This window comes from Phacochoerus africanus, chromosome 3 (genome assembly GCF_016906955.1).
Source record: "Phacochoerus africanus isolate WHEZ1 chromosome 3, ROS_Pafr_v1, whole genome shotgun sequence".
Classification (NCBI taxonomy): domain Eukaryota; kingdom Metazoa; phylum Chordata; class Mammalia; order Artiodactyla; family Suidae; genus Phacochoerus; species Phacochoerus africanus.
Genome location: NC_062546.1, coordinates 65,371,110 through 65,443,198, shown reverse-complemented (window position 1 = coordinate 65,443,198; position 72,089 = coordinate 65,371,110). Strand labels below are relative to the sequence as shown.

Here is a 72,089-nt window from a genome sequence, read left to right as displayed (position 1 = left end):
AAACTACTCATCTGCAAACATATGCTATTCTTCATGAAGAAGGATGACTCCAAGGGGAGAGCCTCAAGCCCAGAGGGTGGAGCTACCAATCACAGAGAATTGTTCCCAGGCCTTGAAACCTAATTTCATGGATGAATGAATTTGCATGGATGTATTTCAAAGTTACCTGGGACTGGTGACTCCTTTATTCCTTCCATTCTCTCCCCTTTTGAACTGGAATGTTTATATCTGTCCCAAGCCTAGGCCATCACTGTGTTTGGGGAGCAGAAAATTTGTTTTTTCCATTTCACAGGTTCGCAAGTGGAGATTATTCGTGCTTTATGATTACCCAGAATGTCACCCATATCTGATGGGATTTGGGACTTTCAATCTGATGAGAATTAGATGAGATTTTTGGACTTTGAGTTGACAGTGCAATGGGCTGCCACCTCTGGAGATGCTGGGATGGAGGTGAATGTATTTAACATGTGGGATAGAAATAAATTTGGGTGGGACAGAAGGTGGACTATGATAGGTAGAATAATAGCCCTCAAAGATATCCTTATTAATCCTCAAAACCTGTGAATATGTTATAAGAAAACAGCAACTTTGTATATATGATTATGTTAAGTATCTTGAAATGGAGGAATTATCTGAATGGACACATCATAACAGTTACAGCAGGAATAGAAACAAATACAAGTGCCTATCAAAGACACTTTTTTAAAATGTGCTGGTCCTAAGAGCTTTGTGTTAAACATAAGTGTGAGAACAACTGATTTCTGCATATGAGTCACATTTATTCAATAAAGCATTGACTTTAAACAATAAAGCATTAAAACTTAATGTAACACTCTGGGTGTACAATATTAATTAATAGATTGTATCTGAATTAAGAGCCTATATATATATAATATATAATATACACAATACTGCAGTTTCTAACTCCAAGCCAACTCTTGGCACCTCACCAGAACCATATTACCTCTGAAAGGAGGCTAATTACAAAGCTGGACATCTCTACCAAGGGGGTTAGAATCCAGTGTCCAAGAGCAAAGAGGAACCAGAAATCAATTTAACAAAGAATCACTGTCAAGGCCTCCCAGGAAAACAGGAGCAATTTACCTTCCTCTCCTATCCAGAATACCAAAGTAATCCAATGGATAAAAAGAAAGTAAAAACAAAAGTGTGAGTAAAGTAACTTTGATTTTTCTTATAGTGCAGGACTGAGATATGGCATTTGTTTGGATTTTCTTTTCTCTCTGAGCAGAAGGTCCTGGCAATAAACATCTGGAAGGTTGCCAACTATAAACTGTTTGGTTTCTTTTCCCCTGTTTCATGAGGCCATGGTGATAATATACTCTTGGAATTCCTCCTTTCATCTGCTTCCTTTCCACTGACAGTTCATAAAGGATGAGCCACACTGGGAATGAAAACTAAGCATTAACTCTTAAAATACCAACAGAATTTAGGCTTTGTATACCGGGAAAATGATTTTTTTTTTCTAAGCTGTAGCAGTTTCAGTTTTCTGGGGCAGCACCCAAATTCCCATGTGTAAGACTTGATTTAATAACCTGGAAACTCCAAGGAAAAAGGTCCACTAACCAGACGTAAAAATTGCATATGGGGCTTTTTGTGCTTATGTTATTATTCTTAATAAAAATAGCTGCCATTTATTGGTTTTATACAAGAGCCAGGAGTTCCCATTGTGGCTCAGCGGTTAACAAACCTAACTAGTATCCATGAGGATGCAGGCTCGATCCCTGGCCTTGCTCAATGGATTAAGGATCCTGTGTTGCCATGAACTGTGGTATAGGCCAACAGCTAAAGCTCTGATTCGACCCATATCTTGGGAACTTCCATATACCTCAGGAGTGGCCCAGAAAAGCAAAAAAGGGGAGGGAGTGCAAATTCTCTTTGTGCATTCTCTCTATATATTCTTGTTTAACTCTCCCTGAAATATTTTAGACATTATTGTTTCTGCTTTATTTATGAGAAATTGGGAAGCTTAAAAACCTTAACAAATTCATGTTGATCCCTACTAAAAAGACACAGAGGCAGGATTAGAACACTGGTCTATCTAAGCCCAGGACACACATTCCTAACCACCAGTTACCTACTGCTTCTCTAGCTTGTTTTTGCATGAGAAGCAAATGGTAAGTTTAGAATTAAAATCATCCAGTGGCAATTTCTGCTGGATAGCATAGACTGCCCCTGGATAATTGTAAACCAATTATACTTTAATAAAAAAAGTAATAAATTACCTAAATTTTTTTTAATTTAAAAATAAATCTGGAAAGATACATACTTATTCAATTAATGGTTATCTAAAAGCACAGGGGAGAAGACCAGGATTAAAAGTGGTGGCCAAAGGAGACTTTAGCTTTCTTTATCTATAATGTTCTAACTTTTTAAAAATAATACATCTTTATATTATTCTATATTTAAAATAAATTTCACAAAAAAAGATATTTATTATATACTGGATAACCAAGTTATGAAGGCAAAAAAAAAATTTTTAGTAATGCAGTGGGATAATATTTTATTATATTAATTTGATGAAAAAGATTCTTCATGATTCCTGTTCCTGGACCCTTTCCTGCATCCAGAGCTCTGATGGGCTTGGGCATGTTCATGCCATAAGCAATCATTACAGAAGATTATGTGCTGGCCTTTTCATCAGACCAGAAAGATGCCACAGGCTTCAGGGAGAGATATTAGATATTGTGATATTTCCTTAAGAAGGTAGCCTGTGTGCATCCCTCTTTTCTGAGTATGCCCTGAAGCCCCCAGATTTGTTAATGGTCTTGAGAGCAGAAAGTACCTATGCTTTTGTCCCCAGATAGAGCCTTCTCTAGGCAAGTGTCCTAGAGAAGTCTTCCAGAACCTTCTGTGAAAACATGATATAGAAGAAGTAGAGCTGAAATGGCTAAGCAGGCTGGGCTGAGAAAGTCGATGTTGGATAGGAAAACTTCTGGGTATTTCCCCCATTCCAAGAGGTTTGACCATACTAGGGAGAGGCAGATCTGGAGTGGCCTTACAAAATTTGCCTGACAACACAGCTGTCATCTGCAGGACAAACTGACGAGAGAGAAGAGAGAAGTTGTCCTTCTGGATGTCTGACTACAGAAGTGACAAGCAAGGACCAGCCCTCACCTCACCATCACCACCTCCCATTCACTGGCTTTCATTCGCCAGTTCCTCCGGATGTTGACCCTGCTGTGCAGATGGAGGTGGAACCAAAATTGACTGAGATTATCTTGAATTAAGTTTTTGACTCAGTGCAAAGGAAGACTGTGCTGATTTATATGATATTTAGTTTCTGATATCTAATAGAATATAAACTCAAAATAAATTAAATTATTAGGGGTATAGGGAAGGAAAAATAATTTTCCCTCTACCATTCTGAGTTCTTAGCTGAGACCTCTGTAATAAAAGACAGATTAACAAGAGAAACAGTGACATTTATTAACCTGTATATTCACATATACCTGGGAGAAACCAGAGGAAAATGAGTAACTCTCCAAGATGGCTCAGAAATCAAGATTAGGAGTTCCCATTGTGGCTCAGCAGGTTAAGCACTCAACATAGTCTCCATGAGGATGCGGGTTCAATCCCTGGCCTTGCTCAGTGGGTTAAGGATCCAGCTTTGCCTCAAGCTGTGATAAAGGCTGACAGCTATGGCTCTGATTTGACTCCTAGCCCAGTAACTTTCATATGCCACAGATGTGGCCCTAAAAAAAAAAAAAAAAAAAAAAGAATTCAAGATTAAAGTCCATCTTACTATTGAAAAGGGGGAGGGAGCATGTAGGCCTCTTTGTGGGGGTGGGGGAGCAAATGATGTTTTGGAAGGATGAACGGGCCTTTGAAGGACAGATGGGAGGTATAATGGTTTCTGACAAAGTCCATCTGGGTGTCTTGCTGACTTCTAGTTTTCTCCTTTGATAAGAGTCAATCTAGGCCTCTGGATGAAACTCCCAGAGATAACTGAGTTCCTTTGGGAGAATCTGTCTTTAAACAGACAAGGGGAGATAGGAGAAAGTCTCTCCCTGCATTTGCTATTTTTCTAAGTGCCTACAGCTCAAAACAATCAAAAAGCCAAAGCAGCATATCCTGGGGTAGAATGTCCTAAACTCCTACAGTCAGTTTGGAATGGCAGATTTTGCCACCCTTCGGGGGGGGGGGGGAAATAATATTTTCTTGTATACTTAAACCTGTAACCAAAGAAAGATGCTTTAGTCATAAATGATTATAAACTAGATCATAAATATAAACTGTGAGAAAATAATATCTGTGCTTTTTTATTTTTACTTTCATTAAAAATTTCAAACACAAAAGTACAACAAACAATATAATTAACCACAATTCCAGCAATTATGATGTTGTCAATCTTGTTTCCTCTGTTATCTCACACATGCACACATCACATACTTTTCTTATTGTGGAATATTTTATAATACATTATAGGCATCATATAATTTCAAGCAAAATCTCCTGCATGTATCTCTAACAGGATTTTAAAAGGAACTTTTTTAGCATTACCAAGATACCATTATCACACCTAATAAAATTAACAATAGTTCCCTAATGTAATATTTATGCCTGTTCAAATTTCCCTAATTGTCCTACAAACATCTTTTTTTTTTCTTTCTTTTTTCTTTTTCTTTCTTTTTTTTTTTTTTTGCCACTCCCTCAGCATGTGTAAATTCCCAGGCGAGGAATCCAACCCATGCCACAGCAAAGACTCAAGCTGCTGCAGGGACAATGCCAGATACTTAACCCACTGCACCAAAGGAGAATTCCCAGAAACATCTTTTTAGGTTGGTTTCTTTCAATCAGGATCCAAACAAGGTCCATAGATTGTATTTAGAGAATAGGTCTCTTAAGTCCCTTTTACTGTGTAAAAGTTTGCTCTCTAAAATCTGTGATTTTTAAATTTCAAATATACATGTAATACTGTCTTTGGACTGAGATGAACACTAAATTCACTAGTTTACAAGCTGATCCAAATGTGAGCTGGAGTTATGCTCCAGCTCCAGGACAAAGAAGAATTTATCAGAAAGGTGTCTGGCTCCCTCTAGTGCTTTTCTCAAATTGTAACTGTCTGATTCTCAACCCAATGGAAAAATAATCCTCATGTAAATAGTACCATGCTCTACAAGCTTGTAGCTGCATATTTCTTACATCACACCACTGGACAATAAAGAATTATTTCTTCTTTTTAATAATGAAAGATAACAGAGTTACTGAATGCAGAGTACAGAGTCCTCATGATATATTCTATCACAGAAGATATCATAATTCATCTTTCAAAGTAACATTACCAATGCTTAGAACAGAATGTCTTGCTGCTATTTCCAAGATACCCCTATTGTTTCAATAGCACCTTGAAATAATAGGCATATCTTGAAACTGCTATTGTTTCATCCTATTCATATCTGTATTTGGGGGGGGTACACAGGGGTTTCTCTAAAAGCAATTTGATGTCTCATAGTTGTTTTTGTCATTGCATAGGATGATGAAAGAACAGAAAAGAGAAATATGATGAAAGAAAAACAGATTATAACAATCCTTAAAACTGGGAGACAGCATCAGGTAGCACCAGAAAAGAAAGACATAGACACTATTATGTCTAATCAACATATGCTAAATTAATATATTTGAAAATAATAACTGATTATACAAAAGTGTTATAACTGATGTAGAAAAGAGAAACCAAGGCAAGAAAAGATTTGTCCAATCAAGCAAGATTTGTTTGCCCTGAACAATTTTCACATCTGTAAGTACATGCAATTTCTGCCAAAATGTTAAGTTTTAGGAGTTCCTGTTTTGGCTTAGTGGTAACAAACTCGACCAGTATCCATGAGGACTGAGAGTTCAATCCCTGGCCTCCCTCAGGGAGTTAAGGATCCTGCGTAGCTGTGGCTGTGGTGTAGGCTGGCAGGCGCAGCTTTGATTTGACCCCTAGCCTGGAAACTTCCATATGCCCCACATCTGAACCTAAAAAAAATAATAATAATAATTTTTAAAAATTAGACTTTAAAGATATTTTTATGTTTAAAAATTGTCATTATTCTGCCACGAACCTTTGTTGGTTTTTTTGTTTTTTGTTTTTAGGGCCACCACTGTGGCATATGGAGGTTCCCAGGCTAGGGGTGGAATCAGAGCTATAGCTGCTGGCCTATACCACAGCCACAGCAACATCAGATCCAAGCCATGTCTGCCACCTACACCATAGCTCAAGGCAACAATGGATCCCTAACCTACTGAATGAGGCCAGGGATTGAACCCACAACCTCATGATTCCTAGTCGGATTTGTTTCTACTGCGCCACGATGGGAACTTTTTTTTATTCTTTTTTATACTTTTTTTTATTCTTTAACAGCCTCACCTGTGGCATATGGAAGTTTTCAGGCTAGGGGTCAAATTAGAGCTGCAACTGCCTGCCTGTGCCACAGACATGGCTATACCATATCGGAGCCGCATCTGGGGCCTATGGTGCAGCTCTTGCTGCAACACCAAATTCTTAACCCACTGAGTGAGGCCAGGGATTGAAAGTGCATCCTCATGGACACTATGTGCATTTCTTAACCCACTGAGCCACAACAGGAACTCCACAAACCATTTTTTAAAAATATGTTCCAGAAAAAAGAAAGTAAAACCGAATAAAAGTGAAAAAGAGGTAGGGTACAAATTATAAAATCCCACATATAGAAATTCTCAGGGATAGTAATAACTTAGCTATTCAATACATGTGAGAAATCTTTTTTTTTTTTTTTTTGGTCTTTTTGTCTTTGTAGGACCACACCCACAGCATATGGAGGTTCCCAGACTAAGGGTCTAAATGGACCTGTAGCCACCAGCCTACACCACAGCCACAGCAACAAGGGATCCGAGCTGCATCTGTGACCTACACCACAGCCTAGGGCAACACCAGACCCTCAACCCACTGAGCGAGGCCAGGGATCAAACCTGCAACCTCATGATTCCTAGTCGTATTCGTTAACCACTGAGCCACGGCGGGAACTCCACATGTGAGAAATCTTACGCATGTGAGAAATCTTTTACTGTATCAAAAGAATGCCAAATGTAGGAAAATATTGCCCTTTTTGAATTCCTCATGAAAAGCCAAGATTCAACAACAAAATCCAATACAATTTTGATTAAAATGAAGTCAATCTCCAGCCCAGCTCAAACCTGACTTGACTGCGCACAGTGTTGATTTACTCCTCACTCTCCACTGAAGCCACAGGTTTTATTCTAGAAATGATAGAAACAAGACTGATGGAAAACTGTTTTCGGTGTTTACATTATTCTCTGCCAGGGTGACCTTGGCTACAGATGGATAGCTCAGGTCTTGCAAAATGGATGAGCATCTGATTGCCTTATTATTTGATTTACATGTTGGGGGAATGAGAGCAAGACAGTATATATTCTCACTACAATTGAGGCTGAAGCAAGAATGAGGAATTTTCCCCACATCTGGTTTCAAAGGAGAGATAACACACATGGGGCTGGTGGAAGGCTGTGCCCAGAGAGGCATGTGTAGGATGAGTAGCATTGTCACATTTCCAGCTTACTGTTCCACTCTGGGCCACACCCCCACAACCCAAGCCCAGACAGTGGCAGTGACAAGGAAGCCACAGCCCCCATGTGTTTTCCAACCCAATGGAGAACAGCAAGAGGGCCAGGGTTGACCCTTTGGAAACTGGGAGAATCTGGTCCTTCCACAAGGTCTTACAGAGGACAATTTCCAAAGCATCTTCCTGGCCTCATGGGCACATTTTAGGGAAATAGCTGTGTAGACCGTGGATTCTCACTACTAATGGTGGTTTTGTCTGATGAAGTTGCCCTGAAAAATGACATCGCTGACAGAACAGAGCCACCGCTCCCAGGGAGATACAGGGTCAGATTCCCTCAACCCTCTGGTCACAACATGTTCATCAACCCATCACTACATGGCCTTGCTTTATGTGTGCTTCTGCAGAGATGCCCTACTCAAGGTCGGCCTCCGATTCGCGAATAGTGAACGGGTCCCACAGCTCTAAGCCATCTTGAACCCAGTGTATCACCATATGTCTCTTCCGGGAAAAGCCCATCGCAGCCTTCTCAGACCTACACCTATGGACACAACACAGCCCAGCAGCTCTCACCTGGGGACCACGTTCAAAGGCTCAATCACCCCTCCCAAAAGCAGAGACGTGATAAACCGGGTGCTAAATACCCTGAAAAAGACACTTGCTGACAGTGACTGCTGACATAGGGACTAGCCACTTTGTTCTGCGTCAGCTGGGAACGCACCTGTCAGTGACTCAAACTGCGTGACTTTTGTGCATGTCTGGGAATGGGGGCGACAGATGAATTTTACCGGGGAGATGAATTTGTAAACACAGAAACCATGAATAACGACAACTGACTATATGTGAGAGGAGAGAGGTCGGTCCCTAAAGAAGCGTCTTCCCCGGGAGCTGGCCTACCTGTGCGCGGGTGAAGACCGCCAAGCAGACACCCGTTAGGCTTCTTTCTTCACCTGCAGAAACTGCTCCCAAATCAGTGGTGGGCACTGACCTTGACCACCTGGATGACATGGACCGCACTTGTAAATGGATGTGCATCGAAAAATGTCCCAGAACAGAAGAAATGGCGGCTCTCACGCATGCGCCCTCGGAAGAATGGAACTTCCCAACTGAGACTGATTTCCCATCACTGCCTGATTTACACGAAGACGGAGACTTATCAGCTGACCGAGGAACCTCCGCAAGAATCTCTCCCCCTTCTCAAGCCAGCGAACTCACTGATCGGACTCTGATTCTTTGCCAGTAAATAACAGCCAGCTCTAAACCCTCATTGTACTGTTACTTGCTGTAGCATGTGTTTCTCCAATTGCAATTTCTCGGCTATTCCTGAATAAATTCAGTTTCTGGTGATGTGAGCTTGCCTCAGTTTTCGTCTTTATTTAGGCTGACACACAGAAAGGATAGACCACTTGGGAAAACTCGTTAACCAAGATGATCCCTTGGGAAATCGGGCAGACTTACCAGGTGTCTTTACTTCAGACCTGACCCTTCTGGTTGAGAAAGTATCCTTAGGGACCCCCCAAAAAGAAGAAAGGCCTTCTCACAATGGGTGGGGGGGAAAAGTATTGGAGTCATTCATTTTATTATTTCAAAAGAATCTAATCTTAAGAGTTCCCAACATGGCTCAGCGGAAACTAACCCGACTAGGATCCACGAGGGTCGGGGCTGGATTCCTGACCTTGCTCAGTGGGTTAACCATCCAGCGTTGCTGTGAGCTGCAGTGTAGGTAAGCAGAGGCGCCTGGGATCTGGCATTGTTGTGGCTGTGGTATAGGCTGGCCGCTGTAGCTGTGACTGACCCCTAGCCTGGGAAATTCCACATAAGGAGGGTGCAGCCCTAAAAAGACCAAAAAAAAAAAGTACCCCAATGTGATGAAATAGAACAGTTAAAACGGTTTAAAGCAGTTTCCTATGTGTAATGGTTGATAACATACAGCAAACTGCATGTGTACTCCCTGTCCCTCTGTCCCCTGCCCTGGGGGCGGGGAGGAAATTTGAAAAGAATCTTCTCTCAGCTGATCCAAGGCTCCTGGAGCATCCCTTAACATAATAAAGCCAGAGCTCAGCACTCAGGGGTGTTGAAAAGTGGAGTCACCTATTATCATGCTGGACAGAAACCACTTCCTCTCTTCCTCCCTCCCACCCCACTTGAAAAAGATCAAGACATAATTCTAATGTTCCCTCCCAAAATTATGCACTCTGGCATTACTAAAGTCTGCTTTAGTTATACCTCTGTAACTATGGGGAGACCTCTTTGGAGGGCGTTCTCTTTTTAAAAAGAGATGTTTCATAACATCAAGCAGTGTCTTCCTTCCCATGTTCCCCCATTATAGATAAAGGCCTGAAGCAAAAGCAAATATAGAGGATATTTTTCAAATCATCTTACCATATTTACTCTAAACCGTGGCAATTTCTCTTCTCTGACTGACAGGAGTGGCAGAAATGACTCCCATTTGCTACAGGGAGCGAGAAGCTTCAGGCTGGGAAATTCATCATGTCATCACAAAAATCTTATGAGGTCAGAGTTATTATTCTCATTTCATAAAGGTGGAAACTGAAGACCCAGTGTCACAAGTCATTAGATAGTGTTGATAAAATTCAATCTTAGACTATCAAGCTGCAAAGCCCATGCTCTCCCTCTCTGTGCCATTTGACTACCACATAGGCAGTGTTCTAGCACAGTGCTACCTATAAGTAAGTGATGCTCTAGCTTTAAAAAAAAAAAAAAAAGAATGAATGAAAGGAAGGAAGAAAGGGAGAGAGGGAGGAAGGAAAGCAGGAAAACATACTTCTGAATATTAGACATTCTAAATATTAGACATTAAAAAACCAGAGAATATTTGTTAATATATCACTAATTAATAAACACTAATCTTTTATGAGCATGGGTAGGCTGTACCTATCAGAAAACACATGCTGTAAATGGATAAGAAGGAGAACATAAGATTAAATGTTGCAAAAAAATTTCAGGGTAGGACAATTAACACCAGCCAGATAGTTAAAGCCTCCCAAATTCCACTAATCATTGTTGACACATTAATCTGGTGGCAGCACACAGGGCGGATTGAGGGCATGGGTGTGGGTAGAACAGGGTCATAGAAAGCCAGTTAGGAGAATATTGAAACAGCTCAAATACAAGCTCATGACAGCAGTGGCATAAAGAATGGAAAAGAGGAAACAAATACTAGGGATGATATGGAGACAGAATCTAAACACTTGGTGAGGGAAGGAAATTGTGAGGTTTTCAGTCTAAGAGGCACCTTGCCAGGGAAAAAGGAGGGGAGTGAGCTATCCGCTTAGGATAAACTTTAGACAATTTTTGATAAACTTTAGACAATTAACCCATAAAAATCTATCTTCACCAGGAGCAAGTTGCTTCTCGCAGCTACATCCCTGGAAAACACTACCATTTTTATATTTTATCTTTTTATTTCCCTCATGAGATCACTTATTTTAAATTTCTCCAACAACAAAAAGAATTTTTTTAAATATTCTAGATCCCTCTTCCTACCCACTCCCTGAAAGTCCCTATTCTGAATCAGTAAAATATTTATCAGACTAATTTCCTCCAACACTAAATTTCAAAGAAAAATCAAAAGGAGGCATATTTAAGAATGTATATTTGTATGTGAAACTGGGTCACCACGCTGTACAGTAGAAAACTGACAGAACACTGTAAACTAGTTTTAATGAAAACAATAAAAATCATTATATTAAAAAAAAGGAGGCGTATTCTATTTCTACTGCTTTTCTCAGCATTGTCAGAAATAAGTTAACTGCAGGATAGTCTTAACACACTTACACATGCTATATAGTATTTTCTTCTGAATAAATGTTTTAATATCTCAAGCACTAATGAGTAGATGGCTTATAGAAATTGAGGATTCCTCAGTCACCTCCTATAGCTGACAAAAACCAGACAGCGGCATAAACAGACCTAGTGAATCTTCATAACTATCACATTAAATCACAAAGGACTTTTATCTCACTGATAAAACCTAATCAGGAACTAAGCAAATAGAAGGAATTCAGGGGACATGACCAGTAGCTTCCTCCCAGAGCAAGAACTGGCCAAATTGCTAAAGTCTGTCTTGCCAGAATTTCCTACACTGGAGAAAATGATAACAAGTAAGAAATGAGGACACATTCTAAAGAGAGAATAAGAGATTAATATTAGTTTTAGGATGGTGGCAAAAAAGAAAACTGTATAAAAAGAGAGAAATTTCCAAGGAACATACCATTATAAGATGCTGGTTTCAGTACAAAGCCCTGTACTAAATTCTGTGAGAAGCACAAAATCTGTTCATGTATGTCATAAATATTTGTGGAACACTGACTATGGGGCAGGCACTCTGTTTTAAACAGGGGATATATAAAGTAGAAAAAAGACAAAAGTCCTGTCCTCAAGGAGACCACTACGTCTCCTCAGAAGAGGTGAAAATGAGAGAGAAGAGGTGTATGGAGAATGTGGAAAAGAGCCCACTCAAGTTTCCTAAGCCAGTATTTATACCAAGAAATGGTCCTAGAGTAATGAAATCTTGGCAGGATAGTTATGTCCCTTAAATCACTGTTTTTTAGGAACTCCATACACTATCACTAACATGGTTTATATGGAGAAATTCACAAGGAAATTTCCATGTCCCCTTCCCTCTACACCTTTGTGTGAGTTTCCTATCGAAGAATCCAAGGAAGCTTGTCCCTCAGTTAAAAATTGTAAAAACTAAGCTGTCAAAATTCAGCCATCCCTAAACTTGGCATTCATCTACCAAACCAAGCACTGAATTGCCCTCCCTCCTTATCCCGTCACTGCGCTAGTATCCACCCATAGGCTCTCTGCCTTTGGGAGCTTCTAACAACCTGTTAAAGAACATGACTCAAACACAGAAATAACACACAAAATAATTCCATGACCTTTTAATGTCATGCCAAGCAAGCTCTAATAAGCTCACTTGTGGGTCATCTCTTTTGAGGAATGTAAGTGCTTTTCACTTAATATCACAATTTATGAGGGCAATGACATTTTACACCTCTGTAAAATTAGAAGTTTAACTTCTTAAAAAGGTGCTGAAGTGTGATTATTTTCTTTTCCGTCTAACAGAGAAAATAACCTCCCAAATCAGTTTTATGCCATCATAGCACATTCACCAGTTGGCTTCTAATTTAGGAATTTTTACTAACATGCTTTTTCCTATTGACTTTTTCTTTTTTTTATTTTATTTATTTTTATTTTTATTTTTATTTGCCTTTTCTAGGGCCACTCCAGAGACATATGGAGGTTCCCAGACTAGAGGTCTAATCGGAGGTGTAGCCACCGGCCTACGCCACAGCCACAGCAACTCGGGATCCGAGCTGTGTCTGCAACCTACACCACAGCTCACGGCAATGCCAGATCCTTAACCCACTGAGCAAGGCCAGGGATCGAACCCGCAACCTCATGGTTCCTAATCGGATTCGTTAACCACTGCGCCACGACAGGAACTCCTCCTATTGACTTTTTAAATTCCATTTCTTATGTTCTTTTGAACCAGTTTTGTCATTCTGCTAGACTACTCCTCAATAATATGGGAAATAAAACTTTAATACATGATTGCTATCTTTTTCTGTGAGAATTATGCTAATAATTGGTAAACAACTAACATATCCTAGCTAGAAATTAATCACCCATCTGTACCCCCAAGTACTTATAGAGCAGCACTTTTGTAATGCCTGTCTGCCTACCTTCTCTGCCAGACTGGACAATGACGTCTAAGGAGTCAGGAACATCTCTGTCTTACATCCAACTGTTGTCTCCAGAACCCAGAGGATAAGCTCAAAAAAAAAAAAATCCTTGAATGAGTTTCTTACCCACACACCTCAGAGCCCTTTCTCCCACTCTTCTGCTTTATTCATTGTGAGCTAAAACCCCCACATCTTCTTTTTTAACTTGATAATGGCTCTCTTCACCACCTGCAGGCTCTTCGAAAAATATCAAGTTATTATCTAATTAAATGATAGGTTTTTCTCCCAATGGCAGACACACAACAGGGTTTAGGCTTGACAACAGGATAGAATTCACATTATTTTCCTGGGCATCAGTAAACTTCAAATACAAATTTTAATTAAAAATCACTACTACTACTTTAAAAATAAAAATGTCAGTTTATTTATTAAGGATAGAAATTGGTTAAACAACTAGCATATTACAAAGAAAATGCCGTTAAATAAAATTTAAAGTGGACAGCAATATGTAAAACCACGCCTGAAACACATAATCTTCTCAAGTAGAAGATGCTATATTAACACTCTATCCAATTGAGGAATGAGCCTCACTATCCTGATTCAGCTTTTTGTTGAAAGACTATTCTACTGATATTAAATTTGCAGTAATAGGAAGTTCCCGTCCTGGCTCAACGGAAACAAATCTGACTAGCATCCATGAGTACGAAGGTTCAATCCCTGGCCACGTTCAGTGTGTTAAGGATCTGACATTGCCAGTGAGCTGTGGTATAGGTCGCAGACAAGGCTGGGATCGGCCTGTGGCAATGGCAGCTGTTGCTTGGATTCGATGCCTAGCCTGGGAACTTCCATATGCCACAGGTGCGGCCCTAAAAAGACAAAAATAAAAATAAATAAATAAATTAGTGGTAATAATGAAAGCCTTGGTCGGTGGCAAATATATCTCTGCCAGTTAGTTTATTGACGCAGCTTTCAATTCATCCTATATGTTTACTCAGTAAAAATAAGTATGGGCCCTTTAAATAGGTTTCCTTTGTAGCAAACAGAATATCAAGCTTTCTCAGTAGAGGGCGCTGGAGAGGCGTTACGGGACACAGCGTCCTTCCAACTACAGTGCGTTCAACTGGCAGGCTCCTCAGAATGCAGCTGCTCTGCCGAGGATGCTTCCCCCACACCCAGCTTCTTCAGCACCCGCAGCTTCTCCAAGGTTAGGCTTTAGGCTCGTGCAGCAGGCTCAGCTGTTCCAGCGTCCAGCCGGCACACATGAGGCCTCCCAAGCACTCAGCATCTGTTAGTACACACTGGCTAGCAGCTCACCCTGGCAACGCCTTTGGGCACGTTGTAATGGTAGGGCCCCTGGTGAGACACCTCCTCTGAACAGATTCCTCCAGTACCCTAGACCAAGAGTTTCCAGCAAGATCCCCTGGCACAAACCCTCTGGCAAAGTCTAAGTCAAAGTCTAGATCTCAGATCTGACGGGGAGGGGGAGGGAAGAAGGTGGTTTCCTCCTTGGATGCTCTATCTAAACTACTCCTTATAGCTTTTATTTCTATATTTAGTAGAGTTCTATTTCTAGCCAATCCCTCATTATCCCAATCCCCTGTTATAGTTAACAATTCTTTATACTGAATTTTCCCTGTTCATATTATTTCATGCCTTCTCTCTTCTGACTGGACTCAGACTGACAAATCCCATGAAGCAACATGAAAATCAAACACCTTTTTAAAGATACTTTATTGGGCACTTGATCTGAACAGAAGTTTCCCATGACAAAAAGTTTAGTCATACAGTAATGAAATAATACAAAGAAATCTAAAGCATTTACATATTTGGGATTTAGATGGCTAAGAGAAATGAAAACATAGAAATTTTTCATATGCTTGTCTACTGATAATAGTTCAAATAATCAGAATCATGTTTACTTTGAGATGAGCAAGATGTATACATTTTATTATCCTGGAAGGGTCTCTGCAGTGCCTCAGATACTTAAAATTGGATTAATCTAAAGTTACACGCAGGGCAATCATAGCCAACCAAATGACTTGGTCTGGCTTCCCTTCTTCAGTAAAGAATTTTCAGATCTTCCTGTCATCTTTAAGGAAACATTTCTCAATCATTTGACTGGAACTGTGGTAGACTATGGCAGAGAGAAGAACAGTTCAGTAACTAAGAGTATCAGTAAGTTATATTACATCACCAGGCTTCAGTTTCCTCATCTGTGAAAGGGGGATAAAGACAGCACTCACCTCACAAGGTTGCTTGCTCTCAGGACTGAATGAAGATATGTAATGCACTTGAAACTATGCCTGGCAAGTAAGTGTTTGCTGTTATCTTTTCATTCATGAGCTAATTCCTGAAATGTTATTTCTTGAAGAATACAATTATAAAACAGACACAATACTTCCTTCATAATTCCAACATAACCAACATTTTATGTGAGCACTTAGGCTTAGTAAACAAAAGTAAAAATGGCCAGTAGGCTTAAACCAATGGAATTCAGTCAAGCTAGTATTTCTGACTACCTGCATTAGAAATACTTACCATCTGTGAGTTTCCATTGTGGCTCAGCGGTAACAAACCTGACTGGTATCCATGAGGACATGGGTTTGATCCCTGGCCTTGTTCAGTGGGTTAAGGAACAAGCTGTGGTGTAGGTCACAGATGTGGCTCAGATCTGGAGTGGCTGTGACTGTGGTGTAGGCTGGCAGCTGCAGATCCTATTCTACCCCTAGCCCAGCAACTTCCATATGCAGCAGGTGTGGCCCTAAAAAGAAACAAAGAAAAAGAAATACTTTCCATCTAAGCAGCTTCTCAAATCAATTTTCCAGCATTCTATTTGGAGTAAACACAAACTTTGTAAATGTTTAAGATATTGCCAGAGCTCCAGTTGTGGCTCAGAGGAAACAAACCTGACTAGTACCCATGAGAATGCAGGTTTGATCCCTGGCCCTGCTCAGTGGGTTAAGGATCTGTCATTGCCACGAGCTGTGATGTAGGTCACAGACACAGTTCAGATCCTGTGTTGCTGTGGCTGTGGTGCAGGCCTCAGCTGCAGCTCTGATCCCACCCCTATCCTGGGAACTTCCATGTGCTGCAGGTGTGGCTCTGAAAAAAAAGAAAAGAGAAAAGAAATTGCCAGTGGCATAATAATAGTCCAATTTGTTTATACATTACAATTAAAGCTACCTCTCTTTTCTAAAAATTTGGGGTTACAGAGAAAGTGAGGTTTCCTCAGAGTTTAGTGAGACTTTTTTCAAAGTTTTATACCTAGATATTATCTTTGTAATCAGACTGGGTTTACCTCCAGCCCCATTTTTTGCCAGCTGGATGACTTCAGACAAATGTTTTAACCTCTTCGCATCCTGGTTTCTTCCCCTACAACATGAGGATGGCAATGCCTATGATGAAAGCTAGTCACAAGAATTAAATTAGATAATCTTTATAAAGATCACACATGGCATCACCACTGCTCAGTAAAGGGAGGCAGCAGACATTATTGTTACTATTGCTGAGATTTATTACCTAAATTTTTGCCTTATTAATCTCATAACCTCATAAGGACATGTCAGAAGAAGATCCTATAACATTGATGTGTGTTTTAGAAAAATTAACCAGTACCTGAACATACCTCAAACTTAGTTGTTCACAGGCCAACTTAATAGTTCTTTTCTACTTTCCTTCCAAAATAAATGTTTCCTTTCTAAGCTCAAAGTGAAGAGTGTGTGAATAATTCTCAGTGAGCTCTTTTACCTGTTTTTCATTGTTTGACTATTTGTTATGGAAGTTACCTTTAATGGAGGAAAACACTTCCTTAAAATAATCAAGGACAACTAGAGTGCATAGGAAACAGTAAAAATAGATAAATGTGTTTCGCCATCCTAGCCCCAAGTGGTAAGATGTAATTATACCAAAATAGCTCCAAAAAAGGAAAAAAAAAAAAAAAAAAGACAGATTTTCAAACTTTCAGGAAATTTTGTTCCACAAGAGATCTTTCTTGATTTACTATGCAATATCTGGTCCCCACAGTCCACACCAACCTCAGTGGGTAAGTAGACAGTGAATTAGCTTCCTTTTTGCTCTACATCAGTGTCAAAGAAAAACTTTAATCAATTTAAACTCAGGAAACCTACCCCGCCTCTGTCCTCAATCAATCCCAATGCCATATTTCTTTATTAAAGTGACTATAGTTATCTTTGACATCAAAGAAACTTTACCTTTCTATCCACAATTAAGAAGAAAAAGATATCTCGGGATCCCGATGCCTCAGATGCCTTTCAAGAGTTAGAAGTACAGGATTTTGAAACAAGAGTAGCATCTTGGCCAAAAGCATTTCCCCCATATCAATGATATATTTTACCTTCAACCATCATATCAGATAGCAAAAAGACATAAAGGAAAACTGTGAGCTTATTTTTGTAAGTAAAGCACTTGGGAGAAAAAACTAAACTCATTCAATACGGTTATATTTCTTTTCTTAAAATCAATTATTTATTTTCATTCGTGTCGTCTTTACCGCCACTGGCAAACAAAATCGCATTTGCATCTCACAAAAGCTTTGGCATTTCCGGGACCCTATCATTTCTGACCAGGAATTGAAGGCTCTGTCACTGTTTTCAAGCGCTTGATGTTAAGAACATGGAGGGCTAAATCTGAAATTTGCTAACTGTTCTTGCTAGGCGGCACAGATGGTGACAACACCGAGCCTTTTGTGTCTAGACAAAGAATTAAGGCCACAGGAGAGAATTCTCGCTCATGCAGACAAGGCATCAGGATGCTTTCCCAACTTGTGTCCTTGGCTCAAATCCTTCCTGGCTTCTCACTCTCCCTCTATTCCGTCACTTCCTTCCTTTTCTCCTTCCTCTTTCTTTCCTTTCTTCCTCTCTTTATCCCTCCCTTTTTTCTCGGCCTCACCAGTGGCATGTAGAAGTTGCCGAGCCAGGGTACTGGCCCTTTCAAAAGGAAACAGTGGAGTCCATTGCTGGGCAGTTCTGCGCAACATCCTGTCCACACCAGGCTTGGATTCCTGAGTCTGGCATCTACAGAGACACGGGACTACACATACATAGCTTCAGAATCAAAGAGAGCCTGAATAAGAAAGGCAAATGGCTGGCTAATACGCAGAAGTTCAATTCCACTCCTAAGAAATAAAAATTGAAAGCCTAACAGGATCCCTTCTTCACACAATTAGATTGGTAAAAATTTTAAAGTATGGTAAAATTTACCGGTTACTCAGTGTTAACCAGAGAGCAAGGAAGCATCAATTTTTGGTCTGGCCTATAAGGCCTGTGCTTGCCCAGCTTCAAGATAGAAAAAAGAGCCCAGAGTCAGCAACAGAGACTTCAATGGTTTAATGGATGGGTGAGCTCACACCTCTGAGGAAGGTCATTGGAGCGACACCCCCACGGTGTGTGTGTGTGTGTGTTGTGGCAAGTCCTGGTGGCAGTCTTGGTCTTGGTGGGTGGGGCATAGAGATTTTCAGTTATAGGGGGAATTCATTCAGCTCATCAGTTACCAGGGAAACCAAGGAGGCACACACCCCTCATTGCCCCTTTAATAAGCTGTCACTAGCTAGGGCCTGGGAAAAGTAGACAGGGAGTTCAGTCATGTGCATAGGGTACAGGTGAAACAAGCACTGGTCAAGCAAGAGATGTACAGAGAGCAAAACAACAGCTACCCTGAGTGACCTGACCACGAAATCAATGTTCCTGCAAGTGTAGATAGGGCAAACATTTCTAAGGATTTGGGCCCTTCTCAAAAATGTAAAGTGCAAAAAAATGTAAAAATGTATATATTCTTAGAATTATCAGCTCCACTTTCAGAACAGAACTGAAATTACAGGTCACAAGTAGAACTAAGATACTCTACAGAAATTTTAATTGTGCGTTGCTTGTAATATAATTTTTTTAGAAAGACTGAGATCCACCCAGTTAAACTATTGCTTATATGGTGGATGGCACAAAGGCTATGATGATTTTTAAACAATGAGGTAGATCTATAATGCTCTAATTTCTATTTTATATTCAGATTCCTACATTTATATGCCCACTCAAATGTTTGATAAACCTGTTAAGTGTAACAGGAACTTCCTCCCATTTCTCCCCTCAGTAAATAATTAGCACTCTCACCCACCTAGGAGCTTAAACTCCTAACTCACTTGTCTTCCCTAACTCTTCTTTTCTTTATATTACATTCTGTAATCCAAACACTCTCTCCAACTTTATCTCCACCCCTAGATCAACTCTGCCTTCCGCCTAGTTCCCTGTCAATTCATTCTGGATACCACCCCCAAGATGATATTTTTAAAATATAAATCAGGCTTGATCCCTGTTTGAACACATCATTGTTTTTCCACTGCACTTTGAATAAAATTTACATTCCCCATAGGGAATCCACCTAGGGGGATTTTCCAGGCTACTTTTGGCCTGGATGGCTTCTCCCTAAAATTCACTTAACTGGCTCATTGCTGTCATTAGAGCCTTAGCTGTTTCTGATCACTCAGTCTAAATTTGTCCTTAATTTAATCATTGATTTGATCCTGTCATAAAGCAGAGTTTAACAGTCTTTGTTACTCAAAAAAGTTTTCTCAGTTTTATCATTTGAGAATGAAGTGTTTTGCATCCAACACTTCAAGATCCTCTATTTCTAGACTTTCTCCATTCCGTTATTCTTGCTATCAAGCGGGCCCATTCTTTCCTAAGCTCATTTCTTTCTTATCTTACTGTGTTAAATGCACTCAGACATCATGCTACTAATTTTGATTTTCACACTTAAAAAAAAAAAAAAAAAGTACCAGCTAATTAAGTACATTATCTGCCTTCCAAACTATCATGTGTGACAGTTTTACCAAATGTTTTCCCACGACGTAATATAGATCACCATCCTTCTAATCTCTAATAACCATTTTCCAATTACTTGCCACTCAGCCCTTAAGTCAAAGCTATGTATTTTAGATTGTGTTGTGGACTGTCTTTTTTTTTTTTTTCCTTTTGGCTATAGTTATACTCCATTTCAGAATATCAATTTCTGTATCAATTGCGATAACCTATGTGATACCAGTGTGACACTCCAAACTAACTCGGGGAAAAGAAACTATAAATGGCCTGATAAAGTCAAACTACACACAGACAAGTGAAGAGCGGGAGAGAAAAATGGTGCCAAGAAAGCAGAGAATCATAGCTACTCTAAAAAGAGAAGTCCGGCAAAAAACTGTAAGTGTGGCCATTGGCACATGTCTGAGCAGACTAGAATAGATAAGAAGTCTATTAAGTTTTTGAACTGGACCACCTAATAGCCACTAGCCCAAGTAAAGAAGTTAGGACTGTTCAAAACTTTAAAAACGTTGTTCCCAAACACTATTCATAGGAAGTATATATGCCAAGTGAGGAAGATTTACAGTCTCCAAGAAAAATGTTATGAATGTTCATTCTAGGTATGGCCCAGGAGAATAGTGGAAAAACAATGTCCAGGAGCTATGAGGACACTGAGCAAGAGAAGAATTTCCAGGGGGTGGAAACTAGCCTAAAAAAACTCCATGGGATTTCACAATGGCTTTGACCCCATGACTACTATGTGTCTCCCATTCTTTCCTTTTCCAAATGCAAGAGAGTTGATTGCAGTAATCTTGTTCTGGTCCCACTACGTATATTGGGGGCCTCTGAATAAAGAGGAGTAACATGCAGACCTGATATAGAAACTTGCACATATCACCTAGAGTTCATGCACTTTGAGTTTGATGTCATGATTGGGTAAAATTTGGGAGTTTTCTCCCTTGGGGATGGGGTGAGTGTGAATGTATTTTGTGTGTGAAGAAGATTGATCCAAATATTGATGACCAGTAAGACAGGGCAGACTACAATTATTACTCTGGCTCAACTATATCTGGTTCTTCTCATTTTTACAAGACAGAATTCTCTAGCCCCCTTGTGTTTCAATGAGGCCATGTGAGTATTTCTGGCCATTGAGATGTGTGAGGTAATGACATGGATATGACAGCATTGAATTGCTGGTGCAAGACTCTCCAGACTTCATTCCTCCCTACTTCCATGATTCTGGAAGCATGTCTCAAGACGGAGCCTAAAGTGATGCACCAACCTTCATTGGCCATTCAGCATGAGTGAGAATTAAACTTCGATTTTGTTAGGCCTCTAAGACAGAAGGTTGTGTGTTATCCCAGAGTAACCTAACCTCTGGACTGATAAGTCTACAACAGCAGAAGGGACTTGCAATTCCAAATATGTCTTTTCCTGACTTATACATTGACAGAACTTTTTCACACATTAATAGGTGGAGTGATCTCAACCTGTCACACAATTGAAGGCTTCCTAACATAATATGCAATATGTTAAATAGATGATACAGTACCTTTTGATAAATTTTCAAGGAAAACTTTCCTCCTACAAAATCTCCAAAACTCTGGAAATAAGCAGGAGAGCCAGTGCTTGATTTCTGAGTTTTAGTCAGATCACACATAGGTGGGATGGTGAAAGGAACCCAAAGAGAAAGTATAATTTTCTAGAATAAGTAACATTTATCAAAGCCATTGTGAAAATTTAAAATAGAACCAAATTATCTCTTTTACTGCCAGAAGAAGGCCCCCAAAAGAAACAAAAATGACTGTTTCCAACTTTGCCTTAAATATTAGGAAAAAATTATTTCTGGAGTTCCCGTTGTGGCGCAGTGGTTAACGGATCCAACTAGGAACCATGAGGTTGCAGGTTCGATCCCTGCCCCTGCACAGTGGGTTAAGGATCCAGCGGTGCCGTGAGCTGTGGTGTAGGTCGAAGACACGGCTTGGATCTGATGTTGCTGTGGCTCTGGGGTAAGCCGGTGGCTACAGCTCCAATTAGACCCCTAGCCTGGGAACCTCCATATACTGTGGGAGCAGTCCAAGAAATGGCCAAAAAAAAAAAATTTCTGATTGGCAGCAGTCTGACACAGACTAAAAATGACACCCTCTGTTCTAGTGAGACTGTACCAATGGAAATTAAATAAGGTTCTTTAAATTTTTTGTCCTAATACTTTGGGGAGCTTGAAATAATCCTACTATTTTCAAAGAACAACTCACACAATGAGATTTTTTTTTTTCTAAAACAGTGAATATGAAGATTTATCACAAATTGCCCAGTTTGGAGACAGCATTTCTTATTCCAAAGAAAAATGTGAAAGTAATGAGTATTTCTAATGATAGTCTAACAACTTTACAACCTAAACATAAAATATCAGAAGCAAAAACAAGCCCCCTCCTTTTCTTTAGCTTTTCCCCTTATTTATTTTAGATGGCAGGCAGCATTGGATAGGTTTAGGTTTAGAATCTCTTTAAAAGTATTTCATTTCTGCCAGCATTTTAATATGAATTCAACTCTGTTTTTGGCGCTTCATGAAACATACTGTATTAGGATAAAAACTGTCCAAAAGTTCCCTACCAAAGAGAACTTGCTTCTCTGATAGGAACCTTGACTTTTACTACTTAAAGTTTCTGCAAGTTAAAAACAATGGGATGCTAATAAATGCAGTCCCTCTCCAACTAAATTTTAAACCCCTAACAGGCAGGTATAGTGTTTTTACCTTTAGGCATTTATCCATCATCATCTGGCAAGATGTGTGAAGAGCCACTAGCTTTGCATTCACCTCTATCTTTATTCCAAGGTTTTCAATCCCTTAAACTGACTCTTTCTATTATAAGTGTAAAAGAAAATTCTGGTCTTTACAAGTTCAATTTGGAAAGGGCATGTCTTGAAAGGAACTGGGGTACACTTGGCACTCTGGGTGAAGGAAAGTTCAAGAAAAAGACCACATTTGGCTCTGAGAAATACCTTAGAAGATGTGGAATGAAATGCTGGGCAAAGTAGAAGAGCATTGTTCTTGAAGTCCCTTAAAAATTCAATAAAGTCTACAGAATCAAAATTTCTTTGAGGAAATGCTAAGAGTCAAGTCTGCATATTGGTGGACCTGGAGCCAAAAGAGAATTGGCCCACAAGACCATGACAGAATGAGCCAACATGGCAGGCAAACAACTGGATCCCTTATGGTTAGTTTCCATCGACATGGCACCTATTCACATTCATGAACAAAATTGTTTTTAATATGGTGCCCTTTCTGCATTTGTCAACATGTAGCACAGTTGGAAAAAAAGAATTCAAAAACATAGAAATACATTTTGCATAGAAATGTGTTTTGTATAGAAATGTATTTTGTATATAAGAATAATGGAACACTAAAGAATTAAATTTCTCATTCCTTTAAGGAAAAAAATATTCATTTTTGTCAAGCACTGACAGTTATTTGGGTTTAGAAGCTCTAATTTTCATAAGGTTCCAAGATTCTATTCTTCAAAGTATACTATGTGAGGTTGCCCGAGGGAACATCTGACCACCTCAACTTCTCCACCTCCATTCTTCTCCCGCTGAAAGTGAATGCTAATGAAATCCTCCACAGTTTCTTCATCTGTTATCCGAAGGTCTTCCAGTCCAGTCAGAAGCACCGTCTTCTTAGATACTCCTGCAAATACCTAAGAAGGAAAATAAAAAAGATAAATAGAAAGATTTCCTAGGATCCGGCATAGATGGGATTAAGATGGCGGAATAGAAGGACTGGAGCTCAACTTCTCTCCTAAAAAACAACAAAATTCACAACTAAAGGCTGAGCAATCTTCATCCAAATGGACCAGAAACCTTAAAAAAGATACCCTCCTCCAGAAGAAAAAGAGGAGGACACATCAAAAGGTAGGAGGGGCGATTTTGCAATATAAACAACCCCACAGCTCCTGGGTGGGAAGCTCCACAGACTGGAAACTAACTAGTTCACAGAGACTCACCTACAGGAGTGAGAGTTCTGAGCTACACATCAAACTCTCACGTGTGGGGATCTGGCACAGGGAGAAAGAGCCCCGGAGCATCTGGCATTGAAGGCCAGTGGGGCTTGTGCACAGGAGCTCCACAGGAATGGGGGAAACGGAGACCCCATTCTTAAAAGGCACACACAGACTTTCACGTGCACTGAGTCCCAGGGCAAAGCAAAGTCTCCAAGGGAATCTGGGTCAAACCTGACTGCAGTTCTTGGAGGACATCCTGGGAAAACAGGGGTGAATGTGGCTTGTTCTGAGAGAAGGACATTGAAGGCAAAGCTCTCGGGAATATTCAGCAGCCATGCCTTTCTCTGGAGGTGGCCATTTTGGGAAAATCTGGCCCCACCTGTCAGCCAGCCACTGAGATGCCCCAGGGCAAACAACAATCCAGGTGGGATCACAGCCCCACCCCTCAGTAAACAGGCTACCTAAAGACTGCTCAGGAACACAGCAGCCTCTAATCCCATCCAGAGAGTAAGCCCCACCCACCAGAGGGATTAGAATCGGCTCCTCCTACCAGGGGGCAGGCATCAGCCCCTCCCATCAGGAAGCCTACAGCAAGCCCCCATACCACCTTCAGCCACAAGGGGGGCAGACACCAGAAGGAAGAGAAGCTACAACTCTATCATCTGTAAAAAGGTCACCATGCGAAAAACCTATAAAAATGAAAAGACAGAGAACTATAACTCAGATGAGGGAGAAAGGAAAAACCTCAAAAAATCAGCTAAGTGGGGAGGAGATTCTTAGCCTCCAGGAAAAAGACTTTAGATAGTTGATGCTGAAGATGATGCAAGACACTGGAAATAAACTGGAGGCAAAGATGGATAACTTACAGGAAACACTGACCAAAGAGATACAAGATATAAAACTTAAACAAGAAGAGATGCAAAATACAATAACTGAAATAAAACATTCACTAGAAGCAGCTAACAGCAGAATATAGGAGGCAGAAGAACGAATAAGTGAGGCGGAGGACAGATTAGTGGAAATTACAGATACAGAACAGAAAAGAGAAAAAAGATTGAAAACAAATGAAGAGTCTCAGAGAACTCTGGGACAATGTGAAACGCACCAACATCCATATTATAGGGGTGCCAGAAAGAGAAGAGAGAGAGAAGGAGACAGAAAAACTATTCCAAGAGATAATAGCTGAAAACTTCCCTCACATGGGGAAGGAACCACTCACTCAAATCCGGGAAGCACAACGAGTACCATACAAAATAAACCCAAGGAGGAACACCCCGAGACACATACTAATCAAACTGACCAAAACTAAAGACAAAGAGAAAATCTTGAAAGCAGGTAGGGAAAAGAAACAAATAACATACAAGGGAACCCCGATAAAGCTATCAGCATATTTTTCAACAGAAACTCTGCAGGCCAGAAGGGAGTGGCATGATATACTCAACGTGATGAAAGGAAAAAAACCTCCAACCAAGATTAATCTACCCAGCAAGGCTCTCATTCAGATTTGAAGGAGAAATCAAAACCTTCTCAGATAAGCAAAAGCTGAGAGAATTCAGCAACACTAAACCAGCCTTACAACAAATACTAAAGGAACTTCTATAGGCAGAAAAGAACAAGAGAAGAAGGAAAGGAAAAAGATCAACAAAAACAAATCCAAAGTAATTAATAAAATGGCAATAAGAACATACATATCAATAATTACCTTAAATGTGATGGACTAAACGCCCCAACCAAAAGACATAGACTGGCTGAATGGATACAAAAACAAGACCCATACATATGCTGTCTTCAAGAGACCCACTTCACTTCTAGGGACACACACAAATTGAAAGTGAGAGGATGGAAGAAAATATTTCATGCAAACAGGGATCAAAAGAAAGCTGGAGTAGCGATACTCATATCAGACAAAATAGACTTTAAAATGAAGAATATTTTTAGGGACAAAGCAGGACATTACATAATGATCAAAGGATCAATCCAAGAAGATGTTATAACAATTTTAAATATCTACGCGCCCAACACAGGTTCACCACAATATATAAGGCAACTGCTAATGACCTTAAAAGGAGATATCGACAATAACACAATCATAGTGGGGGATTTTAACACCCCCTTACAGCAATGGACAGATCACCCAGACAAAAAATCAATAAGGAAACACAGGCCTTGAATGAAGCATTAAACCAGATGGACTTAGTAGATATTTATAGGACATTTCATCCAAAAGCAACAGAATACATGTTCTTCTCAAATGCACATGGAACATTCTCTAAGATTGACCATATCCTGGGCTACAAATCCAACCTCAGTAACTTTAAGAAAATTTAAATCATATCAAGCATCTTTTCCGACCACAATGCTATACGACTGGAAATCAACAACAAGAAAAAAACTGCAAAAAACACAAACACGTGGAGACTCAACAACGTGCTACTTAACAACAAATGGATCACTGAAGAAATCAAAGAGGAAATTAAAAAATACCTAGCAGCAAATGACAATGAAGATACGACACTCCAAAACCTATGGGATGCAGCAAAAGCCGTTCTAAGAGGAAAGTTTATAGCAATACAAGCCCACCTCAGGAAACAAGAAAAAGCCCAAATAAACAAGCTAACTTTACATCTAAAGCAGCTTGAGAGAGAAGAACAGACAAGATCTAAAGTTAGTGGAAGGATAGAAATCATAAAGATCAGAGCAGAAATCAATGAAATAGAAACAAAGAAAACTATAGAAAAGATCAATGAAATGAAAAGCTGGTTCTTTGAAAAGATCAACAAAATTAATAAACTCTTAGCCAGATTTATCAAGCAAAAAAGAGAGAGGACTCTAATCAATAAAATTAGAAATGAAAAAGGAGAACAATGGACATCATAGAAATACAAAGGATTATAAGAGACTACTATATGCAACTACATGCCAATAAAATGGAAAACCTAGAAGAAATGGACAAATTCTTAGAAAAGTACCATCTTCCAAGACTAAACCAAGATGAAATAGAAAAGATGAATGGACCCATCACAAGAACTGACATTGAAACTGTGATTAAAAGACTTCCACAAACAAAAGTCCAGGACCAGATGGCTTCACAGGCGAATTCTATCAAACATTTAAAGAAGAGCTAACACCTCTCCTTCTGAAACTATTTCAAAAAATTGCAGAGGAAGGGATACTCCCAAACTCATTCTATGAGGCCACCATCACCCTGATACCAAAACAAGACAAAGACTCCACAAAAAAAGAAAACTACAGGCCAATATCACTGATGAACATCAATGCAAAAATCCTCAACAAAATACTAGCAAACCACATCCAACAATATGTTAAAAGGATTGTACATCATGATCAAGTGGGATTTATCCCAGGGATGCAAGGGTTCTTCAATATCCACAAATCCATCAGTGTGATACACCACATTAACAAACTGAAGAATAAAAACCATATGATCCTCTCAATAGACGTGGAAAAAGCCTTTGACAAAATCCAACACCCATTTCTGATAAAAACACTTCAGAAAGTGGGCATAACAGGAACCTACCTCAACATGATAAAGGCCATATACGACAAACTCACAGCAAACATCATTCTCAATGATGAAAAGCTGAAAGAATTCCCACTGAGATCAGGAACAAGACAAGGATGTCTGCTCTCACCACTACTCTTCAACATAGTTCTGGAAGTCCCAGCCACAGCAATCGGAGAAGTAAAAGAAATAAAAGGAATCCAAATTGGAAAGGAAGAAGTAAAACTATCGCTATTTGCAGATGACATGATACTATACCTAGAGAATCCTAAAGACTCTACCAGAAAACTGTTAGAGCTTATCCACGAATTTGGCAAAGTTGCAGGATACAAAATCAATACACAGAAATCGATAGCATTTCTATATACTAACAATGAAAAAGCAGAAAAGGAAATTAGAGAAGCAATCCCATTTACCATCACATCCAAAAGAATAAAATACCTAGGAGTAAACCTACCTAAAGAGACAAAAGACCTGTACTCTGAAAACTACAAGCCACTGATGAAAGAAATCAAAGATGACACAAATAGACGGAAAGAAATACCATGCTCGTGGATTGGAAGAGTTAATATTATCAAAATGACTATACTACCTAAGGCAATCTACAGATTCAATGCAATCCCTATCAAATTACCATGGACATTTTTCACAGAACTCAAACAAAATATTTTAAAGTTTGTTTGGAAGTACAAAAGACCCAGAATAGCCAAAGACATCCTGAAAAAGAAAAATGGAGCTGGAGGAATCAGGCTCCTGGACTTCAGACCAGACTACAAAGCAACAGTCGTCAAAACTGCATGGTACTGGCACAAAGACAGAAATATAGATCAGTGGAACAGGATAGAAAGCCCAGAATTAAACCCATGCACTTACAGCCAACTAATCTATGACAAAGGAAGCAAGACTATACAATGGAGAAAGGACAGCTTGTTCAATAAGTGGTGCTGGGAAAACTGGACAGCCACATGGAAAAGAATGAAATTACAACACTCCCTAACACCATACACAAAAATCAACTCCAAATGGATGAAAGACCTAGATATAAGACCAGACACTATCAAACTCCTAGAGGAAAACATAGACCAAACACTCTCTGACATAAATGACAGCAACATTTTCTCAGATCCACCTCTCAGAGTATTGACAACAAAAATAAAAATAAACAAATGGGACCTACTCAAACTTCAAAGTTTCTGCACAGCAAAGGAAACCCTAAACAACACAAAAAGACAACCCACAGAATGGGAAAAAATCTTTGCAAATGAATCGACTGACAAGGGATTAATCTCCAAAATTTATAAACAACTTCTGCAGCTCCATACCAAAAAAACAAACAACCCCATCCAAAAATGGGCAGAAGATCTAAACAGACAGTTCTCCAAAGAAGACATACAGATGGCCAAAAGACACATGAAAAGAGGTTCAACATCACTCATTATTAGAGAAATGCAAATCAAAACCACGATGAGGTACCACCTTACACCAGCCAGAATGGCCATCACAAAAAGTCTACACACAATAAGTACTGGAGAGGGTGTAGAGAAAAAGGAACCCTAGTACACTGTTGGTGGGATTGTAAATTGGTGCAACCACTGTGGAAAGCAGTATGGAGATGCCTCAGAAAACTAAACATAGAACTACCATTGACCCAGCAATCCCATTCCTGGGCATCTATCCAGAGAAAACCACGATTCGCAAAGACACATGTACTCCAGTGTTCATTGCAGCACTATTTACAATAGCCAAGACATGGAAACAACCTAAATGTCCATCAACAGAGGAATGGATCAAGCAGATGTGGTACATATACACAATGGAATATTACTCAGCCATCAAAAAGAATGAAATACCAGCATTTTTTGCAACATGGATGGACCTAGAAACTATCGTGCTAAGTGAAGTCAGCCATACAATGAGACACCAACATCAAATGCTTTCACTGACATGTGGAATCTGAAAAAAGGACAGACTTAACTTCTTGGCAGAACAGATGCTGACTCACAGACATTGAAAAACTTATGGTCTCCGGAGGAGACAGTTTGGGGGGTGGGGTGATGTGCTTGGGCTGTGGGATGGAAATCCTGTGAAATCAGATTGTTATGATCATTATACAACTACAGATGTGATAAATTCATTTGAGTAATAAAAAAAAATGAAAAAAAAAGAAAGGTTTCCTAAGAGTTTTGAATTGCAAAACTTTATATCTTACCAGTTCTGCTTAATATTTTGGATGTTATCTTAGGAGTGACAAGGGGCTTCAGGAAGATTTTTCAAGCAAGAGAATGTTAGTCAGATCTGAGTTTCAGAAAAATGACTCTGGTGGCATTGTGACAAATAGAGGAAAGGAAAGAACTCTACAGACAGAAAGACCAGTTAGAGAGGTAGTCAGAGGTGGAAGTGACAGGATTGAGTAATCAAATGAGTGTTGGAGGTGAGGCAAAGCCAAGAATTACAGAGCTTTCAGGATGGTGGACTGGGTAGATAGTGATGCCATTTAATACTTGAGTAGGAACAAAGGAAAGGAGCAGGTTTGGACTAAAGACAATGAATTCAGAGAAAAGGAGCAGGAAGAGTCATTTTTGATGCCCAATGATAGCTGACACATGAGAAAAATATATCTATGTTTCCACATACAAAAATACTGTGCCATAAGCCGAATGACTTCAGTTTTTTTAAAAAACAAGTGTACAGTAAACTAAATAAGGTATGGTTTTATATTAAGATATTCTTTAACAAGATAAATTAATTCCACACCAAGCAGATATGAAGATACTATTTTGATACCCCATAATAATAAGATTCAAAAAGTAACAAAACTCATAACTTTTTATTTTTTGTGCGTGTTGGGAGGGGCAGACAGTAAGCTCCCAAAATGGAAGAAAAGAAATGACTTTACCTGAAATTTTTCCAAATGTGTTTCCATGAATGGAGCCACCATAACTCTATGGCAGTTTTCATTTACATAAAGAGCATAGTCTTTCATTTTCAAAATTCTGTCGGCAACTGGAAGTCAATTTTGAAATGTTATTTTATTTCTTATATCATAATCATTTTAACCAAAGTTAAAACTTCCTTCAAACAGAATATCACAATAAACAGTGACTTAAGTGATTAATTTTTAAGAAACCCTACGGTCCAATTTAAAGACTTCACAATAAATAATTTTGAAAAATATAAGGCTAAAGGATAATGAAATTTAAATAGCTGGATGTTTTTTGAGCTATCAATCAATGTACAGTGGGCTGCAATGTCCTCAGATAGACCTAACTCGAGCTACATAAAATGCGATAACCATCTGCAAAAAGTAACCCAGCTATCCTAACAAGGTCTAGTATTGCCCAATCTCTCAAGACATACACATGAAAACAATTAGAATACTCTCTCATGGTATGCAGAAGTTCTCTAGCCAGAAACTGAACCTGTGCCACAGCAGCAACCTGAGCCACAGCAGCAACCTGAGCCACAGCAGTGACAATGCCGTATCCCTAAACTATTGAGCTACCAGGGAACTCCTAATGATGTTAATCAAAGATGGGGGATGTTGAATGTCATCTAGAGAAAGTGAAGGCAAATAACAAAAAATTCATACATTTTCTCCAACACAAAAAATAATCAGATTTATTCACAGCCACATTTTTCTCCTGGAGAGAAAAAGGTAATGTGTCAAGACTGCATAATGTTTAACAGAAACAGTTCTTAAGAATGTCCACTCACTTTGTTTTTTTTCTCCTCATACCAGTCCACCTTGAATCAGCAATATGGTACAGTGGTGGAGAGGGCCACTGTGGAAAACAGTATGGTGCTCCCTCAAAACATTAAACATAGAATTACCATATTTTCCAGCAATTCCAAAAAAATGTGGAAAGATACTCAACTAACCATAAATAACCATAAATAACTGGGAAAGTTAAACAGAACTCTTTTTCCCAGGAAAAAGGGAAGTTTGGAGAGTTAGAGAAATGTCTCCATGTTTATTAAATTAATGTTGTTCTCTATTATTCTAATTCTATTTTAAAAGATATATTTTATTATGAAAAAACCTATCAGCCAACATTTTAAAATGGCTTTCTATCATATGTGCAAACCCAGGAGAAGCCTTAAGAACTAGATCAACTAGAGCAAGAGATTTTTACACTGAAAATCACTTGAACATATTACCAAAAGCAGAATCTTCTATTTTTAATCATAAGAATGTAAACCTTCCTAAGATGATTTGATAAAGAGTCCATTTCTGCCTAAAAAGGGAATAGCTGTTCTACTCACCCCCTTGACTTCCTGGAATCAATTCCCTCCACCTAAGAGACCCTTGTCAATCACAATAAGTGGGATGGAAGAGACAGTTTTATACTTTTATTCTATTTTACTTTATTTATTTTTTTGGCTGCACCGAGGCACATGGAAGTTCCTGGGGGAGGGATTGAACCCATGCTGCAGTTGGGCCCCACCACAGCTGTGGCAATGCCGGATTTTTAACCCACTGCACCATGACAGGAACTCCCTATATACATTTTAAAACACTCCTCTTCTACACATTCACTGTATGATCTTGGGTAGGCTACTTACCTTGCCTAAACCTCAGTTTCCTCATCAATAGAACGGTATATAACATATCCAGAGTGGTGCTTTGTTTTTTTGTTTTTTTTTTGGCTTTTTTAGGGCCGCACCTCAGGGCATATGGAGGTTCCCAGGCTAGGGGTCAAATCGGAGCTACAGATGCCAGCCCGCTTCACAGCCACACCAGATCCAAGCTGGATCTTCGACCTACACCACAGCTCACAACAAGGCTGAGTCCTTAACCCACTGAGTGAGGCCAGGGATTTAACCAGCAACCTCATGGTTCTTGGATTCATTTCCACTGCGACACGCCACGAAAGGAACTCCCAGAGTTGTGCTTTGGATCAGAGGAGATACGTATCTAAAACATCTGGCCCCATGCCTGGCGCCTGATAAGACTGCACTAAGATGTAGGGACTTGAAGGTTTTTGGTTTTTCTTTGTTTGCTTGTTTTGGTCTTTTTAGGGCCACACTCACAGCATATGGAGAGTCCCTGGCTAGGGGTCGAATCAGAGCTGTAGCTGCTGGCCTACACCACCGCAGCCACAGCAACACAGGATCTGGGCCACGTCTGTGACCTACACCACAGCTCACTGCAACTCTGGATCCTTAACCCACTGAGCAAGGCCAGGGATGGAAACTGCGGCCTCACGGATGCAGGTCAGATTCGTTTCCTCTGAGCCGCAACAGGGACTTGTTATTTATAATCACCAACCTCAGTAGCATTCAAATAAATCATTTTTAGGACTCTACCATTATATAAGGTTTTAAACACAATCCCATTTTGATGCTGCCTAATACCATTCCAAATAAGAGACAGAGAAAAGGAATACTTTCAGACAAGGCAGAACACAATCTAAATGTTAGAGTTCTGTTTAACTTTCCCAGCGCATGAATACCTCCACTTTCCACAAATGTGATGACAGCGCTCCCGGCCTGCCTGTCATACTCCACGCTCTCCACTTCTCCACCTCCGTAGCGGGACTTAGAAAAACTCAGTTCTAGCTTATCTCTCATCTGACTTTCAGGCAGTTCATCAGGAATTTCAGTAACGTTGATCTTCATTTTAGACACTTCTACGTGAACCTGGGAAATCATTTCACATTCAGAAATACAGATAAGAAAAGTACCCATATTTAGCAGAATTCTAAAAAGCTTTAATCACCGTGTTACCTGGAATCTGACTCCAGACTTTAATGAAACCGGCTTGGCCATAACCTTCACCTTTACACCCTGCATCTGCACGTGATGGCTCTCCATTCTGATCACATTTTGGGCAACTGGAAAATAATTTGGGAATATTTCCAATATTTCAGTACACTTTTCCACTTTCGGTTTAACAACAAATTATTCTGAATATTTTAAATTTTCTTTCATTTTAAAGAATCTAATTTTTAAATTTTTCATAGGATTTCTAAGTGATAATGGTCTTGCCACTATATAGGATATATTCATGTCAAAATACATCAGCAAAAATTACAATGCAGAAATTCTCAAGTTCTAGATTGACCTCTCAAGAGGTAAGTCTGACAATTCTTCAGAAATTCATATATTACTTCAGTACCACAACATGCCCTTCCTTTCCACTGTTGACAGAATTATCAGCAAATTCCCCCCATGTATTAAAGCACAGCCAGAAATTTCTTGCATGTTGAGTAAGCTGGAAAAACTTTCATAGGTCAGTGTTATTCTGACAATCTTATTTATCAGTTTTCATTCCTCCTTAATATGTTAAATGTACCATAGAAATAAACATTTCCTCTTGTCCCTGTCTTTACTAAGGATTACATAACAAAGACTGCATAGGCCTGAATATCAAAGAATGAGCCTTTTGCAGGGGCTGGATGCAGGGGTCATATTTAATGATGAATTTTACTTTCCTGAAAATGCTCTTGAGATCATTCATTAAAAAGTCAATAGCTTTGAAATACTGATCACAAAACTATCAAGTCTAATTTATCCATGCAAATGGAAGAAGCTCAGTAATATAATTATGCCAAAAATCATTAGAAATCCAACAGCAACTATATGTTAGTTTAAAATGCATGTAGGTGTGTGTTTATTTTTGTGTGACATGAGAGTTTATAACACTTCAGTTGTTGATATTTGGAGCTGTTTACTCCAATTTGTCATGAAGACAAGAGATGCCCACTCCAGGTCTTATAAACCTTGAATGTGTTTATGACAACCAGATAGCACACCACAGAAAGACAGAAACGGGGTTAGAAAACAGGGCACTGTCATGTGGGAATTCAGACTCGCTGTACCATGATATGACTCTATAACTTGAATTATATAACATTTTTTTTTTGGTTCATGACAAAAGGCAACAACAGCAGAGAATATCAACTAATACTTAGATGATGATCTTTCCCTCCCAATCCTCACCCCCTGCCCCTCAAACTTGACGCAGTGATCTGATGTAGCTGAGAGGGACCGCCTGCGTTTCAACTTTTGTGACTCTGTCAAAAGCCAACTCCTGTCTAATTGCATAGAAGCCCAAAGGTGTCCTAGAAGAACAGGACCTCAGAGTCATGACAAGGGTGGAAGCAGGGATGAAGCTGTTTCTGAAGAAAATCCTAATCCTGGCATTCCCAAGGTAGTTCCTATGCAGAATCCTTGCTTCCCAAATCCATCTTTCAGTGTAACCCAATTACCACTGCCAGCTGCCAACACGGCTCCCCACTCTTCCCTCAGCTGCAGGGGTGGACCCAGGGTGGACAAAGAGTATGTGCAACACTGACCTGCCAGAAGGCCTTCTTTTTTTTTTTTTTTTTTGTCTTTTTGCTATTTCTTTGGGCCGCTCCCACGGCATATGGAGGTTCCCAGGATAGGGGTTGAATCGGAGCTGTAGCTGCCAGCCTACACCAGAGCCACAGCAACGCGGGATCCGAGCCACGTCTGCGACCTACACCACAGCTCACGGCAACGCCGGATTGTCAACCCACTGAGCAAGGGCAGGGACCGAACCCGCAACCTCATGGTTCCTAGTCGGATTCGCTAACCACTGCGCCACGACGGGAACTCCCCGCCTTCTTTTTAACACTGATTTTCAAGCTATAGTAACAAACCAGGCCTCAGGAGACCCGAGTTATAATCATAGATTTCCAGAATCTGAGTACCAAAGGGCTTGTGAAGACCACCTGATGCTACCCAAACTTGACTTTACAAAGATGAGAACAAAGGCCCAGATGGTGGCCTGCCTCAGAGGAATGCTGATCCAGGAGAAAACACAAGGGTACTAAAGGTTTGGCTCTCAGTTCTGCAATTTATCACTTGTATTGACCTTGAGCAAGTTCCTTATCTTATATAAGCTTCTGTTTCCTTATCTGAAAAATTCCTAATGTGGAAGTTCCCATTGTGGCTAAGTGGTTAAGAACCTGAATCATATCCATAAGGATGCGGTTTGATCCTTGGCCTTGCTCACTTGGTTAAGAATGCAATGTTACTGCAAGCTGCAGCATAAGTCGTAGATATGGCTTGGAGCTGGTGTCGCTGTGGCTGTGTGTAGGCTCGCACCTGCAGCTCCAATTCAATCCCTAGCCTGGGAACTTCCATATGCTGCAGGTGCAGCAACCCCCCTCAAAAAAAATAAAAAAAAAAAATCCTAATATGGAACAATGACAGCTAACATTTATTAAGTGTTATGAGTATAGACACTGCACTAAGTATTTTCCAGCATTTCTCATTTACTACTCAAAGCAACTCCATGAGGTAAGTACTATCACAAAGCTTATCATAAAATAAATCTGAGATTTATAAAGAACCCAACCCAAATCACACTTTGGGAAAGGGGCAAAGCTGCTGCTCAAAGCCAGGTGCTTCTCATTAAGGTGTCCCCAGCTCTCAAGAGAGTCCCACACCAGGGCGGACACAGCAAACATCAGGTCTCACCTGAATTTCTGACTCCAGGGCTCCTTCCATTCACAGGCCTTGTGCCCTTATGTAAATCACTCAAACACTTCAGAACACATTCTCTTAGCTCTAAAACAAAAATAGAGCTAAGAGAACTCATTGCTGTATAGTATTCCATTGTGCGAATACATTCCATTGTGTAACTCTCCTATCCTATTGCTTTACAGAGTCATCTGAGTACAAAATGAGATAATGTCTATGAGACCCCTCTTGAGAAGTGTGTAGAGCTCTGTTAGCTTGAAACATTATTCCTGGTATTATCATTTACAGGGAGCAGGTGAAGGGGAAAGATGCTCCTATTGGACATCACAATACCTGGCCTTGAGTCCCAGAGTCATCATGCTCTGAATGAGTGATCATTTTAAGTCACTTAACATCTCAGAGTCAGTTTTCTCATCTGTGAAAAGGGGATAATTATACCTACCTCAGGGTGTTGCTAGGAGGATGAGATGGAATGATAGATGGAAAAACTGTAAAGCAATCATTAAGCATCTATGAAAGCTCTTTGAAAGTCCCAGTGTTTTCCAAAGGTTACACGATCCAATTTTTGAACAATAGTCATACCTTCTTCTTTTTCAAAGGTGATAAGTGCTTGTCCTTTTTGTAGCTCATAAGGGACTTTTGAGCTCACTTGACATGAATAGGAGATATTTGAAAACTGTCTGTCACTCTCAGGATTCTCTAAGGATGTGAACTTTATCTTTGTTTCGGGAATATCCTCGTGAATCTAATTCAAACAGAAATGTGCGATTAAAATCAAGACAAGAAATAACCTAAGTCCTTCCCATAATAATGTGATTTGATCATCCAATAATTCACTCTCCATTGACTTCAGAACCCCACAGAATACTGAGTGTGGTTTTATTTAATATCCTGGGAACTTCCCAGGTAAGTACTCAGTCATATAGTCAGATGCTGATCCTTTCGTATTATTTCACAGATGAAACTGTAAGTACGTAATCTCTTACTTTTTCTAATCAATGTTTAAACTGGTCAATATTGTCTGGTGTTTGATTCTAAAGCCTACATCTTTTCTGTAGAAAAGTAGCTTTTAAGCAATGGTGCCCATAATAGGCTATCTCACAAGTGAATCATTGCACAGTATGTTTCCCGTCACTGCCAGAGGTATGAAATAGAATGAAGTGTATAGTACAGTTATTTTGACAGCAAACTCAGATCATTTTATCCAAAAGAAAGACTCTTGAATTCAGTGACTTAAAACTCATCACATTTAAACACCTGCCATCCATCAACTTCTTAACCTTTACCAAAACTTGGGTTTATAAAAATGTGAAAGGACACTATCAACAAGATTTGTAGTGTGGAAGATGAAGTTAAGTGGTTATACTTAGCTGCTTAGACTCACTGAGATTAATAGACACATAACAACTACACATAAATGCACAAAGAGTCAGGTTTTGTCTTTTTTTTTCTTTTTCCTTTTTTTTTTTTTTTGGTCTTTTCTAGGGCCACATCCGCCGCATATGGAAGTTCCCAGGCTAGGGTTCTAATCAGAGCTGTAGCCGCCGGCCTACACCAGAGCCACAGCAATGTGGGATCCGAGCCGAGTCTGCAACCTACACTAAAGCTCACGGCAACTCCGATCCTTAAACCACTGAGCGAGGCCAGGGATTGAACCCGCAACCTCATGGTTCCTAGTTAGATTCGTTAGCCACTGCAACTCACAACAGGAACTCCATGAGTTAGCTTTTGGATTTCTATTTCCCAAGGTTATTTTATATGTTGAAAGCAAAAGTTACAACGAGATTAGAAATATCCAATGAGTCATTTGATCTAATCTGATATTTATTCTACACCTTTACATCTAACTTTGGTAGAATTTCTGATTACCAAAAGTCTGATTTCAAAACGATCAGCAATGTTGTTTCGCAGAGTGTTTCCCAATAATGTAGAAATAGCCAGTATACCCTGAGATGTCAGGAGCTTTCTGGAGTGACAGTGAGAGTGCCTGCTTCTAGTCTCGGGCACACTGTGGCAGAGGGCAATTCACTTATGCTCTCTGGACCCCAGTTTCAGTCCTCTCTAAAGTAGATCAACTGAGCTGAATGGGTTTCCAAGGCCCTTTGAATTGCAGGTCTCAATATTTCTGGCTCCAGTCTGAGAAGTAAACAGAATCTTAACAGAGACTTCTCTAAGTCTCACAAACACAGGAAACCTCATTTTCTGATATTCAATACCCTATCCCCCATTACAGAAACAAAAAGTGACAATGCTTTTAGTATTTAAATTGTTTAAAGTAAGTATTTTTTACCAGTGTGAACTGTTATGAAGAAAAAAGGAATAAAAGTTATGTCTAATTCAAACACAGGAAAACTTAAGAGAGAATTAAATGGTGAAGATATTCATCCAACTTTTTTCTTTTTAAGTGAAACTCACTTAAATTACTTGGACAAGGAGAACAATGAAAGAACTTAGTGAGAAGACCAGAATCTGATCCAAAAGTGATTGATAATGACCATCATTTTTTTTGTTTTTGTATTAACATATATGTGAATATTCAAATATGCATTAGCATAAACAAGAGGCAATTTTCCAAAGTGATCACACATCTGTGACCAGTACCCAAATCAATAATCAGAACAAGACCAACATCCCAGAAGCCCTCTTGGGTCCCCTTCACCTGCCTCTAAGAGTAACCACCATACTAACATCTAACAGCCTTCCTTTGTGCTCTATTTACATGGAAGCATATGTTATGCCTGCTTTTACCTTTTTTGGCTTCAATATTGTGTTTATGAAATTCATCCATGTTATTGCATGTAATTGTAGTTTGTTCATTCTCATTGCTGTGTAGTATTCCATTGTGCAAATACACCCCAATTTATTAATTCATTCTACTTTGGAGGAACAGTTGGGTTTTCAGTTTGGAATGCTACAAACGGTGCCACAGATGACCATAATGTTTTAGAAATGAATTCTGTATAATTAAATTGCTTTTTCTGAAAAATGAAATCTGTTAAAAATGTGATACACAAAATAATTAAAGGGGTACCTGGGAGTTTGTGGTGGTCTCTTGTAACTCAGCTTCAAGTTTTTGGAGCTCTTCCTTTAACTGAATATTTTCCTTTTCAAGTTCATCAATTAATTTCTAAAAATAAAACAAAATAACACCAAAAATTTAAACAGCCCTGACCTAATTTTTCTAAATGAACTGAAAGAAGAAAAATTTCTCTCACTCTGAACAAGGCAAAGAAAGACACTGACAGTCTCAAAGTAAATCTGATCACATGAATAATACATTTGTTGAAGGTTTTATATCATCACCTGTCAGATTTTCCTATCATTGCCAAGGATTATTATCTCCATTATACAAACAAGGAAACCACCTTAAACACCAAACCAAAATCAGAGAAATGTTTGTGGTAGGGCAATGACTGAGACACGTATCTTCTAAATCTTAGTTCAGTGCTCTATGAACTCCTTGGCTATTTGTGACCAGGACATGACTTCTAAATTGCACTTATAGTAGGCTAGGGCAATTTTTAAAAAAAATCATTTTGCTGTGGTTCCCACAGTATAGCTGCCTTGACATGCCAGACAGATGGCTTTGGGTAAGTGATTTGAGTTACCTGAGCCTCCATTCCCCCTTGGGCCTGATCAGATAATTGCTAAACTCTTATCTTCTAGGTGCAAATCAAAGAAATGAGAAAGGAAGGAAAAAGCAGCTAATGTTGTAAGCTATATAAGAGAAAGAAGAGAAACATGATTCTTCTTGTAAGTCATGAATAACGGAAGTAAAAATATTTTGAAAACCCTAATATTCTCCTAAATTCAAGTTAATGTTGGAGAAAGACATATAAAACATGTCTTGCTGCAAAACTTATAGATAAGTTAATTTTCTTTTTTCTTTTTCAGCAGCACCCACAGTATATGGAAGTTCCCAGCTGGGGATCAAATCCGAGCTGTAGCTATGACCTACATCAGCACAGCTGTGGTAATACTGGAAGCTTCACTGCACCAGGCTGGGGATTGAACCCTTGCAGCCTCAGAGACAACATTAGATCCTTAACCCAGTGCACCACAGCAGAAACTCTCATAATTTTTTTTTTTTTAAGGGCCGCACCCATGGCATATGGAGGTTCCCAGGCTAGGGGTCTAACCAGAGCTACAGCTGCTGGCCTACACCACAGCCACAGCAATGCCAGATCCGAGCTGCATCTGCAACCTACACCACAGCTCATGGCAACGCCAGATCCTTAACCCACTGAGCAAGGTCAAGGATCGAACCCGCAACCCCATGGTTCCTAGTCAGATTCGTTTCCAATGTGCCACGACAGGGACTCCTTATATAAATTAATTTTTAATAGTACTTAGTATTTTTCCCTTTTTACCTGGTTTTGTTCATCTTTCATAACTGCCTCAGCTGGCCATTCCTCCTTAAGATCTTGTTTTTTGTCCTCTTCATCCGTTGCCATGATTCCCTCATTATTATAAAAAAACAAATAATTTAAAAATAGTATAAACACATAAATTCAAGAAGAAAAAATAACTTTTATTCTTTCATGGAAGAAACATCTCTTCTTTGCTCTATCTTTTTTCCTATCATCCAAGTCTTTATTATTATGTGGCTTATATACAAAGTATATTTCAAATAATTTTCACATCTATAAATATATAAAAGGGTTCTAAAAATCCTTTGCTCTTTAACACTGTAATATAAAATGATGAGTGTTAATATTCCTTTGTAGTTCACATATCAATCAAATATTGCTCCATTTTAAAGGATTATTATTTTGGTCTTCTAGACTTTTTCAAAGGTTTTTTGTTTTTCCTCTCTTTTTTGCCACCCCATGGCATAAGGAGTTCCCGGGCCAGGGATCATATCCCAGCTTCGGCTGTGACCCATGCCAAAAGCTGTGGCAACACCAAATCCTTTAACCCACTGTGTTGGGCTAGGGATCGAACCTGCATGCCGGTGCTGCAGAGATGCTACCAATCCCATTGCACCACAGTGAGAACTCCTAGATTTTCTAAGGTTTTTATTTAAATATTTAATTTTCCCTATTACAATCCCCAACTGTAACTGGAGTAAGAAGACCTCCAAACACACTTCCTCTTTGTGTACTGGGGTTCTTACCTGGAGATTTCACAAACCCTGCCCCTGAGTCCATACTTGGACAGGAAAAAAATTACTCCTTTACTTTTCTTTCTTTTTTTTTCTTTTTCTTTTTTTCTTTTTTTTTCTTTTTTTGTCTTTTAGGGCCATACCTGAGGTATATGGAGGTTCCCAAGCTAGGGATCTGATTAGAGCTGTAGCCACTGTCCTACACCACAGCCACAGCAATGCCAGATCGAGCCATGTCTGCCACCTATACCATAGCTCACAGCAACGCTGGATCCTCAGCCCACTGAACAAGGCCAGGGATTGAATCTGCATCTTCATGGATACTAGTTAGATTTGTTTCTGCTGAACCATGATGAGAACTCTTCCTTTATTTCTAATAACCTCTGATTGAAACAGCATTCTCTTCAAATGTGAGTACAGGCAGTAAGCCACATGGATATAACCTAAGTGTCCACCAATGGATGAATGAATGGATAAGGAAGTTGTGGTGTGTGTATACATAAATACATATACACACACCAACACTTAGGTAATATAATTATATAAAATAATTATAATTATATAAAAATAATATATAAAAATACAATTATAAAAATTATATTATTATATAACACTAACAATTATAATAATTATATAGTAAATATAATATATAACATTATATTATTATAATGTAATAATTATATTACATATTAAATATATCGATATATATAATGTTATTATATTACATTATTCAGCCATTAAAAAATTATGAAATTTGGAGTTCCCGTCACGGCACAGTGGTTAACAAATCCAATTAGGAACCATGAGGTTGCGGGTTCAATCCCTGCCCTTGCTCAGTGGGTTAAGGACCTGGCGTTGCCGTGAGCTGTGGTGTAGGTCGCAGACGTGGCTTGGATCCCGCCTTGCTGTGGCTCTGGTGTAGGCTGGCAGCTACAGCTCTGATTAGACCCCTAGCCTGGGAACCTCCATATATGCCACGGGAGCAGCCCAAGAAATGGCAAAAAGACCAAAAAAAAAAAAAAAATTAGGAAATTCTACCATTTGCAACATGGAAGGAACTTCATAGCATTATGCTAAGTTAAATAAGTTAGATCAAAAAAAGAAAAATACTGTATTATTTCACTTATTATTTGTAGTTACCAGAGTCAGAGGGTAATAGGAGGGAGAATTGGAGGAAGGTAGTCAAAAGGAACAAATTTCTAGTCATAAGTAGTAGGGCTGTCACCTATAACATGATGATTATAGCTAACATTACTATATGATCTGCAGGGAAGTTGTTAAGAGAATAAATCCTAGGTGTTATCACAAGGAGAATTTTTTTCTTTTTTTGTCTTTTCTTTTTATTGTAGCTATATGACAAGATGGATGTTAGCTGAACCTACTATGGTGATCATTTCATAATATGTGTGAGTCAAACCATCATGCTGTAAATCATCATGCTTATACAGTGGTGTATGTCCATTATTTCTCAATAAAACTGGAAAAAAAAGAAGTGGTCATGTAGCACCCAGATCTTGGTTTCTTCTTCTTTTTGCAAGCAAGCAAAGTCTTTATTACAGGAAAGCAAATAGCTCCCAGGACAGCTGGGAGGGGGAAGAAGAGTCCCCCTGCCCCCACTGTCCTATAGAGGTTCTTATCTCTTAAAGATGGGGGTTACCAATGTGGGGCAGATCTTAGTTTCTAATCTATTCTCCAGTAAAAGGAACTAGGGCTCCTTTGAGCCTGACTACACTGCTGGGACAGGAAATATCCAAGATGAGCCTGGAGTTCCCAATGGCCAAAGGTACGTAAACAGAATTTATCAAGTAAATATATGGGGGATAATAAGAGCCAACTTTTTCACTCTCAGATAAGATGATTGTAAATACAGAAAGGGAGAAAAATAGAATGAATGCTATGGATTGAAACTGGAGATATCAGTATAATCTCCTTATTTCTGATAAATTGATAGAAAAGTACAAACATTTAAATATAGATTTAAGGAGTTCCCTTTGTGGCTCAGCAGTAATGAATGTAACTAATATCTATGAGAATGTGGGTTTGATCCCTGGCCCTGTTCAATGGGTTAAGGATCCGGCGTTGTTGTGCCTGAGGTGTAGGTCTGAAGCTACAGCTCCAATTCAACCCCTAGCCTGGGAACGGTGGGGTTGAATATGCCTTGGGTCCGGTCCTAAAAAGACCAAAACACACACACACACACACACACACACACACACGAAGTTTGTGTGTGTGTGGCAGGAGGCTGGGGGTGGGTGTCATATTCCCTAGTTCTATCTGCTAAAAGGGCCTGGAAACAAAGACAATAGCAATGAGCACATCAAGCACCAGAATTTGGTTTCTAATACTATTTTCAGCTGCCAGGAACCAAGGCTATTCAGAGAAATGGCTGATTCTAGAACTGGTACAGGAAAGCACAAGATAAGCATTTATGATGCCGGAACACAAGAAGTGCTCAAAGAATGATGAGGATATGTCACAAGAGTTTAGAGTCCAGCTTAATAAGGTTCTCACTGGCCAAATCTGGGAATCAATGAAGCATAAAAATAAACAATGATTCACTGAGTAAAATGGAGAACTGTGAGTCCACACCAGTGTAGCTAGATAGATAGAGATACATAGATACATGGATATCTTAGATACATAGATATTTTGGTGAGGAAAGGACCATTTGGTTAGTTTCAAAATACTTACCCACAAGTACTGCTAACCAAATTCCAGTGCAATACCAATTACTTGGTTATGCATTTTGAGCACTCACCAGTCCTGGCATTGACAAGCCCTTAAAGGAGATCAACACCTTCAACAGGGATAAATATCTGCTTGCCTTTTTGCATTGAATATGTCAAGCTGACCTACAAGAATACAAAAAACTGCGAGGGCTGACATTTTGTTTTGTGCTCTAAAGTATGCTCTAGTTCATTAGGAATGTTACTAGAACAGTACCCAAAAGAGTTACAGGAACATTATTTGTACTCAGTAAATGATTCTTTCTAATTGAGTTAAAATTTCCTTACAGGGAACAACCTGTTCTTGAACTTCAGATAAGTGGAGTCATTTAGAACGTACCCTTTTTTATGTGCTAGCAGCTTTTTCAAATTTTTGTATTTAAGTATAGTTGACTTACAATGTTGTGCCAATTTCAGCTGTACAGCAAAATGACCCAGCCATACATATATATACATTCTTTTTCTCATATTATCTTCTATCATGGTCTATCCCAAGTGATTGGATATAATTCCCTATTGTGCTAGAGTTTTTTTGTTGTTTTTTAAAAAAAAATTTTTTATTACTCACATGAATTTATCACATCTGTAGTTGTATAATGATCAGAACAATCCAATTTCATGTGCTAGAGTTTTAAGCTTAGCATGTTTTGGAGATTTGCCCATGTTATTGCATGTATTAGTAGGTTGTTCCTTTTTATTGCTGTGTGGTATTCCACGAGTGAATCATCCACAATTTGTTTATCCATTCTCTTATTGATGGATATTTGGTTGTTTTCAGTTTGGAGCTGCTATGAATAAAGCTTCCCAAAACAAAACAAAAACAAACAAAAGAAATACTTCCCCACAAAGCACTTATTAATTTCAAAGGGCAAAAAGAGTAACTTTACAGTGAAGAAGCCAGGCAGACACCACCATAATGAAGTAATCAAAGTAAGTAATGAGATACATCAAAATCATCTGATAGGTGATAGGCACACTGAGAACACAGCATGACTTTTATGATATTCCTGCCAAAGATTCATAATCTGAATCGAAACATGAGGAAACAAGAGACTAACTGGCCTGTCCTCTTCAAAAGTGTTAAGTTCATGAAAGCCAAGGAAAGACTGAGAAACTGTCCCAGACAGTACACTTAAAGAGACATCACAACTAAATACAATGCATAATTCTGAACTGGGTCCTTTTCTCATATAGGATATCATAGGGACAAATTGCAAAATTTGAGTTGGATCCAAAGATTAGGTGGCAGTAATGTATCAACATTAATTTCCTGATTTTGACCACTGTACATCTTTTCTGTAGAAATAAACATTCAGAATTCCAGGGCAATGGGTCATAAAGTTGGAGACCTACTCTCAAATAACTCAGGAAAAAGAAAAGTTGTTACTTGCAACTTTTCTGTAAATCTGAGAGGGTTCAAAAATAAAAAAGACGGGGAGCAGAAACAAATCTGACTAGTAACCATGAGGTTGCAGGTTCGATCCCTGGCCTCGCTCAGTGGGTTAAGGATTCCAAGTTGCTGTGGCTGTGGTGTAGGCTGGGAGCTGTAGCTTCAATTCGACCTCTAGCCTGGAAACCTCCATATGCCATGGCTGTGGCCCTAAAAAGACAAAAAATAAAATAAAATAAAACAAAACAAAATAAATTAAAAAGATGGGAGTTCCCACGTGGCACAGTAGGTTAAGGACCTTGCATTGTCACCGCAGCAGTGGTTGCTGCTGTGGCACAAGTTCAACCCCTGACCCAGGAACTTCCACATGCCACAGATATGGCCTCCTCTCCCAAAAAAATAAAAATAAAATAACTTTAATAAATAAAAATAATTTAAAAGATATATTAGTAGCTCTTGATTACATCAACAACTGCATAGTCCTTATAACAGTGTTCACCCAAGGTCTTACACAATCTAACCCCAACTTACTTCCCAGTCTTCCTAGTCCATTTATACAACTCTTGGACTAAGTCCCTTAACCACACTGATGTCTCTAAGGGTTTCTCTTCTCCTTCCTGTCCCTCAGTGTCACATCCTTTCTCCCCTCCCAACCTTAATCTCCACCTGAGATTCAACATTCATTCCAAATCCCCCCCCCCCCCCCCCGCCAAGTTCTTGAAGCTTCTTCTGATTTCCCCAAAGGATGTTACTTCTCTCCCTATTACCTCTTTGGGGGAACTTTAATTATTTGTGCATCTGCATCATTGTCCATGACTATGTCATGACCTTGAGGACAGGGACCATGTCCACTCCTTGTATCCATTCAGAGCACAAGTTCACACTCAGAAAACACTCAATATTTATAGAATTGTGTGATATCTTGATCCAGATATCTGTTATGCTCAGTACATCCCAGGTATATGAAGTTCTCTTATTATGCTTCCAAAAAACAGAAGCTGTAACATTATTTGCATTTTTTCTTTAGGTCTATACTCTTAAGACCTTGTAGTAAAAGCTCTCGATAATATATTTAATTCATATAAATGGTCTACTACATAAGATCCTTAAAACTTCTTACAGCATATTTAGCATCTGGATACTTTCCCTCTTTGCATGAAAGGGAATAGTTTTTCTTTTATGCAATCAGATGGTGGGCAGAATAATGGCTTCCCTTAAAGATGCCCATATCCTAACCTCAAGAATCTGTGAATATGTTAGGTTACTTACAAAGGAGAATTAAGGTTGTTGACTGAATGAAGGTTGATAATCAGGTAGATTTAAAATATAAAGATTTTCCTGGATTCTTGGTGAGGACCAATGTAATCACAGTGTCCTTCTTCAAAGCGAAAGAGGAAAGCAGAAGAGCAAAATCTAAGTGAAATGTGACAAGAGAAGAATGATCAGAGATGCAACATTGCTGGCTCTGAAGATAGAGAAAGGGCAGGACGGAGCAAAAGAAGGTGAGCAATCTAAAGAAGCTGGAAGAGAGAAAGAAAACTGTTGCAAGACATGTTTCCTTGAAAACTCCATCTTGTCCTTCTTTACTTTATCCCATCTTCTTGACTTACTTTATCCCATCTTCCTGCTTTGAAAAAGTCACAGTGCTGGTAAATGACTTAAGCTTAAGAACAAAGACCTAAAGGCATAAGTGACTTAAGCTTAAGAACTGTTATGTGCCTAGAGGTCAGAGTAAGAGCTTAACCCTTTACCACCTAAGTGGCTTTCTAAATAGTAAAAGAACTTATATAATAGCAAACAAACCCTGTATCATCCACCCATAGCCACTCCTCACTTGATCTCATCTAAAGAGCACAATAAAAGCAGTGTGGATTCTTGAGGGTGCTCTTGGTCCCTGAGACCTTGAGTCCCCCAGCTCTTGGTCCCTGAGACCTTGAGTTCCCTGGCTCCCACCTCTACTTAAGATAAACGTCTCTGTGTCTTGTTTTATGTTAACTATTTTTCCTTAAGTTCCACAGCACCCGTTCTCCAGCTCCATCCTGCTGAGCTGGCCCCGGCAGAAAACAGATTCATCCCATTAGCCTCCAGAAGGGAAGGCAGCCTACAGACACCTTGATTTTAACCCAAGGACCCCCAACTGGACATCTAACGTATAGAATTTTAATAGAATATACTTAGGGCTTTTAAAGCCTTTAAGTCCGTAGGAATGTATGGCAGTGAATGAAAAAACTAATACAGACCGCCTCCACCAATTTATTACCTATTTCCCTAATATACTCATATCACTCTGGTGCCCGGCCTAATAGAATTAAATCTTCCCACACGCATGCCTGGCAGCAAAAATAAAGGAACGAGGTGAAGGAGAAACAGAGGTGGTGATTAATGATGATATAAATAATTAAAAAAAAAAAAACTTATGCTTGTTTTATAGACAAGGAAACACCGCATTGTTTTGTGGATGTCTCTTTCAAAAAGTCCCTGCGTATTCGTAAAAGTGAGGCACGACTGCCAAACCCTGAGCCTGCCAAGAGCGTAAATCTCATTAAGGGATTCTTTTTCCTAAGAACCATCTCCAGAGACATTAGAAGAACAGTGGGGAAACACAAACCGTGTTAAGTTTCAATTTCCGAAATGAAGCAAAGCAAAGGAAACTGGGTCAGAGGCCGGTAGGGCACAGAGAAGGCCTCGTGGGCCGGGCAGGCGCGTCCGCTCGGTTGCAGTGCGGTCCCCGCGACCCCGGCTGCGGGCTGCGCAGGAGCACGGCGGTGGGGCTGGGGCTAGGGGTCCCGCAGAGCCGCTGACCACACGCGCCCCGCCACCACCCCCGCCCCGCCACGCCTGCTCTCGGCCCGGCATTCCCCACCCTCCTACCACCACGAGGTCCCCGGCCCAGCAGAACTCGCCTGGATGCCACACATGGCCTGTCCAGCCCATGACTAAGAAGAGCCCGGCAGCGGGGGAACAAGGCGCCCACTTACCCGCCTCGGGCGGCCAAGCGCGGCGACCCGCTTCCGGAAAACTCCCTGGCTGCGCGCTGGGGCTGCCTGGTCGGAAGTACCTTGTACCTTTTTCAACGTGGTGTCCCCGGGCTCAACAATTTGATGCTTTAAAAAAAAAGTAAGAAAGAATGAATTAAAACAGAAGTAAACTACTCAAATAATGCCTTTCAATCTAGCCACTGCTCGAATGCCAAACCTCTTGTCTCCAATGATTGGTCACTAAGTTATACCTATTTTCACTTTCGATATTTAAAACGTGGTGGTTTTGTTTTTGTTTTGAGAATCTCTTCCTAGAGTATTCCTGTAGTTTCCCTAGATGCTGATTTTAGAACATGTTTTAAAAACCACTCCTTTGTATGTGTATTACAGGACGTATTTTTGGAAAAGTGGATAGAAAACAAAAGTGAAAGTCTCTCACACGATTGTATAACTCTCCCTGTAATTTGCTGGTCATTATAACCTTAATCTACAAGTGTTTGCAGCCAGCAAGGTCCACTTTTGTGCATTTCTTTTGCAACTTCCCAGGAAGTTGGGAAAGCTGTGATGTTCTGTGGGTTTCTATGACCTGTGTCCCTTGAAAGTTGTTTTATCTTCTTTTGTTTTGTGGTGAAGCTTGTAAATAAATACCTCACTAGGTGTGATCTTCTTTGAAATGGAAAACATCTGGTTTATTTCAAGAGTTGCAGGGTTTCTTAATCCTGCAAAAGGAACCACCCCACAGCTGTACTTGGTTGTAAATAGAGTCAGGAAGGAGACATATCAAAATGACTTCCAGGCATCAGTTCTAGTCTATAGTGCTATGCAATCATATGTGATAACTGATACAGTGATCTAAAAGATTAACCAAAGCCGAATTCCTTTATGTCAAGAATATTGATGGCAGTCAGTTAAAAGTATCCTTTCTAAGTGAGAAAAATTAAGTGGTGCTTGGACATTTGTGCTCATCAGCCCAGTTAGAAAAGTCCCAACACTCCACCTGCTGCAGCCTGAGAACTACTTTTGTTCTCCCATTGAATTTTAGAAACATGAACTCTAGAATTTATTTAGTTCAAATGTCATTTCTTCTTTTATCTTCTTTTTGTTTTTTATAAGATACTAAGCAATAGGATCATGACCAGAACAGGATTCATGTAAGTTTGACTTCAATCCTGTGAGAGGATAAGGGATGCAGGTATTAGGGAAGACTTTGCTCACCCACCTGCTACGGCTGAGCCATGTGTAACAATCTGAACTCAACTCTTCTTCAAATCCAGTACTCTGCAGTGTCCTGAAAATGAATAGTCAGTTCCCAGATGTGTTTTTCTTTTAAAGTATGGTTGATTTACAATATAGTGCCAATTTGTGCTGTACAGCAAAGTGACCCAGTCATACATCTATATACATTTTTTTTTGTCTTTTGTCTTTTTAGGGCTGCATTCTCAAGCATATGGAGGTTCCCAGGCTAGGGGTTGAATCGGAGCTGTAGCTGCCAGCCTATACCACAGCCACAGCATCTCAGGATCCGAGACACTTCTGCAACTTACATTACAGCTCACAGTAAGGCCAGATCTTTAACCCACTGAGAAAGGCCAGAGATTGAACCCACATCCTCATGGATACTAGTCAGGTTCGTTAACCACTAAGCCACAACAGGAACTACTCTATATACATTCTTTTTCTCACATCATCCCCCATCATGTTCTATCTCAAGAGACTGGACACAGTACCCTGTGCTATACAGTAGGACCTCATTGCTTATCCATTCTAAATGGAATAGTTTGCATCTGCTAACCCCAAACTCCCAGTCCATCCCACTCCCTTCCCCCTCCCTGCTCCCAGATGTAGTATTGTTAATCATCATTACTAAGAACTCCTAGGCATTTTTGCCAACTACAATATGAGATATACGTATTATTCCCATTTTGCAGATGAGCTAAGGCTTAAAGTGGTGATCCAAAAGCAAGCAATTACTATGTAATGACATTGATGTCTTAATCTACTCTCAACCATGAAATCAGTGTCTCCACACTGTGTTCTACGGTGTATGAAGAAGAAGGAATCCTATGGGCATGTTTGATTAGGAAATGTTGCATTACTGCATTTACATTTGAGAGATCCCCAATGCACATCAGCACATTAAGAGTTTTGAGAAATATTGCAGGGGAAAATTAAAGCATACATTTAAAAGTTTAGTTTTGAAAAAAATAAAAAAGTTTAACTTGGAGTTCCCTTTGTGGCTTGGTGATTAGCAAACCTGACTAGGATCCATGAGGATGAGGGTTCAATCCCTGGCTTCGATTAGTGAGTTAAGGATCTGGTATTGCCATGAGCTATGGTGTAGGTCGCAGACACAGCTCAGATCCCACGTTGCTGTGCTATGGGGTAGGCCAGCAGCTATAGCTCCAATTCTGTCTGGGAACTTCCATATGCCGAGGATGCAGCCATAAAAAGCAAAAAAGAAAAAAAAAAAAAGTTTAACTTTATTTAAACTTGAATTTATCAAACTAATTTGAACACTAAATCCTTTTTTTCAAGGAACAGCTGTTAAAATCTTGAGAAGTTTCTAATGGGGCAAATTGATCAATGCTTTACTAATGATAGGATTCAGGACATGCTTCCTCAAAATATGGCACCTTGGCATATTGATGTTTTAAGGGAAGGAAGTTTGAGAAAACAGTAGAAGCAAAACGGTCACTCTGCCCTTCCCCCCACCCCTCTCCCACTCTTCTCTGAAATAGTTCAAAAAGCCTCCTGTGAGAGGTGTTTTCCCTATACCTGTAGGAAAGGTGTATTCTTATCTCCAAAATCAAAGGACACAGAGAAGAATCCTAACAAACCAGACTTGCCGTTTCCCCCAGTTTACTACGATTATCTCATACTCTTTGACCTATCATATATCACCATGATTATCCACTCTTCATCAAACCTAGCATAAAGATATTCAGATCTGTTTCTGCAGGTCTTCATTTCCTTATGAAGACTTCCATGTCATGCAAAACTTATGTTAAATAATTTTGTATGCTTTTCTCCTGTTCATCTGTCTTTTTCAGTTTCATTTTCAGACCCAACAAGGAACCCTAACAGAATCAAGGAAAACTTTTTCTGTCTATCTACCTACCATATTCAATATATTCAATAAATATTACAAGGCATATGAGATGTCTTGGACATCTCATGTAAATCTACACTGCCATGATATGAGATGTACACTATGTTACAAATTTATCTCGCAACCAGATGTCAATGGACTCTTCCCCTTAAGTGCACCACACACCCCCACACAACCCCAAACCAATGTTACATATTATACAAGGTGTGTATGAGATGTGATACTATGAGTAGCATAACATAATGGAGAAAGTAGTCCCCTCTACCCCAGGAAGTCAGGGAATGTTTCCTCCAGAGAAGACCATAAAGTTTGAGTTGACTCTTAAAGGCAAAAGAGGTGAACTGAGACCAAAGCTCAGGTGAAAAATCTCAGAAGAATGAAACAACTTGGGAGAGGCACCAAGAGTTTAGCAGATGTGCAAACCCTGAGAAAACTACAATATCTATTATGTCATGCTATTTCTTTTTGAAAAGGTCTAACACACCAAGTTTATGCTGCTGTTGCCAAGATTTTGGTGATCCTGTTTGCAGTTTATTCTTGGGGAAGTTGAAATATTTATAATGTGCCCAAGATAGTGCCAGGTACAAAGGAATTAAGTACCATTATTCTGGTTTTCAAGAGGTTTGCAATGGAAATATCTAGAGTAAAGTTGAATGTTGTTAAGAGAGTAGATCTTAAATGCTCTTACCACAAAGAAGAAATGGTAATTATGTGACATGATGGGAGTATTAGCTGTGGTAATCATTCTGCAATTTATAAATGTATCAATCAATATGCTGTATGCATTGTTTGTCTTAAACTCACAGAATGTTATTTGCTAATTGTATCCCAAGAGAGCTGGAAAAAATAAATAAAATAGTAGACAACATTTTTCTTTTTAAGCAAAGGAAAGTAAATACCATATCCTTTACTCTCCATCAGGAAATCACTACTGTATAGTTAAGTACATGGTCTTAAAATGTTGGTTTGAAAACCAATTTCAAGTTAGTGAAGTTTCCCAGCCTCATTTTTCTCTTCTGTAGAATGGAACTATTGTAAATGAGCTACTGCTACATGTCAAGGGCTAAGCACAATTCTTTACCCAGGATAAACACTATATAGCTTGACACTGGTAGCCCAGGAAGCTATTACCACCTTATACATGAGTGAGAATTTTTTTTCCATTTTCTTCTTGCACATTTCTTCTGCTTTCTCTTCCTACCTAAAAAAAGTACTTTTAAGACAAAGACCATTTTTTAATTTATTTTGTATCACCTGCAGTTAATAATAATAATACAGTGACTATACCTAATACATGCTACATAAATACTTATTTCTAACTAGTCGTTAGATAAAAGAGTAGGAATCAAATATTCTGGGTCCAATGTTACAACCGTTTATGTAGGTTTTCATATTTGTGTGTATATATGAATGTTTGTATAACTGAATAAAATATTAAGAGCAGATCAAATACCTAGAAATAGACGTTAATCAAAATAAAATAAAGATAATAAAATTAAAGAATAGGGTGTTCCCGTCGTGGCTCAGTGGTTAATGAATCCGACTAGGAACCATGAGGTTGCGGGTTTGATCCCTGGTCTTGCTCAGTGGGTTAAGAATCCGGCAATGCCGTGGAGCTGTGGTGTAGGTCACAGACATGGCTCAGATCCTGCTGTTGCTGTGACTCTGGCGTTGGCTGGTGGCTACAGCTCCGATTAGACTCCTAGCCTGGGAACCTCCATATGCTACAGGTGCGGCCCTAGAAAAGACAAAAAGGCAAAAAAAAAAAAAAAGAAATAAAGGGCACTTCTTTAATCATGCCTGGGTCACTGATTTATCATATAAACATAATTGATCAGTCAGAAAATTCTGTTTTGTTAAAGTATTTAGAGAATAAAGCTCTTGTCATGAAATAGAGGCTCAAAAATAAACATTGATCCTTAATATCCAAGCCTGTAAGATATCAAGTAGTAAAACTCAATATTATATTATGGAAATTATTTTAAGGAGATCTGGGAGTACTGATGATGTTTTTCTGCCTTCTTTGCAAATGGAATACTGCTTCTGATAGAAGCCCAGGGTGAAGTGATGGTAAGGTAAATCCAACTGTTTTGGCTTAAACTTAAAATCACAGGGAGAACAAGCTTAAAAAACCTTGAGATTCTCAGAGCACTTAAAGAGAAACTTGGAATGTTGAAAAAATCATAATATTAAATTCTGAGTGTGTCATCACCAAAAATCCCAGATGAGAAAGAGTGGAGCAAAGCATCCAAAAAAATCAATGGAGCTTCTCAAGGAGCTCAGCTATTAGAAAATATTCATAAACAGAGAGAAAATAACCAAAGAAATACTAGAAGAAATTAGTTTTGGTTGACTGTCTATGTTTTTCGATTTGGGAACTTGTGGTTTGTTTTTGCCTGCAGGGCTGTGTGAGTTCTAGAAATTGCCAAGTAACAAGACTCGGGTTTGTGTTTGAGTAAGTTGTTTCTGATTATTTCCCTGGTTTGAGTAGTTCTCTACAAGAGGTGTCAAGTTATTGCAGCAAGGAAGCTCACTGATCTATTAAGAGTATTAAAAACAAATCAGGAGTTCTCGTCGTGGCTCAGTGGTGATGAGCCTGACTGGTATCCATGAGGAGGCAGCTTCAACCCCTGGCCTCACTCAGTGGGTAAATGCTGCGTCCAGCGCTGCAGGTCAATGGAGATCCTGAAGAGGGACAGCGTGGCATCCAAAATACACAAGACTCTTTTACATTTTAGAAAAGTGGGGGATCAGGAGGCACTCTGTTTCTTAGAACAAAGGCCCCTATGCTTTACCCACATAGCTTTTATTAGAGAAGATGACGTATTTAGGCTAGTGGGCAGAAACAGGCACAGGCAGCTTCAAGGTTGCCTCCTCGTGAGATTATAGAAAGCTACTAGCAACAAAGTCACTGGTGCAGTTATCTAGGTCACAATGCATTTGCTTGCAGGACAGAAAAGTGATTGTATTAGTCCCTTAATTTATCTTAGCAGGAGACACTGTACTTTAGAACTCTGAGTCAGCATGTATGCCTATCTGACCATTGCCACCATAAGCATTCCTTGGCTTATTTTGCCCTTGCATGTACCAAGTCTGCCTTCTGCAGAGCTCAGCAGTTCAGTGGTCTCCAACAGGTAGAGGATCTAGCATTGCTGAGAGCTGTTGTGAAGGTTGCAGACGTGGCTTCAGATCCCACGTTGCAGTGGCTGTGGTGTATGTTAGCGGCTACAGCTCCGATTCAACCCCTGGCCTGGGAACTTCCATAGCCACAGGGTAAGGCCCTAAAAAGATAAAAATAAATAAATAAATAAACTTATCAAAGAGCTCAACTTTTTTTTTTCAATTTAAATTTGTTTTCTATTTGGCCTTAGTGTACCTAATTATATGTAGGGACATAATTTCCACTAAGACATATCTCAGCATAGAAAAGATTTCTGTTGAATTGTGTGTCACAGTCACAAGAAAGGGAAAATGCGTCTGTGGGCAAGAAGATGTTCTGTAGACCAGTGCTTCTCAAACAGAAATGACCATCTGAATCAGCCGCAGATCTTGTCAACATGCATTTCCTGATTCCACAGATTGGGGGTAGAGGGTCTTCATTTTGAAAGCTGCTTGGTAATGCTGATGGAGCTGGTCCTTGGACTATACTTTGAGTTGCAAGGCTGTAGACTAATCAGTTCACTAAAGAACAAAGAGTGAGCAGAAATGGTCACTCCAGTGGAAGGGTACTTTGTGGTTCCGTCAGGGAGCACAGGGCCTCTTCCTGTTTGCCAGCCTGGGGCCTAGGTTCATGGATGGAAGGGAAGGCATTTCTTGGTGTCCATGGTAGACAGGACAACAGCAGTTCTTGTCTCTTATGCCATCTGTTTCAGAGAACAACTGGCGCCTTGTCTGCAGCTAGGCTGCCATTACAGCTACTCTGAAATGGAGTAAGGAATAAGCCATGAGGGTGAACGGGTCGAAATGGCGCAAAAGTGGAAAGAGGAAGTAAGCAAAAGCCAGAAAAAAAAAAAAAGAATAGGACAAGTGTATTCAGGAACTTTGAAAGAAATATTCTATCTCTTTCATTAGTTATTCATTTCAATTTATTCTAAATGGTTTGCCCTGGTGTACAATGTAACAAGATAGAATGACCTCACACACAGGGCTCATTTTAATAACAAAATATCTGCATGGGTCAGTTTGATGATGTTGGACACATAAAGCCAGAGGTAATTCATCCCTTTGAGTGTTTAAACCCCTACAGAGAAATTATAAAGGAAAACAATCTTCATCCCCAATAAAAATAAAACAAAGAAGTGTACATCAGATCATATTGCTTGGTGACTTTATGAATTGGAACAGAAACATTATTGCGTGAGGTTGAGCTCAGCAGTTTTTCAACCATTTGAGGGATAAGAACTCTAATTTTGGTCCAACACTCAAAGCCAAGTTTTCTCAGGTGGATGAACAACAGTTGGCAAGGTTGGCTTGTCATGGAAATTGCACCGCCTTAAATCACCAAGTGAACTGTACTAAGTTTCCACTCTGATTCTTACCAGCTCTGTGAATTCGAGCATATGTGGTGGGTCTGACACATAATAGGTACTCAAAAAATGTGAGTTCCTGATCATTTTCCCCTTAAACTTTCTAAGGGTTTGTTTCTCAGTTTCCTCAAATGTAAAATGAAGATAATAATGTCTACTAACAATTATAGCATGTTTTGTAAGGTAATGTACATTAAAATGCTTTTTGAACTGTAAATGCAAAGTAAAATGATATTATTGATATTGTCTTTATAATTGATTTTCAGAGATAATTGTGAGATAGGAGAAATTTTTTTTTTCTTTTAACAACGGTGGCATATGGAAGTTCCCAGTCCAAGAGTCAAACTGGAGCTGCAGCTGCCAACCTACACTACACCTACAGCAACACTGGATCCAAGCCACATCTGTGACTTACACTGCAGCTTGCAGCAGTGCCGGATCCTTAACCCACTAAGTGATGTCAGAGATTGAACACACATCCTCAGAGACAATATCTGGTCCTTAACCCAGTGAGCAACATAGGGAACTCCTAGAAAGAAGAAATTAACTAGATAATTTAAATAATATTTAGGATCTCATGGGATCACCAAGGCAATTACGTAATTGGATGTGCGATGGACATGGTCACCTGCTGTCCCCTGAAAATGTACAATCCATGCTAGAAAGGGAGTCTGGGCTGCGAAGACTTGCTTAGTTGCTGGTCTAGAATTAAATAGAATAAGTCAATCAAATACTAAGTTCAAAATTCATTCATATTCTCTTTTTCGCTCTCTTTCAACTATTTTTTCATATTATTTTGTGAACTTTACGTAAGATGGACAGGTAATTATTGAGCAGCTTTTTTTTGGTCTAGTCTCTAACTTACCCTCCTGAAGATACCCCCAATAGCAAGGCAATTGTTCTTGCTCTTCCTCACTGGGCCCTTTCTGTGGCCACTCTGCTCTCTCCTAGAGACAATGTGACCAGAGGGCCCAGGCTTCTTAAGGCTCCATTTCAAATATTCTACCCAGTTTCATTCTGTGCGACAGTCAATGTCTCTTTTCCTCCATACCCTATTGCATTAAAATTCATAGTTGATGTCTCGTTTCCACAGAAAACTTTTCACGATGGCTAATTTACATCTAGAATTTACCCTGTTAAGCTCTCTTTTGTCCTTTCATCCTGCACATCCCACCCAGATATTCTGAAAGTACTGTTGTCATCATGTCATTCCACCACCTTAAGCACTTGCACATGACATCTAATATATACAACAAACTCCAGAGTGTAAGACCTATCCTTCTTGCCATGCTCCTAATTCCAAACCATTTTCACAAGCTGGCTACAGCTTGTCTTTTTACTTTATAATTCATTACCCCTCTTCTCTGCCCAAATAAACAGTCAACTATCCAACTCCAGAACAGTTTTATCAACAATTTGATCTTCTTTCTTCCATCTTTTCCCTTTCCTGAGATGTTTTCCTTCTCCCTTCCTCTCTTTTCTGTTATTTCAGTCATATGGTTGTACAAGCAACCTTCTAACAAACACATTCCTTAAATGCAGTGGTGATATAAATGACTAATCAGTAAGGACATTGAACCATCATAAAAGCTCTAGCCAACATGCTGGATTGGTGTCCTAAAGAATCCCTTTGGGGAGTTTCTGTCGTGGTTCAGCGGAAATGAATCCGACTAGGAACCATGAGGTTGCAGGTTCAATCCCTGGGCTCGCTCAGTGGGTTAAGGATCTGGCATTTCCGTGAGCCGTGGTTAGGTCGCAGACATGACTTGGATCCCGTGTTGCTGTGGCTGTGGCGCTGGTGGGTGGCTACAGCTCCAATTCGACCCCTAGCCTGAGAACCTCCGTATGCCACAGGTGCGGCCTTAAAAAACAAAAAAAGAATCCCTTTGGGCCAAGCATTAATCCTACAGTTACTAGACCCTAAAAGGTGAGGGTAAAAGTGTTGGGAATTCCTGGTGGAGATATGGCCTGGTGGAGATATGGAGGCACCGGGGTGCACTTGAGGGAATACTGCAACCAACTAGCACAGAAATATTTTATAATTTAACATCTAATATGAACAGCCAAGGCATCCTGGCTGAACACCAGTGTCAGACTTTGCTGATGCATCTCTAGACTCAACTTAAGCTCCTGTCCAACAACCCCAGGAGGAGTGATCCCTACTCCTCTAGAGTATTTTAGCATGTTTTTCCCATAGCACTTACCAGGTACATTTACAACCTTGCATTGCTAATTGTCTTTTTGGAGACTATCATGTAATTCATCCCACAAAGATGGCAGTCTTTTCCAAAACAAGAGTTGTACTGTAAATTTATCTCTCCCTAAATGTCATATATAGTGCCTTCTTTTAGGCAATCACTTATCCTATATTTATTAATGAAAATTGAATAATTGGGAACTATATACATCAAAAATGTGGTCATTTCAAATGACCTCAGAGAGTGAGGGAGTGACAGACATCTTTGAGATGCTGGTAGAAGCTGAAGACTTTCTTCTCAGAAATATTCATAGCCACACAAAATCATACATACAATTTCAGATGTCTCACATATCCCCTAAAGTCACCCTTGCTGTACAGTAGTTGTTCTGTTAGCATGTTATAAGTACATTTATTCATGCCATGAAGAAAAGGGCCCTTATGCAGGTGTGCAGTGATGGTCCATATTCCCAGCTAACAGGGTTTGCTTAAATTTATAGCCAGACTGATGTTTCCTCTGATGTACACTTCAAATAGAGCTGGTTGATGATGACTGTGAGCAGGCCCAGGACTTGAAGCTTTCAAAACTTTACTTCTTTTATCAGCACACTTGATTTTATAAATGATGAAGCCCCTCAACTCCATTCCTACCCATATCTCCTGGTAAACTTGAATGTAGGCTTCACAGAGGATCCAAACATTGTAAATGAGGTGTTTTTTTTTAATTATTTTTTTTCATTACAGCTGATTTACAGTGTTCTGTCAATTTTCTACTGTACAGCAAGGTGACCCAGTCACACATACATATATACATCCTTTTTTTCTCACATTATCATGCTCCATCATAAGTGACTAGATATAGTTCCCTGTGCTATAGAGCAGAATCTCATTGCTTATCCATTCCAAAGGCAATAGTTTTCATCTATTAACCCCAAATTCCCAGTCCATCCCACTCCCTCCCCCTCCCAAAAGACACATGCACCGGTATGTTCATTGCAGCACTATTCACAATTGCCAAGACATGGAAATGACCTAAATGTCCATTGATAGATGGATGGATTAAGAAGATGTGGTATATATATATACAATGGAATACTACTCGGCCATAAAAAAAGAACAAAATAATGCCATTTGCAGCAATATGGATGGAACTAAAGACTCTCATACTAAGTAAAGTAAGTCAGAAAGAGAAAGACAAATACCATATGATATCACATATCTAGAATCTAATATATGGCACAAAAGAACCTTTCCACAGAAAAGAAACTCATGGACTTAAATAAGGTTTTGAAGAATCTTGGAGCAGGACCAGACCAAGGTCCTGGCTTGAAGCTCTAATCTTGGAGCTTAGGCCAGACCAAGGCCCCACAGCCAACTTACTAAAGACTTAACTTGGATGTTACCTTGGTATTTCAGCAAGAAGAATATTTAGGAGAGCTCATCCTTGTTCACCCCTTGGATCATATCATCTCAGTGCCTATCTCCTTGCCTCTACCTGGAAGGCAGAAAATCCCACATGCTTGCCTAAAGTGGTCCAGTCTCCCCTTAGGAAATGTTGTACTGCTGACTAAAGGTTTCAGCCAAAGCATATTCATTACCAGTTATACTCATAGGTGTCAGATAACAAGTGCCAGTAACAATCTGGAGTGGGACCATCTTTGGTCAAATTCATTAACAAGTACCACATGCCAAAGAATGTCTAACTGGGGGAGGAGGAAGGGACACATGAAAAGCAAGATCAACTCTGTCTTAGCTAGAATTTTGTTCATCAGAGAAAGCAACTTTGGCACATAAACTAAAGTGTAGACATGAGGTACAAAACTGAGATCATCGTCACTAAAACTCTGTAGAACAGACTCCCACCGAGTTACACGCCATGACTCAAAGGGATGGGACTTCCATCAACTCCCCAAAGTAGTTAACTGACCTCCTTTAATAAACTTCTTTCTGGAAGAAGGAAGAGCACTTATTTACAAGGGAAGCTCCCTGCTATGGCAGAGACATGACAGGCTCGAAAAATTACTCTTTCTCATATTTTATACTGATTTACTTCACTTTTGGGAAAAAGCAGAAAATCTTTTACATACAATTAATCTTTGGATTGGTTTCTATTGTCAGCTATTACGTGGCTAGTGAGGAGAACTCCAGAAGATAATAATACGGAAAAAATAGGTCAATCAAGTGCTCATTAAAAATAGGGCCAATCTATGCTTATCTGGCCAGAGACAAAAGTAATATCACTGGGAGACACAAAAACAGTAGATATTTTCCAAGAAACTTTGGAGAAATGACATCAGTTCTCTGGACACATGTAGAGGAGAGGATGTGCAATACAGGAGGCAGTGACTCAGCACCAGCCCTAGTTTTCATCTGCTTTGACAACTGTGATGAGATATGGAAGTGTCTGAAAGGAGAAAATTAATTCTGTCTATGTCATTCTGCATAGTGCCATGCCCTGTACCACATGTGGATAGAGTCTTACTGAAAATACTGTAATGTAATAGGAGATTCAGGGGAGCTCCTGTGGTGCCAGGAAAGAGCATTAGGAGAAGCCATTTCCCTGCTCTTGTACAGCTAATTTACAACATGCTTTCAAAACCAAACTGCTGGAAGCAGGACAGTGGGGTGAGAAGGTTGGGATAATGTGGAGTTGGGGAAAGCAAAGAGATACCTGACTATCTTCGGCTGTTTCCTGATTTTGGGGGAACCACACAACTTCTCTCCAGCCATCTATCTTGGTTATTGGGCATAGAGCTGAAGTAGAATTAAGCCTACTGTTTTAGGACTTCTGTCCACTCTCTCCACCAAAGGGACATCTGACCATCGTGGGAAGAGTGACTATCAAAGGTGGTGCATTGCACACAGGAGTGACCTGTGAATACTTGTGTTGAATAAGGTAATATGAATCAACCAACCTTGACCTCACTCTTTTCCCATTTACATCACAGCCCTGGCCCTGAGATGCCCTGCCCCCCGGGAGAACAGAAGCTCTGTCTGAGAATGAAAAAATCTCAGAATTCTAGACTGTCAAAATCTGGAGATGTCCAGGAGTTCCCGCTGTGGTACTGTGGGTTAAGGATCCAGTGTTGTTGCACCTGTGGCATAGGTTGCAGCTCTGGCTCTTCGATCCCTGTCCCAGAAATTTCCATATGCTGTGCGGGCAGCCAAAAGAAAAAAAAAAAATCTGGAAGTGCTGGGAAAATTTCAAGTGAAAGAGCAGTAACTTTTCAAGATCCCCATACAGTTAAGGCCAAAATAGAACTATGGGTTATGGGATTATCATTAGAAAATGTTTAGTAAGGTGAATGGATAAATAAAATGCAGTATATACATACAATGGTGTGTTAATTTTAAAAAGGAAGTAAGTTCTGGCATTAGCTACAACACGGATGGACCTTGAGGACATTATGTGAAGCAAAATAAGCCAGTCAAAAAAGGACAAATAGCCACCTCGATGTTTAGACTCCACTGATGTCCTGGCACTTTAGGGAAAGAAGTTGGTGTTTCACCAGGCCCTGGTCCGGGTGGCCCCTGGCCTCTTCCTACCCACCCCTCCACCCTCCTCTCTTTCCTGCCCCTCTGGCAGGATGAGGTATGCAGGCCTGGATGAACAAGTAGCTCCTGGGAACTATGGGTATCCTATGGTGGGTATAGTGCCAATGAAGAAAACAAGAGACTCACAGAAAATCTGAAAAGCAAAGTAACTGCTATAAAATTTCTTTCCATTGAAACAGACTATGAGGTTAAACATCAAAATAAACTATTAGCTGAAATGGATTCACAATGGATTCACAGTTTTACCTGGATTTCTAGGTAAAACTACAAGAAAACTGAAGATTTTATCCGGAAGGAGCTCTATGCTGCTGTTTTCATTGTCTTTTTTTGTCATTTATTGGATTATTAAACAGATGATGCAAGTAAACGTGAGTTTGGAATTTTTTAAAACCTAATGGCTTAGAGTACCACTTTGGTAAGAAATCCACATCCAAACTTTCCTAACTTTCAAATACTATGGCTTTTAAAATTACTGAGTTTTACTTGCTTTATAAATCACATTAGATAATACAATGCTCTTTTTTTCTTTTGTCTTTTTTGGGCTGCACGTGTAGCATATGGATGTTCCCAGCCTAGGGGTCGGATTGGAGCTGCAGCTGCCAGCCTATACCATAGCCAAGCCAGACCCTTAACCCACTGAGTAAAGGCAGGGATCAAGCCAACATCATCATGAATACTGGTCAGATTCTTAACCCTCCAAGCCACAATGAGAACTCTAATACAGTGCTCTTTGAACACTGTTTCTTAATAATTCATTTTTTGCCCTTATTTTCAGGAGTGTTGAAATGGTCTGAGGTTGTATGGCCCTAACAATTTTTTTTCTGTTTTTTTGCTGTCAGATTAAATAGCAGAATGATATTCTGTTGTTGCCATAAGTGTAAGTTCATGTTCCCATAAAGAAACTTAATTGGAGAATAACAGAATTTGTGAAAAGCCTGATACTCAGCTCTTGAGGTGGCAAGTAAATTTGTGATGGATGATAGAAATATTTTCCTGAACTATCATTGCCCAGATAATGTACTCTCCTTCCCTCCTTTATTTGGTCAAAATTGTAGGTTGATTTCTTTTTACCTACTGTTTTCCTAATAATTTTTGATGATGTGACTCCTATTCCCCCTCTGTCCTTGAATAAAATTTATCATTTTTGTATATTTCTAGTAGGGTCCAAAACAAATGTGTACCAGTATAGATGTAATTTCATATTAACTTTATATACATACCACTAACTTGGCTTATAATAGTTTTATGATTTTAGATATTTAGATAGGCTGTTTGGTTATCACTTATAACCAAATAATGTGAAGGTAAACAATTGCTTAGCTCAGAGTGGAAATAAAATGTTCATGAAAATTAATTGCCTCTGCTTTATTATGTGCTCAAAATAAATATTGGAAATACTCAGACACTGAACTTGGAGTTAAGAGTATTTTTGCTTTAATCCAGTGTATTTATTTATAGAAAACAAAATGCAGAAGTGGACTGCTGAGTAGAAAGAGATACTGACATGTTGTTAAATACTCTGTACTGCTACTGTTTTGGAATTTGACCATTTATGGGCTCCAAAAATAAAATTTTTAGTAAAATATAAAAATGGACAAACATTGTATGATTCCATTATATGAGGTACAGAGAGTAGTTAAATTCTTAAAGACAGAAAGTAGAATCACAGTTGCCAGGGGCTGGAGGATGAGAGAAATGGAGAGTTATTGTTCGATGGGTATGAATTTCAATTTGGGAAGATGAAAAGAGTTCTGGAGATGGTTGTTGATGAGGTTATACAACAGTGTGAATATACTCAATACCACTGAAATGTACACTTAAAAATGGTTAATCCCTGCTGTATAGCACTGGGAACTATATCTAGTCACTTGTGATGGAGCATGATGGAGGATAATGTGAGAAAAAGACTGTATGGGTCACTTTGCTATACAGGAGAAAATTGACAGAACAAAGTAAAACAACTATAATGGAAAAAATAAAAACCATTAAAAAATAAGAATCATTAAATTCTACTTCTGTGTATTTTACAACAATTAAAAATAAAAATAAAAATTTTAGTCCTACTGCATGAGTTTTGGTGTAACATAGTAAAACTCTGTGTAATTCAGTTACTGGTTTATAAAGATTTACTGTTTTCAGATTGATGGGAAAAAAGAAGACTTATTTGTGTATCTGGCATTAAACTTCTCCTCATTATCTGGGAAGTGAGCTCAAGTTATTTCATGTGGAAGTTCAAGAAAGAGAAACTTACCAGAAATAAACCCACACAACTACGGACAATTAATCTTTGACAAAGGAGGCAATAATCTATAGTGGGGGAGTTCCCTGGTGGCCTAGTGGTTAGGGACTCAGTGTTGTCACTGCTGTCAAATTCAGTCCCTGGTCTGGGAACTTCTACATGCCGTGGGCACAGCAAAAAAAAAAAAAAAAAAAAAAAAAATATATATATATATATGTGTGTGTGTGTGTGTGTGTGTGTGTGTGTGTGTGTGTGTGTATATATATGTATGTAAAATAGATATATATTTGTAAAATGTATATATTTGTAAAATATATATATTTGTAAAATATATACATAGAATTGGTAGGTATATGTATATGTATGTGTATATATATTTGTAAAATATATATAATTGTTAAATTATGTATATATGTATATATACATATATATATATACACACACGCATTGTTTTTTTTTTACCAATTTGTATTGGGAAAGCTGGACAGCTTCATGTAAATCAATGAAGTTAGAACACATCCTCACACCATACATGAAAACTCAAAATGGCTTAAAGACTTATATAGACAAAATGCCATAAAACTCCCAGAAGAAAATATAGGCAAAACATTCTCTGGCATAAATCATACCTATATTTTCTTAGGTCAGTCTCTCAAGGCAATAGAAATAAAAGCAAAAATAAACAAATGGGGCCTAATCAAACAGATAAGCTTTTCCACAGCAAAGGAAACCATAAACAAAACAAAAAGACAACATACAGACTGGGAGAAAATATTTGCAAATGAAATGACTGACAAGGGCTTAATTTCCAAATTATGCAAATAGCTCATACAATTAATAAAAACAGGAACAATAAAAACCCAATTAAAAAATGGTCAGATCTAAACAGACATTTCTCCAAAGAAGATGTACAGATGGCCAATAGGCACATGAAAAGATGCTCATCTTTGATAATTAAGAGAAATGCAAAGTGAAATTACAAAGAGGTAACACCTCACACTAGTCAGAATGACCATCATTAAAAAGTCTACAAACAACAAATGCTGAAGAGGGTGTGGAGAAAAGGGAATACTCCTTCACAATTGGTGGGAATGTAGATTGATGTAGCCACTATGGAAAACAGCATGGATGTTTCTCAAAAAAACTAAAAATAGGAGTTCCCGTTGTGGTGCAGCATAAAAAAAATCCAACGAGGAACCATGAGGTTGCTCGTTCAATTTCTGGCCTCGCTCAGTGGGTTAAGGATTTGGCGTTGCTGTGAGCTGTCATGTAGGTTGTAGAAACGGCTCGTTGCTGTGGCTGTGGCGTAGGATGGCAGCTACAGCTCCCATTAGACTCCTACCTAGGAACCTCCATATGCCACAGGTACAGTCCTAAAAAGACAAAAAAAATAAAAAAAAATAAAAAGACAAAAAAAACCCACTAAAAATAGTTACCATATAATCCAACAATCTCACTCCTGGACATGTACCCAGACAAAACTATAATTCAAAAAGATACATGTGCCCCATATGTTCATAGCAGCACTATTTACAACAGCCAAGACATGGAAACAACCTAAATTCCACCCATAGATGAATTGATAAATAATATGTGGTACATATATACAATGGAATATTACTTAGCCATTAAAAATAATGAAATATGTATCAACAGGGATGGACCTAGAGCTTATCATACTAAGTAAAATTAGTCAGAAAGAGAAAGACAAACACTATACGATACCATTTATATGTGAGATCTAAAATATGATACAAATCAACATATCTGCAAAACAAAAACAGGCTCATAGACATAGAGAACAGACTTGTGGTTGCCAGAGGAGGGGGAGGGGAAGGAAGGATTGGGAGTTAGGGATTAGCAGAGGCAAACTTTTATATACAGGATGGATAAACAGAAGGTTCTACAGTATAGCACTGGGAACTATATTCAGCATCCTATGATAAACTGTAATGGAAAAGAATATGAAAAGAATATATATATGTACTACTGGGTCACTTTGCTTTACAGTAGAAATTAACACAACATTGTAAATCAATTAAACTTCAATAAAAATTTTTGTAAAAGAAGAGGCTCAGAATATTGGGAGAACTTGGTCATTCTGTGGAAAAGGAAATAAAAGAGGAGGAGGAAAAAAGAGAAGAGGAAGGAAGAAGAAGAGGAAGAAAATTATTTCTGACCTTGGCACTCTTCTTTCATGCAAATCCAATCCAATCTAATTTCCCAGAACTCCCTTACACTAGTTACTTCAGCCACTTCAATACGTGTAGCCTTTGAAATTTCTGTCTCCTGTCTTCATTCACAGAACCTCAAAGTAGGAGAATTCAGAGGGCATCTTGTCCAAAGTTCAGCCAGATGCTTGAATCCTCACTACATACTTGTTCCTTCAGTGGGGCTGGCATTTTAGGTAGTTACTCTTTCACTCATTTTTTAAATTGGGCTCATAGAATAATTTTACCCCCCACCAAAAGAAAACTTTTGGGAAAAAGAAGGGGGGGAAAAAAGGAAAAAAGTGCACTATAATTTCAACCAAGAGTTAAGTTTTTCTCACTTTTCAATTTCTTTCTTTTTTTTGCTTTTTTTTTCTTTTTTTTTTTTTTTTTTTTTTTTTGCTTTTTAGGGCTACACTTGAGGCACATGGAGGTTCCCAGGCTAGGGGTCAAAGAGGAGCTACAGTTGCCAGCCTCATCCCAGTCACAGCAACTCAGGATCGGAGCCATATCTGTGAACTACACCACAGCTCACAGCAATGCCGGATCCTTAACCCACTGAGCAAGGACAGGTATCAAACCCGAGTCCTCATGAATACTAGTCAGGTTCGTTAATGCTGAGCCACAATGAGAACTGCTATCAATTTTATTTTAATACAATATTAAAATCCAATTAAAAACATTAAGTCTAGCACCATCTTGTTTTCATCCGCTCCCAAATATGTGTGTGTATGTGTGTTTGTGTGTAGAAAAAAAACTCCCTACGTAAATATATAAAGTTCTATGCAAGTAAAGTCATGGGTACTCTTCTTTTCCTACATTTATTTGTATTTTCTAATTTTTATTCAATTAAGGTTTATCGTTTCTTCAATAAGTGAAGAAAGTGTTTACAAAGTATGTTTATTCACAAAAGTTAACAGAATTGAGGTGGAGATTAGTTATCAAATGAAACAAAATTTGCTACAGAACAAGAAAACATGAATTAATTTTGAAATGTACCTGGCAGAATTGGGTCTAATCAAACAAATGGAGTGAAGCAATTGGTGATGGCCTCATACTTCCATGGGAAGAAAGATTAGTATTAACAGGATCAAAACTAGGAAGTTCCCTACGTGGCTCAGCAGGTAACGAACCCAACTAGGATCCTTGAGGATGTGGGTCCATCCCTGTCCTCACTCAGTGGGTTAAGGATCTGGTGTTGCCATGAGCTATGGTGTAGGTTGAAGACTTGGCTTGGATCCCCCATTGCTGTGCCTGTTTCTTGGCCAGTGGCTGTTGCATTTGACCCCTAGCCTGGGAAATTCCGTATGCCGCAGGTGTGGCCCTAAAAAGCAAAAAAAAATATAGATATAGATATAGATATATATAGATATATAAATAAAAACTAAACCACAAGACATAATTGAAGATTGAAAGCACAAAGAGCTGAGGTGTCATGTGAGATAAATGTCATTTTTCTCTTTGCTTGAACCTCCACCCAGCTCCATTTATGCAATACATGTTGAATCTTAGGGTTTATTGTATGTCAAGCATGGTGCTAAGCCTTTAGTAGGACTTCAAATATCCTTGCCCTCACAATTTTCCTGTTTGGCTAGAAAAGAGCTCCAGTAGGCAACCTAATACTCCGCTCTCTCTCTTTTTTCTTTTTGGCCACACCTGCAGCATGTAGAAATTCCTGGGCCAGGGATCAAACCCAAGCCACAGCAGTGGCAAGGCTGAGTCCTTAACTGCTAGGCCACCAAGGAACTCTTGAAGCTTTTCTTAGGAGACGTTTTCAAAAATACTTTGGTTACCCATTGTCTCTTCTCACCTCATAGTCACTAATACACCTAAAAGGAAAAAGCCCAGGGGGTCTTTTTTGTCAGCATCTTCAACTTCTGATATTGCTGGCATAGGCATATTCTATGTACCTCCTGCTAGCTTGTTTTGGTGTCTTTGCTCCAGATGTATTAAATATTGGTAACTGGGGCAATCCCTTCCCCAGGAAAATGCTTAGTATTTCCACAGACAGCCTCCGTGTAAGGACACGCTTCTCCTCCTTCAACTCTGTTCAATAGCCATAAGCAAGAGCTTTGAGTCTCCCTCTACACTCCTTTCTCTCATGATGAATATGAGAAATAGCTGGTAACAAAGGTTAATAAAGGACTTGGACTTATCAAATTAGGCCTGCAAGCTCTTATCCTGTCATTCTGCTCATCAAAATCAAGAGTAAACCTCCAACACAAAATATTCCCAAATCAATATACTTCTTCGCTTCTCCATTGCTACCACCACTATCCACGCCACCATCATATTTCTTTCCCTGAACATCTGCAGTGGCCTCCTTACATGACTTCCTGTTTTCCCTCTTAACCCACTGTGTGTTATTCCCTGAATAGACCAAAGGAATGTTTTAAAAACAGGTTAAGTCATGGCATCTCCCACTACAGAAAAAAAAAAAAAAAAACAACCAGTAGCTTCCCACTGCACATAGATTAAAGCCCACATTCCTGAACCTTCTTTTCCAGAAGCTACCAGTCTTTCTCCATCCTATCATCCAGCTGTGAGTCTCTGCAAGGCACTTATTATTATCTGACAATTTCCTTGTTATATTTATTTATAGCTTATTAATCTGCCATGGTCACTGGAATGTAAATCCCACAAAAGCAGTGACTTTTTATGTCTTAGCCATTGCTATGTTGGGATTGACATGCAGCACAAAGCAGACATGAAACAAAGAGCTGCTGAATAAATTTGCTAAATGTGTAAAAGAATATGATCATCACTCCAGAGCTGGTGAGCCTAATCTTGTATCCATTACGCAGGCTCATTTGTTCATTCGTTTATTAAAATTTTTTTATTGAATTAATTATACACCAGAAAATAAAGACAATATAACTAAATTCTTACTCCCCCCCCCATGCCGAAAACACAGTCTCCCTGCCACCGTTTTAGCCTCTGACTACTCCCTGATCCCCAAACTAATGTTTTTAGGTTTTTGTTGCAGCAGCAGCCCAATTCCTGTTTCAGTTTTCTATTGCCACATAATAAAATACTCTAAACCACCCTTTTATTGTTTAGTGACTTCAAACAATAATAGTTTATTATTTCTTTTGATTCTGCTTTTTGGCATTCTAGGTGGTTTTGCTCATCTCATCTGGACTCTGGGCTGCTGCAGCAACAAAAACCTATATGACTCTATCTAGGTGGAAGCCAGGCTGGCCAGGAAAGTCCAAGGTGACCTCGCTATATTTCTGAGAATGCAATGCTGTCTGTTGACCGGGGAGCTTTGTTTTTCCTCCAGGAGGTCCCACTTTCTCCAGCAGGCTAAACTGGGTGACTTCACAGTATGATGATCAAGGCCAACCCAGGTCCCAGTCGGTGGAGAAATAGGGTCATTTGCTGATGAAGTGAATGCAAGGTCACATTACACAGGAACCTAGACATTCAGAGGCATGATTCACTGAAGGTCATTATTATAATAATCTATTGCACTTATTCAGCCCTGTGTCAAATAGGCCATTGCTACATCTGTCATGACTGAGAAGTTGGTCACAGCAGCCAGCGCCAAAACAACACTACTGCTGCTTAGTTTTATGCCAGTAAAATGGATAATCTGTGTTCTGCCTCTTTTACCAAGTAACTCATTTCTGTGCTAGTCTCATGCAATGCATCTCATTGGCATAATATACATATGTACCCAATACCAAAGAAGCTGGAAATCATATTTTTGGATTCTTTAAACTGGAAATATTTCTACAGTAATTAACTATCAAAATATGAAGAAGGTATTCAAAAGATTTAAATTAGTCACAAATAACAGATGTCTGCTACAAACCAAATCCTTCAGTAAACTATAAAAACTTTTATGACCTTAAGTGGTGGTGTTGTGGAGAACAAGGGAAAGAGCCATAGATGGAAGGGAGGCTTATCACACATTTACCTGATGCTCAGTCAAGAAGAGCATATTATTGAAAGTCTGAAAAAAAAAAACCCAAAAAACCAAGGAGTTCCCTTGTGGTACAGCAGGTTAAGTATCTAGAATTGTCATAGCAGCACCTCAAGTGGCTACTGTGGTGTGGGTTTGATCCCTGGCCCAGGATTTTATGCTGTGGTCACAGCCAAAAAACAAACAAAACAAAACAAAAATGTGTGCCCAAGAAGCCCAGAAAATGGCAGCAAAGTCAGTCATAGTCCACTTGCAACCCAGAGCATTGGAGAGAGTACAAAATTCCAGACTGAAAACATACTAGAAAAAGATGGTTAATGTTAAAAAATATTTTATAAAGGATGTAGTCATAACTCTTAAAAAATATAAAATGGATAACCAGACCCCCTTGCTGTACAGTGGGAAAATAAAAAAAACAAAAAAAACAAACAAACAAAAAAACCTAAATGCTGAAAATGACAACTAATTTAAAGAAACCCAAAGTTGGCAAATGAATAAAGGTTTATGCTGTAAAAAAAAAAAAAAAATATATATATATATATATAAAATGAACACATATTTCATTTAACTCCTTAATCAAGAATATAGTAAAATGTTAAAAGCAAAACAAACTAAACAGTACAAAGGTTAATCCAAAGAGCAGGCAGAAATACAGGCAATCAGGAATGCTGAAATTAATTAACTAATAGATACAAAGCTGACCAGTATCCGCAGACAATAACTAATTGTATCTCCATTGGACGAATTTATTTACATCTGTATGGACAAGACTAATTCGCATTACTGTCAGTTTAATTTGCAAAGTTATGAAATAGTTGAGAGATCATGAAAGTCAAAAAAATCAATAAAGTCTGTTAACTCAGAGGATATGCTATACGACACCTAATTTTCCAGAGAAAATGCCACCAGTAAACTTTTGCTTATTTTAAAGTCTTTTGCAATTTTTTTCTGATGGAGGTTCCCTGGCCAGGGATTGAATCTGAACTGTAGCTCCAAACTATACCACAGCTGTGGCAACACTGGATTCTTTAACCTAATGCGCCAGGCCGGGGATTGACACCTTTGTAGTAACACAGACTGCTGAAGTTAGATCCTTAACCCACTGCACTTCAGTGGGAACTACTTTTCTGACCTTTTAAAGAGAGAGGAAAACTGGATTCTCGAGCTATTTAATCCACATTGGTCTTTCATTTGAACAATTAAATATATTAAGAAAAAATAGGAAATTCCATTTCAAATTAAAGTTTACAAAGTCTTGAGAGATACTTTGCTTCTACTCTACTGGTGAGAACAAGATATTAGCCACAGAATCATATTTAAAAAAAAATCAGAATATCTGAAAATTAATATGTTGCATGTCAATTATATCTCAATTTTTAAAAATCTATATATAAAAGAACTAAGAACATCCTCCCCCCTAAAAAAATCCCTTAAGTTAAATGAACTACAAAGTGATAAGCTCACGCTAGAAGAGACCCACAGCTGATTTCATTACTAGCAGATGAGAGAGAGGAGACAGATTTATTCTGTCAACTAGACTCACACAGGAAGCAATACTGTTTACTTCAGTCTCTACTGAAATCTCTACACAAAATGGCATACAATAAAAAATTCCAAAAAGTAAAAAATTTCACATAAGAAAGAAGATGTGAGCCAAGGTCAGGAAAGAATGTAGTCAGTAAAGCAAGCTCAAAGATGAAATTATAGACCAGAGAGAGGAACTTTAATGTTACTGTGTTTCTAATCTGCACTATCAGAAATTCTAAGAGAAATTACTCAAGCTAAAAGCTGAGGAAAATGTTATGGGATAGAATCCTGGATCTCCATGATAGAATATACAGCACCAGAAACAATGAATATGTAGGTAAACGTAAAATGCCATTTTAAATTAAATACATTGCTATTATGCTTGCTATAAGTTACATCTATATTTCATGGTACATTACTATTCTTTTGCTTTAAATGTATTTTACATATATTTAAAGCAAAAAATATAATGATATAAAAGTAACACATATGACAATAAGAGCACAAAAAATGGGTAGTAAATAGAATTACACAGTTTTAAGATAC

At 39.1% G+C, this 72,089-nt stretch overlaps 1 protein-coding gene and 1 pseudogene across 3 annotated transcripts; one reads left to right on the top strand and one right to left on the bottom strand.

Moving 5' to 3' along the window:
* Positions 1-23,329: 23,329 nt before the first annotated feature.
* NMI (N-myc and STAT interactor) lies at positions 23,330-48,549 on the bottom strand. 3 transcript variants are annotated; one of them, XM_047771956.1, is made up of 10 exons: positions 48,470-48,549; positions 48,253-48,378; positions 46,544-46,687; positions 40,425-40,514; positions 39,086-39,181; positions 36,637-36,799; positions 33,331-33,437; positions 33,057-33,243; positions 30,500-30,606; positions 23,330-23,777 (listed from the first exon to the last, which is right to left on the bottom strand). In XM_047771956.1, the coding sequence occupies exons 4-10, from the start codon at positions 40,506-40,508 to the stop codon at positions 23,592-23,594; spliced, it is 930 nt and encodes a 309-aa protein (XP_047627912.1). In that variant the 5' UTR covers positions 40,509-40,514; positions 46,544-46,687; positions 48,253-48,378; positions 48,470-48,549; the 3' UTR covers positions 23,330-23,591. The 3 variants fall into 3 exon arrangements, with proteins under 3 accessions (XP_047627912.1, XP_047627910.1, XP_047627911.1); XM_047771954.1 differs by lacking the exon at positions 46,544-46,687 and having other exon boundaries at positions 23,438-23,777; XM_047771955.1 differs by lacking the exon at positions 46,544-46,687 and having other exon boundaries at positions 23,438-23,777; positions 48,504-48,522.
* A 13,122-nt stretch (positions 48,550-61,671) lies between these two features.
* On the top strand, positions 61,672-62,034 carry LOC125121918 (BET1 homolog; annotated as a pseudogene).
* Positions 62,035-72,089: the final 10,055 nt, after the last annotated feature.

Excerpts from the sequence above, each read along its gene's own strand:
- NMI (XM_047771956.1), bottom strand. The coding sequence starts at position 40,508 with ATGGCAACGGATGAAGAGGACAAAAAACAAGATCTTAAGGAGGAATGG. Across the intron at positions 36,800-39,085 it reads AGACCACCACAAACTCCCAG|ATTCACGAGGATATTCCCGA; the intron begins GTACCCCTTTAA and ends TGTTTGAATTAG. Across the intron at positions 30,607-33,056 it reads CACATTTGTGGAAAGTGGAG|TTGCCGACAGAATTTTGAAA; the intron begins GTATTCATGCGC and ends ATTGACTTCCAG.